Source organism: Blennius ocellaris (genome assembly GCF_963422515.1).
Source record: "Blennius ocellaris genome assembly, chromosome: 16".
Lineage (NCBI taxonomy): Eukaryota > Metazoa > Chordata > Actinopteri > Blenniiformes > Blenniidae > Blennius > Blennius ocellaris.
The window spans coordinates 19,345,973-19,415,783 of NC_137665.1; the positions used below are offsets into that span (position 1 = coordinate 19,345,973).

Consider the following 69,811-nt stretch of genomic DNA (forward strand, 5'->3'; position numbering starts at 1 on the left):
GAAGGCGCTCGCTTCAGGCCGCAGCGGCGTCGCGACGGTGAAGCGCTGAAATGCAGTGTAGTCGTGAACCACGCGGCGATCACAACGCCGTCACGGCGAACGCGGCCGACGCTCACGGCGGTAAAGCGACGAGGAACCCGGGTTCCTTAAGCTGGCTCCAGGGTTTGTTTGTTTTTAATTTATTTAAGGTAGTGCAGATAAACAATACAAAACAGTAAACAATTCCAAAGATGTGTGAAAATGAACAATACATTTTGTATACAAAAGTAATAAGCGCGACCTCAAATACTTTTTACTGTGTGTGTGTGTGTGTGTGTGTGTGTGTGTGTGTGTGTGTGTGTGTGTGTGTGTGTGTGTGTGTGTGTGTGTGTGTGTGTGTGTGTGTGTGTGTGTGTGTGTGTGTGTGTGTGTGTGTGTGTGTGTGTGTGTGAAATACCAAGTGTGACTTGGTTATGTTTATGGAGGAAACAGGAGAAAGGAAATAGTTTGTATAGAAACATAGAAAGGAGCAAAAGAGAAAAAAAAAAGGTGAAATGATCCATTTTGTAGAAATTGAATGAGTTTGTTTTGGAATGGAGGTTCTATTGTCATAAATCCAGGGAGCGTCGACTGAGGTTCCGTAATAATAATAATATAGTAATAATAATAATATAGTAATAATAATAATCTAGTCAGACAGCAGATTTTTCCATTGATGTCTACTGATATTCTTTTTTGATTTCCAGTTTGTGAGGATGGTTTCCTTGGCGACGGTTCGGGCTACAAGCAGTAGTTTAGTACGTGGTGAGTGGAGAGTGATGGTTGAGACATCTCCTAGAAGGCAGAGTGAGGGGGGGGGGGGGGGGGGGGGTCTCACCTGACCCCCCCCCCAAACAAAGTGAGACAGGTGGCTCGAGGGTCTTGGAGTCGTTCGTCCAAGAGAACCGGGTGTGTGAGACATGAGTCGTTTGAGTCAGTGCTCAAGCATGATGATACCGATACTGCAGCCTTGAGGATCAGCCGGTAACGTGGCGCAAACGTTCATATTGAATACTTCCGGTGTATAAACAGAAAGGTCACATTACACCTCACTGACATTGCAAAGCTCCAGGGAATAATTTCATGAATTAAGATAAAATAACAGCATCCCCACTAGAACAATGTAGGAAGACGCAGGTCACATGACTTCTTGAGACACACAATCCAAACTAAAACCTCTGGGCTGCTTTACCCCTGAGACCTGGACCAGGAAGCCTTGATCAGCAGATCCAGGATCTGTTTCCTGGGTTGATTTATCCAGACACTTTGGATCCTGATCAGCGTTACTGCCGAGCAGGTTATCAACTCTCCGGTTCAACACGCGACGACGTGGGCGCGCGCACATGAAAGGGGCGGGGCTTGCAGCGTCTGACCAATCACACACACGGAGAAATCCTGCAGAGCAGTTTCCAGATTCTCTGACAAAATGAAGAATTAAAACACATCCAGCAGCTAAAAGCAACATTCCTGACCTGTTAGTGAGATTAGATCATATTAATTGATACATTCCTGACCTGTTAGTGAGATTAGATCATATTAATTGATACATTCCTGACCTGTTAGTGAGACTTGGTGGGATTAGATCATATGAATTAATCAGCGATCTAAAGGGACGACACTGGTCACTCAGTTTCACTTTATTCCAGCAGAAAGGTGTCTGGATGAATTTCCCTGCTCTTCTCTTATATGTATATATATATATATATATGTACAGTGAAACCTGTGATGTAGGGACGCCCTACAATCTGAGGGCAAGTGTCCCCTGAAGACAGGTGTCCTCTCTTCAGAGGGACGGGTCATGAGGACAAATTGTAGGACCAGTTGATATTGAAGGAACCAAACATCAAATATGTTCTAGTTATTTAAAAGTACATAACTGAACCAATACAAGATAAATACATAACTACACATGTATATAAGATGTTTACAAGATAATGATTAAATAAGATTTAGTGTCCTTCAGGGACCACATCCAGTCCAGTTTCATCCTGAGTGACCAGACTGGTCAAATATTGTTATAATAACCTTTATATGTACACTTCAAAGTGTTTCTTTGTCCTGGTCTCAGTGTTTGGAGTGAAAATGTCTATATTTGTACAAGATCAAACAGTTAGTACTGAAAACGATTACAATCTCAACATAAAGTCAATTTTAATGAAACATTCTGGTCAAAATACAATGAAATGTCAAAATAAAACTGGTATAAATCCTCAATAAGCTCCTTGGTGGGACCAGACTGGAGGCTCTTGGTGGGTTTTGGACCAGGGGCCTGATGTTCTCTGCTGTTAAGAGAAAGTTAAACTTAAATACGTGTGATGTGAGACTCGCCCTCCACCCTGTGCGCTAGGCTCCGCCCCTCGACTGGGGTTTATACAGAACATTAAGGAAGTGAACCAGAGTGTAGTAAGGAGACGATCATGAATCACCTGCAGCCTGAATATTCTAATCATCTGGTCCAGACCAGGTATTTTGGTCGTTTCAGTGTCGCTCAGCTTGAAATGCTCCAGGAGAACCTGTCCCTTGTCCTCGTCAGGCAGCTTGTCCCCATTAAGGTGTGTTAACAGTTAAATATGTGACGTGTCCCCCAGTACAGGTTCTACTGTACATATAAAACATGTTTTTAACCATTTCTGTGAAGATTTGCATCAGACATCTGACCCCCCCGAAGGAATACAGATTATTTCTCCTATTTCATTGTGAGCAACCAGGTGCTGGACATGTCTCTCGGGATTCATCCGTGGTGAGTCTCCATCCCCGTCTCCTCCCGTCTCCTCCACATACGTGCCTGATGAGTTATTTCCACTTTCACTCTTTTCTATGTGGCTTTTTTTTTCTCTTTGCTCGCTGTGATTTTTAACCAACGTGATGACCCATTCACAGGATTATGAAATTGTTGGCAAGTTTCCCAAACCGGAGAGAGCGACCACACACACACACACACACACACACACACACACACACACACACACACACACACACACACACACACACACACACACACACACACACACACACACACACACACACACACACACACACACACACACACACACACACACACACACACACACACACACACACACACACACACACACACACAGTGATATGAAACAAAGAGTAAAGACCAGCTGTGGCTCTGAGACACATCTTTATTAGATGAATCTGCAAATCTAACATACAAACAGCCCAACGAAATTAAAAAAAACAAAAAAACAACAAACTCCAGATGAAGGGAGAGTGAAGAGGCCTCACCTGTCACAGTTACTACGTTTCCTTCGGCTTCACATTCCATCGACACTAAACAATTTAGACGTGGGGTCAAAATGAGCTTTTCGTCCTACTGATGAAAACGATAAAGGGAGTTTGTCCAGATTGAATGAGAAGTCCTGACGACGTCTCTGGAGCGCGGCGGGGCGGAGGAGCCGCCCCGAGCCCCGAGCGTCAACACGCGTGGAGAGTTTTTACAGACAGGAAGCAAGCTGAGGCCTGACGTGGAGGCTGCTGACAGGGCGGGGGTCAGAGGACACGAGCAAAGGACTTATTTGTGTGTGTGTGTGTGTGCGGGGGTCTTCTGAGGAGGAGGGGGGGTGTGGTGGGGTTGGGGGGGTGGGGGAGTCTCAATACTCATCTCCTGCTGCCTCCACCTTGTAGCCGTTCTCCCCGGAGCCGTAGCCGTCGCCCGAGGGCAGCGACTGCTGGTCCATCATGCCGTCCTGACTGTACTCCTCCATGTTGGGCGGCGCTCCCCCGTCCTCCTCGGGGCCCCCGTCGTCCTGGGGGGCCGCGTCGTCCCGCGGGGCCCCGTGTCGCTCCTCCCGGCGCTCGCCCCGCTCCCTGTCGCCCCGCTCCCTGTCGCCCCGCTCCCTCTTGTGCTCCCTGTCTCTGTCTCCCCGGCGACGGTCCCTGTCCCTGTGGCTGCGCCTCCTGTCCCTGTCCCTGTCCTTGTCCCTACGCTCCTCCCCGCCCTCCCCCGCCTCCCCCTCGTGCTCCTCTGGGATCCTCTCCCCGGCCTCGGGGGGCCCGTCCCCCGGGCCCGGCTCCTCCCCGTCTACCCCCTTGCCGCGCTGTCCCTCCCTGTCCCTCTTGCGGTCGCGACTCCTGCTCCTCCTCTTGCGGTCCCGACTCCTCTCCCTGCTCCTGCTGTCTCCTCCCGCCACCTCTCGCTCCTTCTCCCTTTCCCGGCGCCGGTTGCTCGGCGTGCCCTCCTCCGGGGCCGGGACCTGCCTGTCCCGGTCCCTCTCTCTGTCTCTGGAGCGGGACCGGCGGCGACGCTCACGAGACCGAGACCTGCGGCGCTCCCGGTCTTTGTCCCGGTCGCGTTCTCGGCTTCGCTCCCGGCGCTCGCCACGCTCACGGTCACTGTGGGGGGAAAGGACACCATGAGACACTCACACGGGGGAAAGGACACCATGAGACACTCACAAGGGGGAAAGGACACCATGAGACACTCACACGGGGGAAAGGACACCATGAGACACTCACACGGGGGAAAGGAAGGACACATGAGACACTCACACGGGGGAAAGGACACCATGAGACACTCACACGGGGGAAAGGAAGGACACATGAGACACTCACACGGGGGAAAGGACACCATGAGACACTCACAAGGGGAAAAGGACACCATGAGACACTCACAAGGGGGAAAGGACACCATGAGACACTCACACGGGGGAAAGGACACCATGAGACACTCACACGGGGGAAAGGACACCATGAGACACTCACACGGGGGAAAGGAAGGACACATGAGACACTCACACGGGGGAAAGGACACCATGAGACACTCACAAGGGGAAAAGGACACCATGAGACACTCACACGGGGGAAAGGACACCATGAGACACTCACACGGGGGAAAGGAAGGACACATGAGACACACACAAGGGGGAAAGGACACCATGAGACACTCACAAGGGGGCAAGGACACCATGAGACACTCACACGGGGGAAAGGACACCATGAGACACTCACACGGGGGAAAGGACACCATGAGACACACACGGGGGAAAGGACACCATGAGACACACACGGGGGAAAGGACACCATGAGACACTCACACGGGGGAAAGGAAGGACACCATGAGACACTCACGGGGGAAAGGACACCATGAGACACTCACACGGGGGAAAGGACACCATGAGACACTCACACGGGGGAAAGGACACCATGAGACACTCACACGGGGGAAAGGAAGGACACCATGAGACACTCACATGGGGGGGAAGGACACAAGAGACACACACAGAGAACAGGTGGACAGTGGAGTCCTCACCCCCCCAGAGGACGGTCATCATAACGTGACGCGTCGTCTCGTCCAGAGTGTTTGATGTTGACGTCAGCGCCTCCTCTCCTGGTCCCTCCCAGTCCTCCTCCTGCACAGGATGACGACCAATGGAGACGTGAGACAAACAAAGGAGGTCAAAGGTCACGACAGTCACCCTGAACCACCACATTCCAGGAGAAGCTCGTTGCTCACATGTAGCCGAGTAGAGTGGGGGTGACCCTCCTCTCCACACGTTGAGCGCTAGCTGACGGCTACACGTTGAGTGCTAGCTGACGGCTACAAGTTGAGTGCTAGCTGACGGCTACAAGTTGAGTGCTAGCTGACGGTTATAGGTTGAGCGCTAGCTGGCGGCTACACGTTGAGCACGAGCTGACGGCTACACATTGAGCGCTAGCTGACGGCTACAGGTTGAGCGGCTACACGTTGAGCGCTAGCTGACGGCTACAGGTTGAGCGCTAGCTGACGGCTACAGGTTGAGCGCTAGCTGACGGCTACAGGTTGAGCGCTAGCTGATGGCTACAGGTTGAGCGGCTACACGTTGAGCACGAGCTGACGGCTACACGTTGAGCGCTAGCTGACGGCTACACGTTGAGCGCTAGCTGACGGCTACACGTTGAGCGCTAGCTGACGGCTACGGGTTGAGCGCTAGCTGGTAAAAAAAGGCAGTCACGACGGAGTAGCTAACGCGAACGCCTGCTAACTGCTAAGGTTTTCACATTATCCTGAATTGGCTCAGTAGATCAGTGATTGGCTCGTCTCGCTGTGGGAGGGTCACAGTGAGTTTCCACCACCAGAGGGCGCGGTTGTTGAAAATGAAGTGGAACTCTGTCATTTGCCCACATGAGACTTGCTGTGTTTCGATGCTTTCTCGTTCATTTGTTGCCCATGTAGGCAACATACCAAAACACTGGAGAGGATGTGAACCGGGTAAGAAACCAACAGTCCAAAAGTCGACTTCCACCAAGAGAAAACCAACACAAAAACCCACATTAGCAGTTGATGTTCTAAGGCTGGTTGATATCTGGAGACTCACGTCTCCTTATGAAAGGGTTCTATTACAATCTTCACTCTACTATTTTGTAATATCTCAACAACTGGTGGGTACTACTAATGTATGTATTGGTAATAATGTGATCTGATCGTGGTCAGGTAGACGGTACTGTGCCTCATGTCTGGGTCAAGGGAGCCACAACCCATTGAAGACTTAATATCTCATTACTCCACAATGAAAAGTCCAAGAACGACGTTAAGCAGGAACGTTTGGAATACCGGGATGAAAATAAAGACTCAACCTGAAACCCTGGTTAACAAAGTGTGATGCAGTTCAAGTGTACTTGAGGGGCTGCTTCATCCAACATGGAGGTCTGGAACAGACTGGACCTTGTCACCTTTGCAAGGAAACTTTCCAAAGACGACAAGCGCGAGTCATAGACTGATCTAACGGTGAGAAGTCGGTCATTTCTCATAATAAAAAGATTGTCCAGACTCGGATAATAAATAAAACGGAAATAATGCAAGTTATTTATTCTATGTGTACCAAACGACTCCTGGACCGGTACCGGGCCGCGGGTTTGTCTGAGGGAACGATGAGGGAAACGACTAAAAACAGCTCGCTGTGAACAAAGGACTTCTAGAACCAGTAACAAGACATTTACAGAGACGAGGCCCTTTTTGGATAAAGTGCAGATCCCACTGAGTGGATGTGACTGCAGTGCCGACGATCTTTATCACATTAGGTTTGTAGTTATTATTGTAAAAGTTCAAATGTTCTACTGCCTCGGCACGGCCTCACCTCACCTCACCTCACCTCACCAGGAATTAGCTAGAATTAAATGCTGAATCATGGATGGCAAAATTGACGGCGCTTGTTTCAGTGATTGTGTGAAAAACAAGGTGTTGCGTAACAATGACGAGGCGAGGTGTGAAGTGCTGACCCAGCCTGCGGGGATGCCATCCCTTGACGGTGCGTCCTCGCTCCACGTCCACCAGCACCCGCCTGCCGTCGATCTTCTTGCCGTCGGCGTGCTTGTAGGCGGCTGGAGAGGAACGGGCAGAGGGGAGACGGGGGTGAGTCGGGGGGGGGCCGGCGGCTGCGTCGGTGTGGCCAAGGAAACAAGACAGTGCATCGTTATACTGACCAGGAGCAGGGGAGGCCGAGATGGCTGCTCTCTGGGTAAAAGCCGAGGGATAAGGGGAGCAGACTTCCTTCCACTCGATGACTGATTCATACCTTTAACCACTGCTTTAATCACGCTGAAGCGGCTGCCAGGTAACTGGCGCTCTGCTCATATTTGTTCGGCTGCGGCAACTCTCAGGCCCGCTTTTACGTGTCTGAACCAGCAGGTCCAGCTCATCGGCACTCCGTCGTACACATTGTCTTCAACCAGGACGCACAAATACAGTATCTGGAGCTCACGTGGGGAAACGTCATGTGTTTCTACGGCTGTATTTAGTCTGGAGATCTGGGAGGTTAAATCAGTTCTCTGGTGTTGACGCGTGGAATGCCTTTGAAATTGTATATACTTTATCTGGTTCAAAACATTTACATTTAGACTTCGCCGTCCACAAGAAATAAAGTGATTTAAAGTTGCACTGGCTCCAGTTCAGGGCTCTTCGTGAAATCTCTGACCTCAGAGTACTGAATGAGTATCAAACTACTTTCCTTTCCAATAAAGTGCCAGTTCTTCCTGAATACCGAAACATTCAGCATACATTTCTACACATTCTGTTGTTTTGAGAGCTGCACAATACTGGCGAGGACATGTATGGATGCTGTATGTCGCCTGTTACTGCAGTGTTTTCTGTGTTGTGTTCAAAAGGAACGAACGTGACGGTCCCAGCAACCAAGACTTTCCCACACCTGAGCCCATTACAGCACGCAATCCGATCCGGGGGGGGCTCGTCCTGACTGCTGCCACAGGGGAACACTGACATCCCGGCCCAGGGCCTTACCAACGCCCAGTCAGAGGGTCTTACCAAACCCAAGAGGGTCTTACCAACCCTCCAGTAAGATGGTCTTACCATCCCCCAGTCAGAGAGTCTTACCAACCCCCAATCAGAGGGTCTTACGAACCCCCAGTCAGAGGGTCTTACCAACCCCAAGAGGGTCTTACCAACCCCCAGTAAGATGGTCTTACCATCCCCCAGTCAGAGAGTCTTACCAACCCCCAGTAAGATGGTCTTACCATCCCCCAGTCAGAGAGTCTTACCAACCCCCAGTAAGATGGTCTTACCAACCCCAAGAGGGTCTTACCAACTCCCCAGTAAGTCTTACCAACCCCCAGTAAGATGGTCTTACCAACCCCAAGAGGGTCTTACCAACTCCCCAGTAAGAGTCTTACCAACCCCCAGTAAGATGGTCTTACCAACCCCAAGAGGGTCTTACCAACTCCCCAGTAAGAGTCTTACCAACCCCCAGTAAGAGAGTCTTACCAACCCCCAGCAAGATGGTCTTACCATCCCTCAGTCAGAGTCTTACCAACCCCCAATCAGAGGGTCTTACCAACCCCCAGTAAGATGGTCTTACCAACCCCCAGTAAGATGGTCTTACCAACCCCAAGAGGGTCTTACCAACCCCAAGAGGGTCTTACCAACCCCAAGAGGGTCTTACCACACTCCCTCATTCCTACTGGACAGTGGGTGGGCTTACCATTCTGTCACTGATGGGCACAAGTCTCTACCTCCACACCACAGTACTGTCACAACAGCTCTATTGGGGGCCTTACCAGAACCCCCCCCCCCCCCCCTCCTCCTCCCCCACCACTTCCCGTACTCACTCAACAACAAACCCATCCAATGATAGGGCCTTACCAAACCCCCACCAATCCTACCATTAAACACACCAACTGTAAAGAACAAAAAAACAAAACAAAATGGGCAAAGAAATCATTGGAGACAAAGTGAACATGGGGCTTCCTTCGTTACAGGAGTGATGCATCACCAGCCCAGCGACTTTAATGGGGTCGTGTTCCTCCCGCTGACGTGTCTGACATGTTGCCTGACTCAACACTGGTGGCGCTATCGTGGCCTGCAACCTTTCAAATGATCCAATTCTCCTGGGGCCACAGAACACATTTAAAGTGAACACGTACTTGCTTATATAGTCTCATTTGACAGAGAAAAAAAAAGAAATCAAGTTATGTTGCTTTCGTGAAGGTTGAAAAGTACAGTTGAGAATGATTGTTGTTCCTTTGCCAGGGGTTTTATGGATTCCAACACTCAAGTTTAAGCTGCTTTTAGCAGGTTTAGCTCGTCCCCTCATCACATCATTATCGTTATGATCATTTCTTTTGCCTTTATCAACCGTTTTTGGTTTCATTTACCATCTTCTAGTAGTGTTCTACACCTGTCAGAGCCCCAGGTAAAGCAGCAGGTTGTCAGCGTAATTAAATGAGTGAAACTCAAGTTTTCCTTTAATTGGATGTGCTGTTTGTGAACTTGACGGCTTCATGTTGCAAGTATAGAGGCTGAAGGGGCCGGTGTGCTGCGAGTTGCAGACCTCTGGAGTCGTGTTCTATCTGTGAAGATTCGGTGAGCATCTAATTAATTATGTTGTAAATGTATGAAGAGCCCATAGCAAGATTAACAAGAGTTCCCCTCATCAGCCTTTTCTATTAAAGCCAGCGCAGACTTAATAGATGAGACAACCTGATAATCTTTCTGTATTGAAGTGCTCATTTCTGGTCATGTGACAAATCTGCTGAGAAAACAAAGCTCCCTGCGACTACATGAACTCTAACGATGTCAGATACGATCCCGTCCATAAAAGAAAATTGATCAAAACGAGCACGAAAGTGTACTTAAACACGTTGAAACTCACTGGAGTGAAGAAAACACCACGCTTGGGTGTTTTAGTCCTGGTGCAGGTCGTCTCCGATCTTTCAAACGGTTTAGTCTTTCATTTTGTGGACCCGTCACAGGTTTTTAACACTTTACACTCGATCTGCCTTGGACATCTGACGGACTGTGACGACATCTAACAATCGTCACGATCTCTGGCTCTTTGTACGGCTGCCTTCCCAATTGACGTGATCAGTGTAATTTAGTACATCTAAAAAAAAACAAACAGTCTTTCCAGCTCCACGATGTCTGAACCCGACCCGGTACGAACATGCCCCGAGTAACAACGAGGTGGCTTTAACACAAAGGGCAGAATCACTGGGCAGCTTCTTATCAGACTAGTGTTCGGGGGTGCGTTCAATGGTCAAAGCGAGGGACATTCTCGGGGGCCTGCATCGAGATGCTTTAGCCATTGAACAGTGCACCTCGGCCCTATGTAGGAGATGGAGGGTGGAAAGAAATCTTACCCATCATACAAACCCATTATACCAACCATATACTGAGCTGTGGTAGTAGGGTGTAGATGTATCATAACCATCATCATCTGCCAGCCAGCTCTGGCCAATAGCCATCACAGATTGGCGGCTGCAGTGGCAATGAGAACAACACACAGTTAATATAGCGTTTAGCCCCACATCCCCACCCCCACCCCCACCCCCACCCTCAAGTCCACCCCCCTGCTTGTCACTACAAAGCTGTGATTCAGCAACTCTGGTCCTGAGGAGCTGGTCGCTCTGCCACCTCAGGGCGGCGGCGGCGCCGGACAGCTGTAAACACAGAGAGCGACACACTGTCCACCAAACCTCAGAGCAGTGTGCGGGCGTTAACCCTTTAGAAGGCACTCCGCAGAACCAAGGTGGTTGGTCAACAATTTTTTTTAAAGGTATACTTCTTCACACTGGTTCACCTCGACGAGGATCCACACGGAAAGAATGCAAAATTTAGGGTGTCGTCGTGTGAACAGGGTTCGTACGCTCCCATCTGGATTTGCAGCTGGAAGAACGATTAACGATCAGTTGATTTCAGACTATTCTCGTAGCTTGAATACTCTCTCTTTCAGAAAGTCTGGATTTCTTGGTTAAATATTTTATAGCTTTGCGGGAGCATTTTTCCCAAGATAACATCAGTTCGCAAAACAATTTGATGGCTTACAAATTCTGGTTTGTTTATGAACATACTGACTTGTGTGTGTGATCGATTTAGGCAACCGCAGGCTACAAATGTGTCTAAATAAGTGCTAATGGGCTTGTTGTCATTTATTGGTGCTTCTGGTTCTTTTATAAGAAGTCCACATGAAAGATGTTTCAGAAGAGCAAGTTTAAGCACCATGAAATTAAAACAAGACCCACCACAAGACTCATTAAAAATACTTGGTTGATATAAAAATTCAGAAATTAGATACATTTTAATAATGGGGACAGGAAAGGAATGGAAATGTTAATATATGCCATTTATTTATAATAAAACCTGCAGAGAAAAGTGGAAAACTGACCAAAATTATATATATTTTTGTTTTTTTAAACGCATTTAATGATTTTTTTAGCTTAAAAAGCATTTCATTGTGGGTCCATATGATGTTATAAAGTCTCACTCAGCTCTGTTGAAAGCGCTCAGCACGTCTATTATCACTTGTTTTATGAATACTGAAATTACATTTAAAAAAAGGTGAACTTTTGCTCAAAGTGCAACTAAAACGTCGACTATTATCAACACGAGGAGTTTAAAATAACGGCGTTTAATCACACAACAGATTTGATCCTACACAAGCAGCACCAATTTGGAGGGAATAAATTGTCGTGGTTGATCCAAACTCGTCAGTGAAGAAGTTACCAAACAGTCAGTTGCCCAGTAAAGGGTTAAAGTCATCTCAACATGACCAGGGTTGAAGACCACCAATGAAAATGTGGACAATCTACTTCCATAACAAGTCCCACAATCAATGGGTGTCGGCACATGTCTGGACCCCCCCCCCCCCCCCAAACCCCCCCACCTCCCCCCCCCCCCATTCAGTTCCTTGTGCTTACCATTACAGTCGGACCAGGAGAGCTGCTCTTCCACTGAGCTACCACGCCTAACACTTAAAAGACAATGTGCCCTGTGACAGGCCAACATGTTCAGCTTCACACATCAAACACAAACCTCTCCCTCTGGCTCCTCCCACTTACCCATCATGCCTCAGACACGTGAAGCACAGCGCACCCCCCCATAAACCACTCTTAAGACGTTCAGTCCCCCCACCACGCACACACACACACACACACACACACACGTTGGACTGAAGCCCCACCGTGAATGTGAGCATTCAGGTGGAACACACATTGAAAGGGGGAAAGGTGGCGTGCCCGCGGGGTACTCACAGTGCATGTCTCGTTCATGCTCGTACTCGATGAAGGCATAGCCCCGAGGTTTCCCCGTTCTCTTGTTGTACACTATGTAAATCTGCAACACAAAAACAGTGTCTATCAGTCCAGCACAAACACCCCACAAGCTAACTACACCTTCAAAAAAATACTACTTAATGCGGGTTCACCATTTCTACACTCATTGTACTGATGTTATGGCCGTATTTTCCGGACGAGAAGCCGCAACTTTTTTTTCAACACTTTGAACCCTGCAGCTTATAACACGGTGTGGTTAAGTTATGAACTTTTACAGGTTAACGGGCTTCACGCCGCCAGATTCTACTTCCTCATGTAGATACAGACTGTTTTTAGCCTCTGCTTCTCCAAAACCGGCCCTAAAAGTGACATTTGTGCTCCTGGTGAGCTCGTCTTGTCCGGAGGTCAATGTTGCGTTCAGGTGCATCACGTAAACTAGAACACTGGACTCTGTGGCCGAGAAATCTTCATTCTCAGAATCTCAATCAGTAAATAACCAATAAAATACTTTATTAACAGAGATAAAACACTTGGTTATCATGTATCTGTCTCTCTGTGGGTCTGCAGGCTTCACAGCAGGCGCATGAAGCACAACACAGCCTGTGTGCAGGAACTTCCAGCACTACGAAAAGACACATTTGCGAAAATTGATGCAAATACGATCAATCCCCCGTGTTCCTGCAGTGAAATTATTACCCTGTTACAACGTGGACAGGTGCGGTTTATAAATGTTTTTTTATTTTCCTTTAAAATTTTGCAGGTTCGAGCCATAGTGCGGAAAATACGGTATTTTTAGGCTACGTTCTGAATAGACACACAGCAGCTGAACGTACCCGTCTGATGGGGCCGTACACCTCGAACTCACGGCGAAGCTTCGACTCGGTGGTGTCGTAGTTCTGGGGGACAGACAAGAGTTCAGTTACTGGTTCTGATACCATTCAGTCAGTTTCTCACCGAGAACGGCTCAAAACAGTGGAGCCCTGATCAACCATCCGATTAACAGTCTAGGCTCTCTCTCCTCCTTTCAGACGGTCAAAATCTTCAAAAGTGTTGGAGACTAATTTGTTGTGTGAGTTTTACTGAATTAGCTGTGTGACATCATAGAGCCTAGGACATCAACAGTTACAGGTATCCCACGGTTCAGTCGGCGAGTTTCAAACACATAGTGAAGAACACTGTTCACATAAAGTCCCTCATATCTACCTTCAAACATATTCTTTAAGTAAACAATTTAAAAATGTCCATCAGCTCCAATGTTAACCAGGGACTATCTCTCTCTGTGGACGTCGTCATAGTAACCAGTAACAAAACCATTGGTTTGAGCATACTGACCACGCGAGCGACAAACAAGGTCTTGAAGGCGTCTCCTTGAGCATTTGGGTCATTATGTGGATCCCCTAGGATCAAGAAAGGTAAAGAACAGGATTAATTTCAACCGATAGGGCAGATATAGTGTGGAGCCTTTTAAATGTGACAAACGTACAAAGCTTGAGTTCTGTTTCCATCACTGCTTGCCGCCTCTCGATCTTCTCTCGCCTCTGCAAAAGGAACAGAATTGAAAGGTATGCAGTCAGTCACATGAGCAGGTCTGTGACCGGCAGGCTGATCCACCTGCTGCACAGAGAACTAATAAGACACACCTCAGAAGACACAGGCCTCAAAGAAATCAGGGAAAACAAAGTTTACAGCCTCCATAAACGAATCCCGACATCGTCTGTATGTAAAGACCAATTCTCAGACCACTTCGTGATAATAGTCTGAATTCACATTGAATGGTTTTATAGCACCTGGGAAGAAACTAAAATACAGGAAGTGTCCGTAAGGCAATGCTGCGACTAGATTTAAGGAAACAAAAACCACCAATCTTTACTTCTCCGGCTGTGGATCCGATGGTCTGAGCAGTAGCCTTAGAGTCTAAATGAATGAGAAGTGTTTTGTATTGCTTTGATACAAACTGTACTGAATAGCTGGTGGGAAACCCGCCAGACAGGAAAATACATCCTTCCTGCGCTCATTTGTGTTTTAACAGAACTGGTCCGTCACGTTAAAATGCTTCATGAAAGTCTTCTCACCTTTCTTTCCAGCCGCTCTTCGCGGGTCTCTGCGCGTGTTGGTGGGGGAGCATCGCGGGGATCCTGAAAACACACGCAATTTAAAATAAAGGAACGCGCTTATGGCGAGAAGGCGTTCCAGAGAAGAGAGAGCAAGCGGTCACCTCGAAGTGCCTGATGAAGGGGGCGATGCCACTGTAGGGCTGGTTATGATGCTTCTCGTGGGGCAGCTTCTCCAGCTGCGGGAGGAAGGGGATGGGGTCCCGAGGGGCGAACAAGGCCAGCAGGTTCGGAGGAAGAAACTGCGTCATCTTTCACCTGAACAGAAGAGCACATGGAGCCGCTCGGTAACAAATAAGCACAACGGGGTGAGAACCAACCTGTCAAAAAGACACGTGCGACGATATTGCAGACTACTGTGACCATTTCCGCATACAATATTGACGTCTTTTTGCTTTTGACATATATATTTACAAATAACATTGATTGTAAACCGATGAGACTGGACGTTTATTTTGGTGCAGTTCTGGTGGGCCTGTGTGAACTTAAGTTTCCCGTTCTGAACTGACAGCAGAGACACACATTGGGATCTTCATTGTCATCAAGCTTCACCCTGTTGGACAAGCTGACAGATGCTGCAGATCTACTGCAGCTTACGACCAGTAGTCCGTGGATTTCCTGGTGTTTTTCTATGATCTCCACGTACTCGCCAATTCTTCTCGGATATATTTGTCCTCAAATCTGCTGCTAATTGGAAATATTCTGTTTCTCATCATCCTCTGAAAACCCCGGAGATGGCTAGTGTGCCATTCTTCAGTGTAATACACAGTAAATGACGACGATGGTAAATCGTGCAGGCACTTGTAAAGGGCAGCCCGTGGCGCACGGAGCCGTTAGCATGCTAAGCTAACCATTATGTCGACTTCCTCCACCAGTAAGTGCGCTTCCTCACTCACAAACATCACATTACATTAGACGTGGTCGACGAGCGCCGAAGCTTGGCCTCCCATAAATCCCGCCCAAATCGCCTCTCAAGTTAAAATTGAACGCGGACACAGCGAGTTAGCCACCGAGCTAACAATGCTACGAAGGAGCCTCACCTTCTCTCCTCCGGGGCGCAACTAAAACTTAGACCATGGACTGGAGGAACGAGCGGACGGTACCCACGGGCCTCCTGGACCAGCTCTCTCCAACAGAGAAACGGCGAAAACTTCAAAAAAACCAACAAGTAAAATACAGTTTTGCTTTGTTTTGTTGTCTTTTTTTTTTTTTTTTAATCGGAGCGAGAACAGGAGCTGCTGAACGTGCTCGGCTTCCTGGGAAAGAAAATGGCGGGCTGACGTAAATCGACGACGGTGGACGTAAAACGGAAGAATTGGTCGCATAAACCACGCCCACGTTCATTCTTTATTATTATTTTTTTTTCATGAAAGATTAGAACCATTGAACATGAGAAACAAACAATAACAATTCACAGAATTCAATTATAACATCTTATCTACGACATAAAAAAAAAAGAAACGATTTAGTCTTCATGTTTGGTTGAAAATCTGCGTTCAGAAACTAAGAAGATGTAAATATATACCCAGCTAGTGAGGAACAGTCCACAACTTTGGCTAACATTCCCTGTGAGTTCTGTTTGTAGTTTAAAAAAAACAAAAACATTCTCACGTAATGTTAAAAAAAACATTTTAAGCATGTTTATCGTCTAATATAATTTAATTTGAACGTTAACGGATAACAATGCAAGAATGTGTTCGGTGCAACATTCTGAGGATATCTTGGGGACATTGTTTCATAGAATGTTCTTTTACAAAATGTCCCCTCAATGTATCATGATTCATCCACTGGAGGCTCCAGTGGATTAATCTACAACAAGACTTCACAAAGTTTTCTATGTCACTCCAGGATTCAGGAGGAGAGTTTTCACATCGTCCAGAATGACGCTGGATTAGCTGCTAAACCTCCAATAAAGCAATCGTGGGAACTGGAAGTAAAATATTCTGATTTATATGCTTTTATGTCACTTTTCAAAGAACCAAGCTGGTTTTAGTTTGTAACAGCTGATCCCAGGTCTTTTTGTTTTGTTTTTATTGTGTTTATTGTGAGGTGTTGTTTATTGTGAAGTATTGTTTATTGTGAGGTGTTGTTTATTGTGAGGTGTTGTTCTGCTACTAGTTCTGATCATTAGTAGAAGATCATCAATTATCTGATCTCACATAGTTACATAAGGTCAGCGTCACTCAGGCTGGTCTCAATAGTCATTTATTTGCTGTTATAACACACATTGTGTCGCTGTAGATTTCAGAAAGCCGGTTCAGCGTCTCTTCCTCCTCGTAGGTAGCGATAACTCCAGCGATAACCCCGCCCCCACCCGATGAAGTGTGAGGCTCTGCTCTGGCCCCCTCTGGCCCCCTCTGGCCCCCTCTGGCCCCCTCTGGCCCCACTCTGGCCCCACTCTGGCCCCACTCTGGTCCAGCAACGATGTTAGGCCGGCTTAGCACCCATTTAGCCCCTGATAGTTCCGGGGCTTTGGAGGTGGAAAGACAAAGAACTGGTGCTGAATTTGGCCCCGGACCAGAACTAGAACCTGGTTCTTTCTGGAGGAAAAGACCCTTCAGTCCACACCACAGGAAGTTCCCCAGGCATTGACTGTTGAGAATGAAAGTGTCACCTCTCTGGACTTGACTTACTTAAAGTTAGTAATTTCAGGTCATTGATAAGGTCATAAAGTCAGTGTTGAAATTGTAAAATAGACCAAAAGCACATTTAATTCCAAAATTTGGGGAAGAACCCCCCCCCCCCCACACACACACACACACACAACAAATAACCCCCCAATTTAATTTATTTGTCTTATTTTCAAAAAACATTAACCCTAATAATAATGACTCACTCCTATCACAAAACCATATATTTTCCTCTCTGTCTGACATGTTAATATTCTGAAGAAATGAGGAAGCTCCCGCATATGGCCACAATATTTTTTAAAGAGTTCCTGTACCGTACCAATACCGTCTGAGCTCGGCCCCCTTGTGTTGGAGCTGTGGAGTCGCCTCTGTGCAGACACACCCTCCTCCTTCACTCAATACCACAGGCACTTCCTTCAGCGGCTCCACTGCACAGCTTCATTCGTGTCGACTGCCCAGAGTCCACGAATACGGCCCTGCATTCCCCCCTCCTCCACCACCACCATCCTCCTACCCCCCAACGGACAGCAGAGGTAAGACCTCACACCTTGTTTGTCTTCATCATTACACGTCTCACACACAAAACTGGACATTTATAACCCAAAAGGTAATATTTGATTGTACATGGGACCAAGCTTTATGGTTGCGTCACTTTGTTGTGTTTTAGTCTGAATGGGGTGTCATGGATCACCTCCCTTCTTGTAATGTGTCTGATGGAATCTGAAGGAGCTCAGCTTTATCAGAACAGAGAACTTTCACCGCTGTGTCGTCAAATTCAGATTCAAGCAAAAAGAAAAAAATTATCTAAACGTGCACCACAACTGCCAAAGGTGTTCTCTCTCTCTGTCTCTCTCTCTCTCTCACACACACACACACACACATATATAAAGTGCAGGGATCATAAAGTACAATATAAAATGTGACATGAACTCATGCTAACAGCAGTTTGAGTTCACTCTGTGTGTGTGTGTGTGTGTGTGTGTGTGTGTGTGTGTGTGTGTGTGTGTGTGTGTGTGTGTGTGTGTGTGTGTGTGTGTGTGTGTGTGTGTGTGTGTGTGCGTGTAGCCACATTCCTGCAGCCTCTCCTGCACAGACATGTCGCTGTACAACTTCGGCCTGGAGCCACTCTCCTGCCACGCCTGGAACAAAGACAGGAGCCGTAGGTGTATCACACACACACACACACACGCGCGCACACACACACACACACACACACACACACACACACACACACACACACACACACACACACACACACACACACACACACACACACACACACACACACACACTTGACAGAGGCGAAATTACTTGATTGTTTTTGCTTTTTGAAAAATGTCCTAAATAAAAGTGGTGAACAGAAAACTGAAGCTCAAAGATAAAAGATGTGACCTTTGATGCTTGTGCCGTTGCCCTCTTTGAAGTTAGTGTTTCACCTAACGCTCCTAATGTCGCCACACCCTCAGTGCAGACGTTAGAAACAACAGATCAGACCCTCTGGTGGGCCGTTTCATTTCATCAACAGTTTCTTTGTTTCCGTGCAATTATTTAGGAAAACAATTGAAAAAAATAAAAGATATTATCACCAGCTGAAAGAAATAGAGTGCAACTTCAACTCGATGCCGTTTCTACTGAGGCCTCCTGGTGAAAATTACAGTCCTGCTGTAGGAGCCGTCACTCCTCCTCACAGACCCGTTCCTCGGTGCTGGGTACCTCAACGGAGGGGTAGCGGAAACTCGTAGCCGGCGGTCGTGGTTTCTTTTCCCGTACTATCCACAACTTTTCAGTTGGACAGTGTGAAAACCCGCCCCGCCCCGCGACGCTCCTGCACAGAATGTGCGGCGGCACTGTGGCTTAATGCACCAGCGCAGGTCTGGTCATGACTGCAGGGGCTTCAGGTCTGGATGGGATCATTCTCTTCCCCTCTAAATGCATTAATGGTGCCGGGAGGATCTCAGTCAATCTCATTATCACTACCGGAAATGGATTCAAAGAGCTCAAATGCACTTCAGACTCACAAACATGCACAGACTTATAGGAAAGGCATTTCTAATCCTGCATGCACAAGACAGGGTACATTGAATTTTTTTGAAAGGAATTCCCCTTTAGGTCGTCAGTTATATTAAGATTTATGTCACAATGATTTTTTTTTTTACATCTCAGTGTGAACCTGCTCATCATGTAAGCTGCTGCTCTCTTCGATAACAAGTCAGAAACAGTTTGATACTGTGGTTTACGGCCGGGCTGTATTTTTCCTTCTTTAAAGCCAGGCTGTGTTTCCCTGCAGAGATCGCTGTGAGCCAAAACAACAATGTGGCCATTGTGTACGAGAAGAAGGGCAAAGAGTGGGAGAAGATCCACGAGCTGACCGAGCACAGCGGGAGAATCACAGGTACCCAAAAAGCTGCAGCACAGTTTTATAACAGAAACGATGACGTGCGACAGAAACAGGCTATTTGCATTTAATATGCTGAGGGATCGGCCTGAAAGGGTGTTATTGACCTTCTGAATAAAGAGTTCGTAAAACAGCGTCTCAGAGGTCTCCTCTATTGGTTCTCTTTTGTTGGGAATTATTTTTGTGCATTTATTTGTTTAACCCCTCCCAAAATAAATGAATACATAAATAATGATTTGTCTTAAAATGCAAATTTGATCATTTTCATGCAGTTGCTGGACCACAAATGCACTTTACATGAGGACTTGAGATTGGTATTTATCGTATTAATGATGTGGCTTATGGTGTTTTTTTAATGCTTTTATGGTGTTTTGAAGGTTTAAAAAAAAAAAAAAAATGCTTTTACATTAACTACTCAAGGTATAATTACACTGTGTTTCCGGCCTGGTTTGCCCAAAATGTATTGCACCGTGGGATTTTTGGGGAATTCTGAGGAAGGTCTGGCACATTAACTCTGTTATTGTCGGTTACAGTTTACACACAACTATAACACGTAGGTAGGGCAACACAAAAATAAAGTTATGAGGAGCGCTTCCCATGATCCTTTGCGCCCCCCCCCCCCCCCCCCCCCCCCCCCCCATCACTCCACAGCAGCCACTACAGTATGTTGTCCATGGATAGTAGGTGTCGGAGTTAAACACCAACCATAAAGAATGACCTTAAATTGTCTGAACTCGATTGAAGGTCGGGTCCAAGTTCCTAACATACATTATGTCTGCAGGCATTGACTGGGCTCCAGAGTCCAACCGCATTGTGACGTGTGCGTCAGACCGAAACGCCTACGTGTGGACCCTGAAGGACAATGTGTGGAAGCCCACCCTGGTCCTGGTGCGCATCAACCGTGCAGCGACCTGTGTGAAGTGGTCTCCACTGGAGAACAAGTTCGCGCTGGGAAGTGGAGCTCGGATCATCTCGGTGTGCTACTTCGAGAAAGAGAACGACTGGTGGGACACAAGTCATAAATCACCAATCCAAAATCTAAAGTGACGTGCTGGGGCTGCACGATGTCAGATCAACATGCAAGACGTGATAACGTGGTTGCATAATGGGATTGTGATATGAATTACAATGAGTGAAAAAAAGCACTGACTTTATATCATTGCTGTGTTTGTTTGCTTTAGGATTCATTATAAGAGTACTTTTACTATTCCTTGGACCCACCAGACAGAATAAAGCTTCAATTGTTTGTTTCTTTTAGGTGGCTGAGTAAGCACATCAAGAAGTCTGTTCGCTCCACAGTTCTGAGTCTGAACTGGCATCCCAACAACATCCTGCTGGCAGCTGGGTCTGCAGATCTGCACTGCAGGTGAGAATCGACCCATCAGTACGTCTATCAGTACGTCTATCAGTACGTCTATCAGTACACCCATCAGTACGTCTATCAGTACGTCTATCAGTACATCTATCAGTACACCCATCAGTACGTCTATCAGTACGTCTATCAGTACGTCTATCACTACGTCTGAAAGTACAGCCACCCATCCACCTAGAGCTACTTTAACAAACCTTGGATCGTGGCAAGTTTGGTTTGAACCAAAAACAGGTGACTGATTGCAAGAATGAAAGTAAAAGCCGATCTCACTCTTGCACACACATTTTGGCAATTGATAGTGAGGAATGACGGTAAGAAGCTTGTACCTGAAGAAACTCCAGCAGGGCAGAAAGACCAGGGTCTTGAAGCAAACTGAGTGGGTCCAGACTGTTATTGTGAGAGTGCAAAGCTCCGCCCCACCCCAGCGGACTGCCAGACCACCGCTTCATCAGTACTGCTTCCTGGTTAGACCTGGACAGGTGGATAGGCAATCACAGGACGAGCTCGGTGAGACAAATTTCACACACATCCACGCAGACAATCAATTTAGAGGTACCGTTCATCCACGAGTCGTCTCTCTGTACCGTGAGAAGAAACCAGAGGAAAACATCCACACACGCACAGGAGGAAATCGTAAACTTTGAACAGATGGGCCACCAAGCCTGAAATCGAACCAAGATATTTCTGTTGCGGGGTGAAGGTGCTGACCGCCATGGCTCGGTTGGCGGAGGGGCTTGTCATTCAATAGCAAGGGGGCTGGTTTGACCCCTCATAGTACTGCACTGCCCTGTCCATTTGTCAAAGTGTCCTTGAGCAAAACACTGAGCAATGATAGACATGTATCATTTACTGTACTGAGAGCTGACATGCGATACCAACACAGTCATCTTATCACTCATTTGCACTCAGAGTCACACTACTGCTCTACAGAAGTGTCTCTCTGTTCCCTCTTCAGAGGTTCTTTCTATACAACCAGCCTGATAACACCCTCCATCATCATGGGTCCACCAGCTCCCAGAAAAAGAAAAAAAAACTCACACCTCCATTATTATATGCAAAACTATGTTGCAACTCTGAAAAATCGTAATTCTCCCTCCGTACAGTGACGATAATAACGGTGCACCAATGGTGTAAATGATGTTTTAAATGGTCTCAGAGTAACTCAAACAGCTGTGGGGGTGAAAAACCTGATGCAAACGAGTTTGTCTTTTATTATAAACTTTAAACATATATTTTTATTTATAAACCTTTTTGTTTGCTGCCGTCTTTGACACAGTTACACACCTCTGTGTCTCTCAGGGTTTTCTCAGCCTACATTAAGGACATTGAGGAGAAGCCTGGATCCACCCCCTGGGGCGCCAAGATGCCTTTTGGCGAGCTGATGCTGGACCACAAAGAGTGTGGAGGTTGGGTGCACGATGTCTCCTTCTCCCCCAGCGGAGACCAGCTGGCCTTGGTGGCTCACAACAGCACCATCTCTGTGGTTGACGCTGCACAAGGGAAAGAGTGAGTGCTGCAACCGCGACACTCACAACAGGAATCTGCAGCCACACATGACTCTACAGCCCCTCTGTAGTGACTCTACAGCTTTTCTGCAGTGACTCTACAGTTCTTCTGTAGTGACTCTACAGCCTTTCTGTATTGACTCTACAACCCCTCTGTAGTGACTCTACAGCTTTTCTGTAGTGACTCTACAACCCCTCTGTAGTGACTCTACAGCTCGTCTGTAGTGACTCTACAACTTCTCTGTAGTGACTCTACAGCCCCTCTGTAGTGACTTTACAGTTCTTCTGTAGTGACTCTACAGCTCCTCCGTAGTGACTCTACAGCTCCTCTGTAGTGACTTTACAGTTCTTCTGTAGTGACTCTACAGCCCCTCTGTAGTGACTTTACAGTTCTTCTGTAGTGACTCTACAGCTCCTCTGTAGTGACTCTACAGCTCTTCTGTATTAACTCTACAGCTCTTCTGTAGTGACGCTACAGCTGTTCTGTAGTGACTCTACAACCCCTCTGTAGTGACTCTACAACCCCTCTGTAGTGACTCTACAGCTCTTCTGTATTAACTCTACAGCTCTTCTGTAGTGACTCTACAGTTCTTCTGTAGTGACTATGCAGCCCCCTGTCATGACTCTATAACCCCTCTGTAGTGACTTTACAGTTCTTCTGTAGTGACTCTACAGCTCCTCTGTAGTGACTCTACAGCTCTTCTGTAGTGACTCTACAACCCCTCTGTAGTGACTCTACAGCTCTTCTGTAGTGACTCTACAACTCCTCTGTAGTGACTCTACAGCTCTTCTGTATTAACTCTACAGCTCTTCTGTAGTGACTCTACAGCTGTTCTGTAGTGACTCTACAACCTCTCTGTAGTGACTCTACAGATTTTCTGTAGTGACTCTACAACCCCTCTGTAGTGACTCTACAGCTCTTCTGTATTAACTCTACAGCTCTTCTGTAGTGACTCTACAGCTCTTCTGTACTGACTCTACAACTCCTCTGTAGTGACTCTACAGATTTTCTGTAGTGACTCTACAACCCCTCTGTAGTGACTCTATAGCTCTTCTGTAGTGACTGGAGGACACTTTCACTAATTGTGCTGTCTGTGATGACGAAAAGCTAAACCAATCAAAACAGTGTTAAATTAAAGAAGCTATTAAAGTACTAAAGTAGCTGACATAGCTGAAACTGTGAACGTTTTTTTTGAAGCGGCTGACTCAACGGAACCGATCGCTGAAATGACTCTGTTGTGTTTGTGTGTCGAGGGTTACCCAGCTCACCACCGACCGCCTTCCTCTGCTCAGCGTCCTCTTCGTCAGCCCCGCCAACATCGTGGCCGCGGTAACTGCCGCCTCCGTCGTGCTCCTCGCTCGCCCACGCCAACCATTCTGACCTGTTTCCGCCTTCGCCTTCCCCGCCAGGGACACGACTGCTGCCCCTACCAGTACACCTACAAGGGCCCCGGCTGCTTGGAGTTCGTGAAGAAGCTGGACATCCCCAAGCAGACCTCCAAGGGCAGCATGTCGGCCATGCAACACTTCCGCAACCTGGACAAGAAGGCCACAGATGAGGAGGAAAACGAGCTGAACACTTGCCACCAGAACAGCATCACGTGAGGGCTCTTCTCTTTCTCCTTTCGCCCAATTCGAAGTTGCGCAGAGAAGTCCGTCAGGACCTTCCTCGTCTTCTGCCTTCCCCCCCAGCGTTTCCCGATTACAACCCTCGGTTCTGAGCGCCCGTTGACAGAGTCGCAGAGACTCATCCTGCTCCTCGTTTTGTTTGTGGAGCAGAGGTTTTCAGTTTGACCCCATTCTGGCCGTTCAAATGTGACTCCTCAGACCAGCCTGTGGTCATCAGAGTATTTGGAGAAAAGGAGGACGTGGAAACTCCACCCAGAAAAGGCTGTGTGAACCTCCCACCTCCGTCACTATGACCAACGCCACACTAAGTGATACAGTCACTATTGCCACGAGTCTCCTTGTCTTGTTCTTCAGCGACAGCTCTCTGCCGCTCAATGCAGACAAAACAGAAACACTGGTACAATTCCTGAGTCAATTCCTGGGATTAACCAGTACTTGGAGGACTGAGGACAGTCTGCTGAGAAAGTTGGGAGTGATCTTTGACAAAGACCTGTCATTATTGCAGCACTGTCAGCAGCTGATGAGGAACTACCTCTATCAATCAAGGACAATATCTAAACTTAGGGGTATGGTCTCACGGAATGATTTGGAGCTTGTGTGTCTTCACGTCTAGACTATTGTAATAGTTTGTTTTCTTGTCTGAACAAGAAGGAGCTCCCTCCACTGCAATTAGTGCAAACACTCTGCAGCGAGGATTCTGACCCGTACGAATAGGAGGACTCACATGTCCCCGATTTTAAAAGAACTTCATTGCCTGCCAGTGTCCTATAGGATCAAGTTTAAAATTCCGGTTCTAGCCTTCACAGCCTTGCATGGTTAGGCTCCTTCTTATGTCAGTGATCTGGTCCTGCTTTACATCCCCGCGTGGGCTCTGAGGTCTGTGGACCAGAATCTGCTGAAAGTTCCACACACTTGCTTTCTCACGAGGGGTGACCGATCCTGCCAGGCTGTTCCTCCCAGGCTTCGGAATGATCTTGCGCTCAATTGACTCTGTTGACGCCTTCAAGAACAAACTCAAGACTCATTTATTTGTCCAGGCTTTGTAATCAGCTACTTTTGGGCTGTTTTGATTTTGTTTTGTCTCGGCCTTTTATTTTGTTTGTACTTTCTGATGTTTTTTGGGTTTTTTTTTTAACTGTGTCGTGATGCACTTTGTGGCTTTTTGACTGTGAAAGGTGCTTTATAAATAAGCATTACTTACTTACTTACTTTCTTGTTGAAGTAGTTGAGAAAGCTGTAACATGTCGTCGTGCTGTTCTCTACAGGCAGTTGTGTGTTGTGTCTGGGGACAAAGGTAAGGTGGACAAGTACAGCAGTGTGGGTCTGGATGGAGCCATGGTCATCTGGGACTTCAAGGTATGGATGGAAAAATACTTTTTTTTTTCTATTTTCTTCCCTTTTCCAAGAATGGAAAGTATAGTGGTTAAATATATTGTAATTATGCTCTTCTGGGTCATTTTTCTCTGCACTCAGTACAACAGGATTCTTTCTAACATGGGTTTGCCTTGTTTTCCAGCACTGACTCTCCAGTCTGCTACTTCTGGAGGTTTCAGGAGACAGAAAGAATTCCTGTAACCGGAAAGTGATGAGCACGTGTGCTCTGCACCGATCGTTCAAATAAACAATGAACTGGTGGACTGAGACTCATTTTTACATTGTGTGTTAATTCCCGTGGCCCTTTCCCCACGCTTGTTTATCACACGTTTTTGTGTGTCATGATTTGTAAAACAAATGGTGGATGGTAGATTGCGTATTTTTATAAATGATGGATTTTCCTTTTTAAATCAAGGCCCTTAGAACGATACGTCACAACACAGGAGAAGTGCAACTTCTCCATCAACCAAATGTTTACAACATGCAAAAATCCCCATAAGCTCAAGGTTTAAATGTTCCTTTTTCAAGTTGTACATTTTGTTTACCTCATGGGAAAAAGGTTCAATGGGTAGATTATACAAGTGGGCCAAATTAAATGACCTGGGATTAATCAGAGACCCCTCCCTGCAACACCACCAAACAAAAAGTTTGGAGTTCCTTGCTGAACGTGTCACCTCCGACTCCCGTTCCTCGATTAAATCAATTTTGAAATTGTCCAGAGTCAAAATCGTAACCACGATTAAAATTCAATTAATTGAGCAGCCTAATTCTGACGTCATGCTAAGTCGACTTGAATTGTGATACTTTTTTTTTTTTTGCAGGTTGGACGTTAAAAATGAAAAAACAATCCCCTCTTTATGTTTTCTTTGACGCTCTGCCATAAAATGTGCAACCTGAATAAGGAAATGAAAATGTAGTTTGAATGAACTATTATTAAATTCATAGAGTCAGATAATGCAGATATATCCTTGAAATGAAAAAGCATTTTTACAAATGCATTTTAATTTTCTAATTTCAAAATGAGGGTTTGGTCTCTATTTGCTGGAGTGTCTTTTGAAAATGATATCTTAATCATAATTGGGTTTTTTTCCCGTTTCAATTAAGTCACAGAATAAACAGTCTTGTCGAGAAAATGAAAATACAGTTTGTATGATTAATTATTAATTGTATTTATGAGTCAAATAATGCAGCCATAACCTTGGAGTGTCTCTTGCAAAATAAATCTTAACCGTCATTTTCTTTTTCAGTTGAATTCAGTCACAGAATAAGCAGCCTTGTCAAAGAAAATTTAAATAAAAAAATTCTTAACAGTTTAACACGTTTCAGTTTTTTGAGCCACATCGGCTTCCATACTAAATAACACTGGAGGGTTTTTTTTTTTTTAATAAACAGCATGAATGGTCGGAGAGCTGCCAGCCAATAGGAACACAGTTCTCTACAGCCGACCAATCAGAACCCGGATACCAACGAGGGTCGCCGATCAGCCAATCAAAAGAGACAGAGGTTGTGACGTAGCGGCTGTCAGCTGTTCTTGTTTTGATGCTTCCCCGTACCGCTTCCACAGAATCCGGATCGCCGACCTCCCCGCCCCGGTTCCCGGATCACCGAACTCCGCCGCTCCGGTCGCCGCATCACGGACCCCCGGCTCCGGGCTCCGCGCCTCCAAGAAGTTGGGGGGGAAAAAAGCCTCGGCTCCCGTCTCGGTGTGTCGCCTCCTAATATTTCCGCCACATTGGAGCCGTCTAACGCCGACATCGCGCGACGAGGTGCAGCCGATCCCAGGCCTCCAATCCAGGGCGGAGGGAGGGAAGGAGGTCGCCGGGACTCGGGATGGAGAGCGGGGAGGGAGCGGAGGGCCCGCCGCGGCTCCGGCTGGGCTGCGCCTCCTTCAACCAGGACTCCACGTAAGCAGGCGGGCGGATGAGTCCGGTAAAAAAAAACAGAGGGGGACAAAGTAGTTCGGCAGTCCCGGAGCGGATGTGTTGACACGGTAGTATTTAAAAAAACAACCCAAAAAACAAACAGCGGAGGACCGGGACGGTGGTCCAACATGCGGCCCGCGGCCCCTCCGGAGGACTCGGAGGTCCCGGAACCTCTTAGTCATTTCTGGAGCTTCTTTCAAACGGTTATAAATAAGATGGTAAATCCTGACAAGCAGTGGCGGAGGGGGACTAGAGGAAGGACAGTTTGGAAGAGGGAGTTTGGCTGAGAAGCTGCAGGTCAGGTTCAACTTTCCCCAGTAGAGTTCTTTATTTATTTATTTTTTTTTTTTTTAAAGGTTTTCTTCAGGAGAGAGGCATTGATGTGTTGTTTGAAAATATCCCTGCTAAACCCGGTAAACCAGCCCCAAAACACCTTCATTGTCTTAAAGAGATCATTAGTTTAATCCGTTTTAATTTCAGTCATTATAGTTTGTCACGTTAAAGGGCTTTTTTTTTTTTTCAGGAGATCTATGACTTTTCTATATGTGTCAAGCCCAGACCCCCTGCTGCCGAGGCCCTGCGGTGTCCCCCACACACAGGGGTCCCTGGTGATGTTTATGTTGAGGTTGACCGGCGAGGTTGTCGGTTTGAATCCTTTCAGATCAATTCACCACGGGTTTCTGTGGACGGAGTTTAAAAACCGTAATTATAAACACAGTCAGGTGAAGTAGTGGGTGGAAAAGTACTGCTGATGATCCTGAGTCAACTATTGTTGGAGTTACAGTGACACACACACACACACACACACACACACACACACACACACACACACACACACACACACACACACACACACACACACCCAGATCAGTGAGTTCTTGACCCAGTGTAGATCATAGGCTGTTGACGCGACATCCCTACATCCCTACATCTTGGAGAGGTCTCCCTCTCCTGCTAAACATAAAGATACCAGGCTAGGAAATCCACAAAAAACATTCGTAGCTCGCTTGCTACATACCTCGGCTTTAAAGTGAGGTATTATTTGTGTTGATAGGTTATACGTTTACATTTATTTCCAGTCATTTCATTTACTTGCAATAACACCACACTTGCCAGTGCAGGTTCAAGCCACTAGGTGGCGCATTGCGCTTGTGGCAGGAGGGGACTTGCATGTAAGCAAGGCAGAGGACTGACAGCCTCCCTGGTTATCCAGTTAGGGAGGCAAGGCACTAATAAGAGAATTTAGAGTTTTGAAAAAAAAATTACCTTACCGAGTAACTAGTTACTGTGAAAGCAATGAGTAACTTAAAGTGACCGAGTTACTTTTGAAAGTAGTAACTTACTTAGTTACTAATTTAAACTAAGCTGCTCATAACCTTGTTAGTTGTCCTTGAATGTTAGTTACTTACTACCGCCTCTCACCACTAGGGGGCTCTATGTGGACAGGGAAGGGAGCTGCAGCACTACGATTACAAGTCAAAGCAGTCTGGTTATTTTGTGTGTGTGTGTGTGTGTGTGTGTGTGTGTGTGTGTGTGTGTGTGTGTGTGTGTGTGTGTGTGTGTGTGTGTGTGTGTGTGTGTGTGTGTGTGTGTGTGTGTGTGTGTGTGTGTGTGTGTGTGTGTGTGTGTGTGTGTGTGTGTGTGTTGCAGGTCTCTGGCTCTGGGAACCCATAGCGGCTACAAGCTGTTTTCTCTGACCACGGTGGATAAGCTGGACTGCATCCACGAGAGTGGTCAGTGTTGCACCGTCGACTTCTTCCCTCAGTTTACTCAGTTACTCAGTTACTCACGGGATGAGAGTAATACTCACTAAATCCAGTCCACGACACTGTGAGACATGAGACACTGGCAGCTTCTGGTCAGCTTGAGTTTGTAGTTCCGGGGCCACACAGAGTAGATGGTAGGTCCAGCTCATAATACATAGTGTTGTCAAAGTTATTAATTGTAATTTATTAGACTTTCAGGTTGAATCACACTAAATTCAATAATCAATAATCGTAAAAAAAAAAAAAAAAAGTAACAAAACAAGTGATATAATTTCTATACTATTCCTTTATGCCACAACAGCATAAAATAAATAGAATGCAAATATGAAAGACTTAGTTTAGTCTTAGTTTGAACATTTCTTTTGTGGATCCAGTGTGGTGGTCTTATATTGGTGGTCTAATTCCACTTCCACAGTCTGACCCACGTCTCCAAAGTTCTAAACTGTAACTCCAAACTGTAATCCTCGGCCCCGCTGCTCCGGCTCGGGGTTGCTGGAGCCAATCCCAGCTGCCTAAACCACCGACCTCAAGCTTTATGAACCAGTTATCAGTTAAACACCTTTAGTGACTGAGTTACTTCAGTGTCAAAAAATATTAAATATGCACATGTTTCAAATTAGAGTCATGCAATAAATTGTTTTTATGAAACAGAGTTGCAAAGGTTCTTTCAGTGGTCCAGTTTGTACTGAATCAGAGAATCACCTCCTCCCGAAGACTGAATTAACGGCCCAATGAAAAAAAAAAAAAAAACACCTTCAACTTTAAAAAGTAAAGATTCAACACAGCTTTGAATTTTCTACAGTGGTCTATTTAACAAAAGCTGTAGTTTGTGTGGAGCAGCTGGCAGGAGAAGGAGGGCTCCCATGTCACCGGTGTCTGCGTCTCCTCAGCAGACACTCCGGACGTCTCCATCGTGGAGCGTCTCTTCTCCAGCAGTCTGGTGGTGGTGGTGAGCACCGCCATGCCGCAGCGCATGAACATCTATCACTTCAAGAAGGGGACGGAGATCTGCAACTACAGCTACCCCAACGACATCCTCTCTGTCAAGCTCAGCAGACAGGTGAGAGCAGCAGACAGGTGAGAGCAGCAGACGGGTGATAGGTGAGAGCAGCAGACAAGTGAGAGCAGCAGACAGGTGAGAGCAGCAGACGGGTGAGAGCAGCAGACGGGTGATAGGTGAGAGCAGCAGACAGGTGAGAGCAGCAGACGGGTGAGAGCATCAGATGGGTGATAGGTGAGAGCAGCAGACGGGTGATAGGTGAGAGCAGCAGACGGGTGAGAGCAGCAGACGGGTGATAGGTGAGAGCAGCAGACGGGTGAGAGCAGAAGACGGGTGAGAGCATCAGACGGGTGAGAGCAGCAGATGGGTGATAGGTGAGAGCAGCAGACGGGTGAGAGGTGAGAGCAGCAGACGGGTGAGAGCAGCAGACGGGTGATAGGTGAGAGCAGCAGACGGGTGAGAGCAGCAGACAGGTGAGAGCAGCAGACAGCGCTTTCTGTCGTGGGGCGTGACGGGTTTTCACGCGGTCCGCCTTTAAAATTTCGCCATTCTTTTTTTTGGTGGGGGGGGGGGGGGGGGGGGTTGTTCAGGTCTGTCTCTCTGCGGTTAGAACGTCACCGTTCATCCTATGCAGTAAAATCTCCCTCAAAGAAAGATGTCGACTTGAGCATCATGTAGTGAAAGCTTCACCGCCGTGAAAGTCGTTGGACTCCACAGTTTCAACAAGTGCCGCATTTTGAAACGGCCTCCACATGTTGGTGTTTGTGCTGCTTGCAGAGGCTGGTGGTCTGCCTCGAAGAGTCCATTTACATCCACAACATCAAAGATATGAAGCTGCTCAAAACTTTGCTCAACACTCCGTCAAACCCAGCAGGTAAGCTGTTCTCGGCTCAACGCCGCCGTTTTGTTTGTTTGTTTGGAGCGGCTGGTGCATATTGATGTACTGCATTATTGTCAGGTGGACAGCGTTGTTGTCTCTTGTTAGAATTCCACCGTGTGTCTCCAGGTCTGTGTGCTCTCTCTGTCAACCATTCCAACTCCTACCTGGCGTACCCCGGCAGCGCCACCATTGGGGAGATCATCGTGTACGACGCCAACGGCTTGGTAAGAAATCTGCAATCACTGGAAACACCTGGAAAGTCCCATTGTCAATGACCTGCTAAACCAACAATATAATTTCCAAAAACTCAGATCCCAGACAGTTCAGTTAAATTATGGGGTTATATTTGTGCCCAAATCCTGAGCGAGCGATGGGCAAATTTGAGCGCAAAAATTTTTATTGTGCAAGCAACACTAGTAGCATTTTGAGGAAATATTAAAAAATTGCGCAAAGAAAAACTTGATATTGCTCCAAAATCATTTCTGCGCTCAGATTCTTCCTCTGCGCGCTCAACCTCTCTCTCTCGCTCGCTCAAATCTCTCCACGTCCGCGCTGACAGACTTCAGATTCTGGAAGTGCCTCATAACCAACGAAGAAGAAGAAGAAGAAGAGGGAAAAACAAACTGCGAGGGAAAACAGAAATAAGGAAAACTAAAGATAATGATCCTGGATTACAACATGTTTTCCCTCGCAGTTTGTTTTTCCCTCTTCTTCTTCTTCTTTGGTTATGAGGCACTTCCAGAATCTGAAGTAACCAATCAGAGTTTGACGCCCGCCCCGAATTTCTGTGATTGGTGGACAACCGTGTCTGTCACATTTGGGCTTTGCACATTTTGAGCGAGCGCACAGCAGGACTTGAGCGGACGTGGAGAGATTTGAGCGAGCGAGAGAGAGCGAGGTTGAGTGCGCAATCAAGTTTTTCTTTGCGCAATTTTTAAAAATTTCCTCAAAATGCTATTAGTGTTACTTGCACAATTCATTTTTTTGCGCTCAAATGTTCCCATCGCTCGCTCAGACGTTTGGCACAAATACAACCCCATATCAAAGCACTTTGTAACGCCCATGCAGGACTTTCTTTCTGGCAGTGGTCTGGATACCCGAGTCCTTCAGTTGTGAGGTCGGTTGGTTAGATTTCCCATCTCGCCGTCTGAAGAGCGCTGTTGACTGTGTGCAGTCCCTCTGGAGCTCAACACTGCCGACATGTATAGAACGTCAGTGGGCAGAGGGTGGAGGCTGCATGTTGAGGGTTGGAGGTGTTGAACAATGTGGCTCCGTGCTGCTCAGGCTAACAGGACCGAGTCGCGGAGCTTTTCTCCCGATCACACCCTCCTGTAGCTTTGACTGGCGCTATGGTACCGATGAGGTTCCTCGCTTTAGAGCTGCACTTCCCCACAAGGTGGTTGATGGAAGCTGCGGGCGGAGCTACAAGCTAGTGAGCGTCTGGCTGAAGACTCGCCGTGTGTTTTCATCCACGTGACGTTTCCTGGTCGACTGTTTCACTTCTACTGCCGTCGGCTGAGACCGAGACTTTAACTGAAATGAGGTCACGATCTAGATCAGACACATCTTTCACCACAGCTTCGGGAAAGTCGAGGCCTTTGGAAACAAGCAAGTCTAAGACGTGACCCTTGTTGTGTGTGGAATCTTGGAGGACGGTCAGAAATTCCTGGCTTATCTTCTGGATTCTCACAGTGAGAATTAAAATCAGCCATTAGAGAGTCATAATCGATGTGTCCAGCAGAGGGCAGGCTGTATGTGGGTGGTCTGGAGAGGGTTCCTCATGTTGACCCTCAGGAAGAGTTCACCTGAAGAGCAACATGTTCAAAAGAGCCACATTGTACAGTCGCCGGATGTTTAGTAGCAGGACCGAAGAGCAGGTGAGTCTTTATCGGGGCCACGACCAGGACGTGACGCTGAAACATTCGATGTGTGGTTTCAGAACACGGTGACCATGATCCCGGCTCACGACAGTCCTCTGGCAGCTCTCACCTTCAACACCTCGGCCACCAAACTGGCCAGCGCCTCGGAGAGGGTGAGGAAGACCACCACACCGCCACTCAGTACACTTCGTCGTCCCTTCTCGGAAACACTGGAAATGCTGATGAACACAGATTAATGAGGAAATCATGTGTTTAGACTGTCAAACAGACACGCTGATTTAGTTAATCCCTGACTTTGGTCACGACCCTAACCCTAACCCTCGCCAGCGCTAGCTAATCAGACATTTCTGTAGCACTGCAGTTTTTTACGTGTACGATCAGATTCTGATGAAGCCTTCCGATATGTTGAAGTGTCGCTCATGCACGGTTAAAAACCAGCTCACTCTTGGTCCCTGCAGGGCACCGTCATCCGAGTCTTCTCCGTCCTCGAGGGCCAACGTCTCTTTGAGTTCCGCAGAGGCATGAAGAGGTCTCACTCCGTTCTGGCACCCTCACACACATTCCACACTCTGTCTGGCGTTTTCTCAAAGATTTGATTGTTTTACATTTTCACCTGATGGGCCTTTCATACATACCGAGTCCAAATGCAATGTCAGACATACTATACAACTTCAGGTCCAAGTTCTCAGTGTGTGTGTGTGTGCGTGTGTGCGTGTGTGTGTGTTACAGGTATGTCAATATAAGCTCGTTATCGTTCAGCCCTGATGGTCAATTCCTCTGTGCGTCCAGCAACACAGAGACTGTACATATCTTCAAGCTGGAGCAACTGGGCCCAAGGTACACACACACACACACACACACACACACACACACACTTATTTTTTTTATTTTTTATTTTTTTTACACAAGCCTGAACACATTTAAATATTTATTCAACCAATTAAAACTATTTTGAAATTCTGTTCTATTGAGGCAGGGGTGTCAAACTGATTTCAGTTGAGGGGCCACATCAACCTGATCTGACCTCTGGAGGCCCAACAACTCAACATTAAACTGCAGATATGGACAAATGTCAAAGTCTTTCCTTCCTTTGATCCTTTTGTAACTGCAAGAATTTGACAGTCTATTCTGAAATATACATATTAAAGGAAATCGGACATTATATTTGAAAACAAAAAACAATCAGCTGTATCTGCATATTGCATTTTTATTCAGGATTAAAACAATTTGTCATTTGGAAATTCTTTTTAGTTTACGTGTCTAAAGTGTCACTTCACATAAATTGGACTCGTTGTTTTATTGTGAAAGGTGTTGCGTTATGTGACCTCCACAGATTGCATTAATTAATTCTGACCAAGGGGCGGTTTTGAATGTCATTTTTGCCAATCTAGTGTTTTTAGATCAGCCTCTGTCACTTTTCATATTTATACTTAAAAAAAAAAAAAAAAAAAAATCACATGGCGGCCGGATTAGATCCTGTGGCGGGCCGCTTCTGGCCCCCGGACCACATGTTTGACACCCCTGGTTTAAGGGATAATTTCAGATGTAAAATTCACTAAAATGTCAAAACAACACGTGTTCCTTTCTTAAGGGCTCCTTTTAAAAATAAATAAATAAATAAATAAAATAATTCTGTTGCATTTGAAAAAGCAGCACATGATTTCCAGTGGGTTTTTTTTTTTTTGTCTTCAGGTTAATGTTGGTAAATCTTTGCATGACCCCTGCAGACCTCAGCATTCATGTGTTGACCAGTTCAGCCTCGCAGTCTGTCCGTGACGCTGACGCCCCTCGTGGGTTCAGCACTCGCGTTAGCGACGGAGCTCCGGCCCGGCCGGTGGAGGTTCAGTGAAAAAGTGTGACTGTCTGGGCCTTGAACTGTGCAGTGGCGAGGACGAGGCGGTGACCTGGACGGCCTACGTGGGGAAGATGTTCACCGCAGCCAGCAGCTACCTCCCCGCTCAGGTGTCTGGCATGATGAGCCAGGACCGCGCCTTCGCCACCGTCCACCTCTTCTCCTCGGGCCAGAAGAACGTCTGCACGCTGGCCATGTGAGGCTCCGGGCCGCACGCCGTCCTCACTCGCTGGAGCGACCCCTCATGTCCTGGCGTTTCTCATCTCCAGATCCCCCTTTCTCCTTTGGTTGTTTTTAACTTCGTGCTCATTTACTGCACGCTAATATTTACTTATTTAATATGTTACTCTTTCTACATATTAGATCATTAATATCAGCCTCACTTTATATTCTATTCTATTCTTTTCTTTTTATAATAGACTTAATTTGAAGAAAAATCCTTCCAATTTGACAGACATTAAAGGAGGATAAATGCAATTTAGTCATGGGGCTGTTTAAACTGAGTGGTTTTTTTTGTCTCTCTCTGCGGACACTGACCGTGACTTTGTTGTTCAGAATCCAGAAGCTGTTGCGGCTGCTGGTGGCCACGGCTGACGGTCAGTTCTTCATCTACAACGTGGATCCACAGGAGGGGGGCGAGTGCACGCTGGCTCACAAACACAGGTGAGCCTCCAGGAGGACGCGAGGCTCCTCGTCCATCTGGAGCAGAGAGACGTTTAGTCTTCACTGGGGGGAGTTCATTCTGGGCAGCATCAACACACAACAGTGGTTGTAGTGGGGTTGTCCTGGACATGTTGCCGGACAGTGGGTTTGTCCTGGACATGGTGCTGGACAGTGGGGTTGTCCTGGACATGGTGCCGGACAGTGGGGTGGTCCTGGACATGGTGCCGGACAGTGGGTTGTCCTGGACATGGTGCCGGACAGTGGGTTGTCCTGGACATGGTGCTGGACAGTGAGTTGTCCTGGACATGGTGCCGGACAGTGGGTTGTCCTGGGCATGGTGCTGGACAGTGGGTTGTCCTGGACATGGTGCCGGACAGTGGGTTGTCCTGGACATGGTGCTGGACAGTGAGTTGTCCTGGACATGGTACCAGACAGTGGATGCAGGTAGTCCCCCTGAAGTCCCCCATCAGTTCTTCGTTTGTGTCCCAGAAGGGGACAGGATGGTGTCAAAGGCGCTGGGAAACGTCCACCAATGTGATTGTCCCGGTGCCACCGGCCCCGTCCAGGTGGGAGAGGGACGGTGGCAGCATGGAGACGGTGGCGTCCTCCACTCCCGCCGTGTCCTGGTGTGGAAGCTGCAGCGGGTGGAGGTCATGACGGAGCTGCGGTGTCACATCATCTCAACAATCATCTGGATCTCTCCTGTTGCTCTTGTCGTCTCCCTCCAGCTCTGCTTTTGTGTCTCCCGGCGTTCTTTCACCCACGAGTGTTTGCCGTGACGCTCGACTCCGCCTCCGTGGCGTCGTCCGTTTCACTTTGTTCGTGTCGAAACAAGACGGCGACAAAAAAAAAAAACCAAAACGACCCCAGTCGTGTTTATGTCCGTCCGTCCTCCTGTCTGCAGACTCTTCGGTGCTGACGACCACGACCACGACCACGACCACGATCACGACCACGACGAGGAGGCGGAGCCGGAGGGCTCGGCGCTCGGGGCGCCCGCCGCACACGCCTGTCCGTCGTACGCTCAGACCGCAGCCTTACCGGCCTCTGCTCCCGTCAGCGCCACGCTCACCGGTCAGTCCTGCCGCCCGACACACACTCACTGTAGTAACATTTTGCTAATCGTGTAATAAAGCTGGTTATTTTCAATGTCGTCAGTCCAATAAAGTAATAATTTGCCATTATTGGCATTAAACAAATTGGAATGATGTAATAATACACGCATTAAGCCACATTTCCTGAAAGTGACGGTTTTATTTTCAGGTTATTTATTGGTAGGCTATCAGTTTTATTGGGTTTGAATTGGTATTTGATGTTTGGACGTTAAAACTAAGTGCAGTACCGTGCGAGGAGAGCGTCATCGGGGTGTGTGATGACGTCTTCTGCTCCCCGTCGTCAAGGTTACTCTGAAGACGGCGGCGCCAAGCGAGGCGAGGTCATTCCGGAGCACGAGTTCGCCACGGGCCCCGTGTGTCTGGACGACGAGGACGAGTTTTCCCCCCGTGAGCATCCAGAAGTGTTAACTGTGGCCTGTAGTCAGGGGAAACGGCGGCAGAGCCATGGGCCGGTTCTAGAAACTCTAGAGTAGAACTGGCGTGTAGAGAAGTCCAGGTGGGCGGGGCCAATCTAACTAATGAAGAACACAAAGGTTGTTGGATGGTTTCAACATGTTTATCAGGCTTTCTTAAATCATAGAGTCGGTTTTTGGGGGACTTAACACGCGTCAGATTTCCGTATTTTATATATATATCTGTATTACGAGTCAAAGCTTTGATTACGAGTCAAAGCAATCAGAACCTTTGATGAGAGGAAGCATTGATCCAACAGAGCGCCATGTTTTTTTTAATCAAAAGTAAACTTTTTATAAGGTCAGTGTCGTCTTTTTCCACTCCGCTCGTGGCGTCCATAACAGAATTCGGCCGACCAGTAAATGTTTTTTTTTTTTTTTTGAGGTTTTCAGCGCTAGTTGACAGTTTGTTAAATCCCACGATGCCTCATGATCCACAGATCCTCTGACGGTTTGGACGCGTCGTGTCGTTAAAACACAGACGCCACAATAACAAAACCGCAACAAAACAGTAAAGGACACAAGAGCAAAGGCCAAGATGGCCGAGCGGAGGAACGAGGCTTTGGGCTAGGGTTGGGGTCAGTGGCTGGTCTGTTGATCAGGGTTGCCATAGAAACCCTGAACCCCCCCCCTCTCCTCCAGGCATTTCCTTTTAAAATATTCAACTTCTTCAGGTTCTTTGAAATTGTATTAAACCAGATATAAATAGTTTTCATACCTCTTGGTACTAAAAACAATTAAACATCCAGAGGTGTAAAAAGAGAATTTTTTTTTTTTTTTTAAAGGTTATCATGTTATTACTTTACTATTCCAGATCAAATTGGACTGTGTGTTAAAAACTATTTCTTAACGTGTCCCAAAGCCTGAACTGATGGTTTTTATTATTTCAATGTGTCTGTGTTACTTTTATGACATGAAATGTTTTCTAAAAACATTCATCTTGTGTGTGTGTGTGTGTGTGTATGTATATATATATATATATATATATATATGTGTGTATATATATGTGTATATATATATATATATATACATATGTATATGTATATATGTGTGTGTGTGTGTGTGTGTGTGTGTGTGTGTGTGTATATATATATATATATATATATATATATATATATATATATATGTATATGTGTGTGTGTGTGTTGTGATTACTTTTAACCTCCTGTACCATTTTCTGAGCATAAAAAAACAAAAAAAAAACATGACAAATTACTGTGGACCTGCTGGATTTCCATGTGTGCCTTCTGTTCAAGGAAAATTCCGGTATTCAGTCAGAACATTTTCCTCTGAATTGTCCCCAGTGGTCAGTCATCAAGCTGACCTGTCACTCAATTGGCTCCAACTGTGGCGTATCCAACTCTGCATAATGTCATTTATTCCAAAGAAATTGTAGAAGTTAATCGATGTCTTACAATGAAGGTCAGCTTAAAAAATACTGAGATTATATTAAAGCTGCCTCAGAGTTTTAGAATATTCACAGCATGCCTCCTCTATATCGATAGAAAATACAATTATATTACAGAATAGTGATAATAACGATAACCAAAGACTCGCTCAACGTGCTCTTGTACACTAAAGTAATCTCAAGTCTTCACAACTCTGAAGAGAGTTGGATTTCAGAGTCCCGGTCCAGGTGGAACCCACCCCCCCCCCCCCCCCCCCGTCCCACTGAGCCACACTGGGCAAGTCTTGAACAGCTTTGCCGACGTTGTACCGGAATTTTCTTTTTAGCCCCGGGCTGCACGATGAGGTAAACTAACGGCTCTTCTGGTGTGTCTTGGTAGATTAAATGGTGCCGCGATGGGACTGGAGGGGGCCAGGCGAGCCGCTCGCGAGAGGGTAAAAGGACAGGAGGATCAGACAAACAGCAAATCAAATGAACATTAAAAACAAACAAACAAACAAACAAAAAAAAAAAGATTGTTCAGGGTGCCAAGTTTTCTTTTTCATGTACCATAACCTTCACTAACATAAAAGTCAAGTACTCCTAATGACTGGCGGACGATGTTACAGGTACACTTTGATTTAAAAAAACACAACAAAAAAACAATTCCTCTGGAAATGGAGGAAACATTTCAGAGCTGCTGACCACACGAGCTCCGTCCACACCGCAGGCCTCCAACCTGAATGTTTCCACCTCCACTTTCTTTTCTTTTTTTTTTTTTTTAAGGTCTTTCGTAGACCTCCACTTGGATGCGTATCCCATATTTGCAGCGTGGCCTCAGTCTGAACCGCCACGGCGCGTTTCCGTCATTGAGGGACGACGCCGCGACCCGCAGAAATAAGAAGAAGGCGTAGATGGAGACGCCTTGTCGGTTGGCGCCGAATAGAAGGAGCTGATGACGGGGCGAAGGCAAACTCACCAAAAAAATACCAAGTAGTGAATGACGGTGAACGCAGCGGCTGAAATATATCCAGTTTTCATGGCTTTGATACTTGACCAATATTCTGTTAAGTTGTATTATTGAAGCAACTTTTTAATTTTTTTTTTTATTGTTCTCGTCAATGTTGCATTGGTTTCTAAAACCGAGATGTTACTGTTCATATTCAGTACTGTATTTTACTGCGTTGACATGTCCCGTCCACGTGTGCGCCGCCTCCTGGAGGTGGATATGTACTGTATGTTTGTGTCCGATTTCATTTGTGGGGAGAAGAAAAACTAAATAAAATAAAAGAAATGCAAAGTACTTTGCAAAATGCACAAGACCATGACAAGTGGAGACAAAAAACAAACAAATAAATAAACTTGTAGAACGAAGCATCAACGAAAAGCAAATATTCTGTCCTGTGTCATTTTGTGTATTTCAGAATTAACACAAGTGGACTTTTTTTATTTTTTTTATTTTTTTCCATCCTTTTTTAAAAATTCAATTTGAGAATATACATACGGATGGATCTCCGAGTTTACCGACAGTATATATCGAGCCCCATTCAGACACAAATGATTTCGTCCCTCACGAAGAAATGAAAGAAATACATTAAGGCTGCGTCTCATTTCTCCCCCTGAGCCCTTCATCTCACCCCTCCCCCTCTGAAATGAGACGAGAGTCTGAGGGGTGTCCCATTTCACTACTGTACAGAGGCGGAGGGGTGAGGGGAAGGGCTATTCACCCCTCTAAACGGAGCATTTACAGATGCACACTTTAAACAGAGGGGTAGGAGGACATGGCGCCGAAGGACTCGCATTTCACATATATACGCTTCTAAAGTTATATAAACCTGTTGTGTTTTATACTAGTAAGATTCACATATATACGCTTCTAAAGTTCTATAAACCTGTTGTGTTTTATACTAGTAAGATTCACATATATATGCTTCTAAAGTTCTATAAACCTGTTGTGTTTTATACTAGTAAGATTCACATATATACGCTTCTAAAGTTCTATAAACCTGTTGTGTTTTATACTAGTAAGATTCACATATATACGCTTCTAAAGTTCTATAAACCTGTTGTGTTTTATACTAGTAAGATTCACATATATACGCTTCTAAAGTTCTATAAACCTGTTGTGTTTTATACTAGGAAGATTCACATATATACGCTTCTAAAGTTCTATAAACCTGTTGTGTTTTATACTAGTAAGATTCACATATATACGCTTCTAAAGTTATATAAACCTGTTGTGTTTTATACTAGTAAGATTCACATATATACGCTTCTAAAGTTCTATAAACCTGTTGTGTTTTATACTAGTAAGATTCACATATATACGCTTCTAAAGTTATATAAACCTGTTGTGTTTTATACTAGTAAGATTCACATATATACGCTTCTAAAGTTATATAAACTTGTGTTTTATACTAGTAAGATTCACATATATACACTTCTAAAGTTCTATAAACCTGTTGTGTTTTATGCTAGTAAGAACAGCAGTAGCGCTGCCGTATGTAGCTTCCTGTGTATTTGTTTGGTAGAGACGGTGTTTATAACATTTTATTATTACACTGTAGAGTTCCAAAGTCTTCTAATATGGGTGTTTTGAAAACAGGGACAAACAAGGAAGCTCCTCCGCTTTCACATGGTGAACGAGGAAATACTTCTGATGTCCAAATACAAAAACTGAAGTAATCCACGCAGCTTCTCTTGTCCTTCCATCAAAGCGTGAACTTTTCAAAGTCCACAATTCTATCATGGACAGCTTTTTCTGCATCAGCAAACCCTTTCGTCATCAGACATGTTCACCTTTAACCTTTAACAGACAGTAAGATAAACAGGTTTGCTTTACTGTCATTGTGTAACGGCTGGATTGAGACGTAACGGGAACCATTAGCTTTGAGTCTCTGCTCAGATGAGCCGCCGTGAAGCTAACCCGTCAGTGGACAGAGAAGACACAGGCAAAGGACGGGAGGTCAAATGTGTCTGATCTCACACCTTCCTGTTGGACTTCACACTCATGTTCATGTGGTCGTATCGGTGAGTGCAAAGCCTCTTCGGACACGTCAGAGAAGAACCACGGTATGAGAAATGTGTGACTGCCAGTCAACAAGCAGGAATAATTCAGAAAGTCTCGTGTGAAACTTTGTCCACTAGAGGGTCTGTTACCTCACGTGTAGCACACACACTGAAACTGTACATGGACTGCTTCTGTAATAATCTGACCTTTGAACTTTCACACAACATCCATCCAGTCACTCTTCTTTAATGTACTGAACATGAGCAGAGAGAGAGAGAGAGAGAGATAGAGAGAGAGATGGAGAGAGAGAGAGAGGGAGAGAGAGACAGAGAGAGAGAGAGAGACAGAGAGAGAGGGAGAGAGAGAGAGAGACAGAGAGAGAGAGAGAGACAAAGACAGAGAGAGAGAGAGAGCGAGACAGAGAGAGAGACAGAGAGAGAGAGACTGGAGCTGCCCTCTAATTCAATTCAAATCCATTCATTTCCATTGATGTTCTTTCTTGTTCTTTTGGTTTCTTTTCAACCAGTGGAAGTTAACAAACTGAGGATTACAATCCAGTACAAAGGACTAACGGACTTTATCATGCAGGGGTCTTCAATTCTGGGCCAAAGTCCCGCAAGTCTTCGGTCTCTCCCAGTTGCAAATCATCTGATCTGATCTGATCTGATCTGAGCTGAAGACCATGAGGGGCTTGTTATTGTTTTTTGTTTTTTTTTCAAGCTTGATGATGGCAGCACGAGCAAAAGGGATTCTACAACGACCACCGGCCTGGAGGTGGAGAAGCCCACAGAACCAGGCCTGGAGGTGGAGAAGCTCACAGAACCAGGCCTGGAGGTGGAGAAGCCCACAGAACCAGGCCTGGAGGTGGAGAAGCCCACAGAACCAGGCCTGGAGGTGTAGAAACCCACAGAACCAGGCCTGGAGGTGAAGAAACGTGCAGAACATCCAGAAACACCAGTGGAAACCGGCAGACTTGAGTTGTTTCCAAATGAGAGCAACAAGAAACAAACCCGCTACATGAATGAGCTCATGGCGCCACGCCTCCCGTCTCTGACCTTCATGGCGTAAACACATTAGCAGAGCCGCCGTTATCGCGACGTGTCAAAGGCCAAGCCGGGCGCAGACAACCTCAGTGTCACAAGAGTGTCGGGCCGGGGATCAGTGACAGTCAATACAGGTGAGTTCGCTCATTTACACGTCTTCCAGCAATGTGAATATCTAAATGCGAGCACACGGGACCGACCGAGCAATGCTTTGTTTATGATTGTTTGATTGAGATCGGTTTGTACGAGATTGAAAGTCGGAGACGCCGCAACAAAGTAGGCAAGGCCGGCAGGAAGGAGCGCCGGGGGGGAAGCGCTGAGGGAAGGTGGAGGATTCCCGAGGGGGGGTGGAAGAGCGCCGAGGGAGAGTGGAGGAGTGCCGAGAGGGGGTGGAGGAGCCCCGAGGGGGGGTGCAGGAGGATGGAGGAGCGCCGAGGGAGGGTGGAGGAGTGCCGAGGGAGGGTGGAGGAGCGCCAAGGGGGGGTGGAGGAGCGCCGAGGGGGGTGGAGGAGTACCGAGGGAGGGTGGAGGAGTACCGAGGGAGGGTGGAGGAGTGTCGAGGGGGGGTGGAGGAGTGCCGAGGGGGGTGGAGGAGTACCGAGGGAGCAACGGCCACCAGCATCAGTGATAATGTCCATCCTGCTGGACGTCAGGTGTCGAGGTCGGAGCGTTTGGGCAGGAAGTGAAGATCAAGTCTGTCTGGACGAGGTCTTTTGTTCAGTTAAGTCTGAGTTTGGGTTTCATTTTTATGTCATCATTGATGTTTGTACTTTAAAAAAAAAACAAAAACATGGTTGAATATAAGAGATGCTTGTTCAAGACTCATCAGTATCAGAGGTCAGTGTTTAGCTGAGGTGCTTCCAGGGCAGTGACGTGTGTTTTCCACTGATTTGTGTCAAAGACGCATTTTCAGTACGACTCTACACATTTTATTAAGTAAAGAATCGATGAGTTTGAGTATTATATGGATGAAATCCAGGCAGAAATCCCCGGGTGAGGCGGTGGAGAGCTGAGCCTCACGTGTGACTGTGATCCAACACAACCTGGTCACATGACCTTCCTGTTCCTCAGCATGTCAACAACATGAACTTTACACTGATGTTAATGACACAGCAGGGCTCTCTACAGTCTGGGTCATGTCTTTAATGTGTGTGTGAGAGGATCCTTCCTGCTGATCGCCACAATAAAGTGCAGCGAAAAGTCAAGCCAGTGAGGCAGGCAGTACCCTGCCTCACCTCAAGGGGGCGGAGGTGAACTGAGTTTGTGGTCATAATCTCCATTGAGATGGAGGTTTTTTTTGTGTGATTAAGACCTTTTAGAACTTTTGTCTTTGGAAATGCAGGACCTGGTTCTATTCATGACATGACTTATTTATTTATTTATTTTAATGGTTGCTTCTTGTTGCAAATGAGCAGATCTGGGGACAGTTGTCGTTCTGCAGGAGTTTCTCTTCACAGCTCTCGAAAATGGAAAAAAAAAAAAAAAGATCTCACCTGAACCGAACACAACAGGAAAACCATCAGAGTGAACCTCAGGTGAACTGGAACCAGTGTGTTCATCAGACAAAGGAGGATTTAACACAATTAAAAACATGAAGACAGTCAAGCTTGGCTCGGTTTGTTAAAAAAAAATGACGCGTGTAGTTATTAACTAGGATGTCACTCAATAACTAAATGACTCATTAGGACAGTAACAAGACTGGATTCATTAAGCAGTCTGTGACTGTATTTATATTGATGATTAATGTGGTATTTACTTTTATTATGTCTCAATGATGAAGAGCATTAACCTCCAATCGTCTATAACAGACATGATCTTCCGCAAAAATACTGCTTTTCTGTGTGATGGCATGATGATGGATGTTTCAAGCAGATTTGAACACGGAGACAACTGAAACAACAGAAAAATTCTAGGATTTATTTTGGTTTAATTCAATGTAAAATGAGCAAATGAATGCATGTTGATTCAAATTACAGGTTTTTTTTCAGTGAATTTGATGCAGGAACACTCATATATCCTCAGGTTGACTGTGCTCAGTTATTATTGGTTAAAATGGAGAAAAAAACAACCCCTCTTTAATTCTAATCACACATGATTGTAATTGTATGTGATTATAATTACAGCGTTTTACTCATTTAAAAAAAAGTGTCTGGGCTCTTTATCACAGAGATAAGATATACTGGTGTGGGTAGAGTATATTATATAAAAAAAACCTTGCTTATAATAGATAGAATACTCAAATAGAAAAAAGTTTTCCATCATATTTAACATGTTTTACAGTGAGTTTCCCCCCAACCTTGTCAAAACTCAGTGAAAATAGTCCAATTCTCCAAATTGAGCAAGAAAATTGGTCTCAATCATTTGTGCTGAAATAATTATCTTTTGTGCAGCGTTGGTTTTTATGATATAAAAGTTTCTCTCCCAATTTATTGGGCCAGACTGTTTCTGTTTTAGTGGTTTTCCTGTTTCACAACCGTCTGCGTCCACGTAGAATGGATAATACCATTTCCTAAGCTTTGTGAGGAAATAAACCAGCTGTGGTCAAACTCACGTTTGGACTCTGTTATTATAGAAAAAATTATAATAATTTGTAGAGTCATAGCTGTGGAGGCCACAGCTCTTCCAGCCTCCCAGACTGAGAGTGTATCTGGTTCCACATGAGAGGAACCCGACAGCCTCTCTGGCCTCTATTCCACCCAGAGCGCTTCAGACGCCCTCTAGCGGTTGGGAGGGGGATCGCGATCCTCAAAACAAAAGACACGTCAACAATAATGCCAAACAAATAGAAAAGTGTTTATTTCCTCACAAAGCTTGAGATATGGCATTATTTGTGCTACGTGGACGCAGACGGTCCTGGAAAAAGGAAAACCATTCAAACAGATACATGGGGAGAGAAACTGTTATGTTTAAAAAAAAACAAAAAAACAAAAACCAAAAACGAAACCTAAAGCAGCACAAATAAAAATGGTTTCAGCACAAACTAGCTCTAATGCAGCACGAACGATTGGGACTATTTTCACTGATTTTTGCGAGGGGTGGGGTGGTGGTGGAGCTTCACGTAGGGACAGGCTCCTCCCGGGGAGCCCTGCGCGTTCACGAGGCTCGGAGGGATTGCGCGCCCACGGTTTGAATACCGGCTTGAGCCGGTCACGAGCTGCGGGAGCCGAGCCGGCAGGAAGCGACCGGAGTCGCCAGACCAGGGATGCGGCAGACGGCCGAGGAGCGAGCGTAGGACCACAGAGAGGCTCGGTCCGTCCCCGGCAGCCCGCTCCGCTCCGCCGGTGAGTCAAATACAAAGTCCCGGTGGCAGGATGCTGAGAGGCTCAGCCCGGCTGCTCAAGCTCCATCCCGGCTCGGCCCCGCTACAACCCGCTACAAGCCGGCTCCTCGGCCCCGCTACAACCCGGCAACTCCCCGGTTCTTCAGCCCGGCTCCTTAGCCCGGTTCCTCCCGGTTCCTCCCGGTTCCTCCCGACTCCCCCCGGCTCCTCAGCCCGGCTCCTGAGCACTGCAGTCAAGCCAGCATCTCCTACATTTTGCGGACGCCCATATTGTACATTTTACGGTGACGTAGTATGGGCAAGCTTCCGGTTTTCAAATTAAAATGATTTTCAAAAGACACGTTTGACACATTATCTGGTAGCTGTGACAAGGAAAAGAGGGGTTTTTTTTGGGTTTTGTTTTGTTTAGTTTATTTTGTACATTCACTTATTAGTGTACATTAAGAGAATTGAGAGTTAATAGGAAGACGTGTTGAACTAGAAGTGGAGTGGTTGAGACCAGGCCTGGAGCAGTGGTGATACACTTCTTCATTATTCATTATTGTTCTATTTCAGGCAATGATGAATTAAATACAGAGCGTTTATAAACGACAATTACAACAATTTTGCCTTGTTTGAAGCGGGAACCCCCAGTGAGGAAACATTATGGTGAACAGAGACACTTATTAAGACTATTTTATTAACGCGCTTGTAATAAAATACGAGCAGAAGCTTCATTGATCCATTTTAGAAAATTTATGTGTTTTTAGGCTGGTTTACTGGAAAACAAAAGGTTTATCAGGTATATTTTCAAACAACACATCAATCCATGTTTCAGAGCATTTTAGAATGATTTAAAACAAACACCCCAAACAAGCTCAGCAAAATAAGCTGCTTTTTTTTTTTAAGCTATTAGATTTTCAGCCCTCAATAAATATGAACATAATCTAAACATTTATAAACATGAACAAACCTGGACACATTTCTGTTTGTGTGCATTTAAAAATCAGTGCACTGTTCTTTCTTTCTTTTTTCTTTTTTTACCAATACCGGGGCCATATAGCATATCTTCAATGGTTTTTAAAACGTTTTTGCCATGTTAGATCGTAAGGTCACATTCTGGTCGCTGCCATCTTGGATGTTTTGCGCCCTCCTATTGGACCAGCAGGTTACATGTGACTCAAATGGCGCCTTTCCACTGCAAAAAAAAAAAAAAGAAAGCGTGATAAAGTACATGAAATAAATTGTACATACTTCCACGGGTCTTTAAACCAGACATTCACTGCAGAACAATACCAATCATACAGTCGTACTATAACTACTGATTGAATCAATGAGGGTTTTTTTATGGTAGTTTGAGGAAGTTTTTTTTTTTATTTGCCAAAGTGACGGAGAGAAAAATGTTAAGATAGCAGCCTGAGGGTCAAAGTGTCGTCTGCACATATTCACACACTCACATGAGTGTGTGTGTGTGTGTGTGTGTGTGTGTGTGTGTGTGTGTGTGTGTGTGTGTGTGTGTGTGTGTGTGTGTGTGTGTGTGTGTGTGTGTGTGCGTGTGTGTGTGTGTGCTTCCTGCAGGCCAACGCCATGAGGGTCTCCTCCTCCTCCTCCTCCTCCTTCTGGGGGCCCAACGTGTACGGTGAGGTGCCAGACGGCGGCTGGGGCTGGGCCGTGGCCGCCGCCTTCTTCCTGGTGGAGGTTTGCACCTACGGGACCTTGAAGAGCCTGGGAGTGTTCCTGGAGGACCTGATGGACGAGTTCCAGGAGAGCAACAGCCGAGTGTCCTGGGCCATCTCCATCTGTGTGTTTGTCTTCACCTTCACCGGTCAGTCTCTCTCTCTCTCTATCACTCTCTCTCTCTCTCTCTCTCTATATATATATCAATCTCTCTCTCTATCGCTCTCTCTCTCTATTGCTCTCTCTATCGCTCTCTCTCTCTCGCTTTCTCTCTCTCTCTCTCTATTGCTCTCTATCTCTCTCTAACTCTCTATCACTCTCTCTCCATCTCTCTCTATCTATCTTGCTCTCTATCACTCGCTCTCCCTCTCTCTTTCTCTCGCTCTCTATCTCTCTCATAAACACTTCATTAAACAATTATATATATATATATATATTACACACATTATTAATAATTATAAGTTTTAAAAAACCCTCATAATTCTGAGACAAAAAGTCTAAATGTTTTTTTTCTTGGGTTTATAAGACAATCTAGCATTTTATAAAGACTTCTAAGAAACACTGTCTCAGAATCGAGATAGTTCTCAGTCAGAATCACAACAGAAAATATTTGTACATTTATGTTTCCACATATATTTGAAAGTACGTTGCAGCTTCATTAAATGTTGATTAAATCAAGCCACAGAGGCTTTTCATGTCAAATGTTGACATATTTTAGACACTTCATTATTTTACTGGATATTCTGAACCAATGAATCCAGTTATTTATGAGTGTGATGACTGCAGAAACAGATGTTTTACAGTCGTGGGTCAGCATGAGCTGGATTTGTGAACGATACACGTGAAGCGCCACACCACTGCTTGTTGCTCACGCCCCCCCCCCCCCCCCCCCCCCCGGTCCTCCCAGCGCCGCTGTCCTCCTGGCTGAGCAACCGCTTCGGCTCCCGTCCCGTGGTCATGGCCGGAGGCGTCCTCATGAGCCTGGGCTCCGTCACCTCCGCCTTTGTCACCTCCATCAACGAGATGTACGTCACCGTGGGCATCGTCACAGGTACCAGCGACTCCACCTCTGTGTGTGTGTGTGTGTGTGTGGGGGGGGGGGGGGGGGGCTTTCAACCAGTGGTGTAGTCTACCCCACCACCTGTATATGTATACATTATATATATATATATATATATATATACACATACACACACATATACATTTCTATACACACATATATACATATATATACACACACACACGTATATATATACACACACACGCATATATACACACACACACGTATATATATATATATATATATACACACGTATATACACACACACACACACACACATACATCTATATACACACACACACACACACACGCATATATATATATACGCACATATATACACACACACATATATATATATACACACACATTATATATATATGTGTGTGTGTATATATATATGTGTGTGTGTGTATAAGTGTATATATATATATATATATACACACACACGCACGCACGCACGCACACACACACACAGACCCTTTCCAAAAGTGTATTCATTTCCATAATGCCATTCAAAAAGTTCAACTTTCATAGATTCCAGACTCAGGGCCCACAGTTCAAAGTTACTTCAAGTATTTATCAGTTTTATTTTGACATCGTCTGGGCTCCACCCAGGCCCATGCCTGTCACGCCCCCTCTGCCCGTCTCCCCCCTGTGCACAGGCCTGGGCTACTGCCTCACCTTCCTCCCCACCCTCACCATCCTGGCCCAGTACTTCTCCAGGCGCAGGGCCATGGTCACCTCCATCGCCTCCTCCGGGGAGTGCGTGGCCATGTTCGTGTTCGCTCCAGGTAACACTTCACCCCCAAAACACTCGGGGGGGGGGGGGGGGGGGGTCTCTTTTGTGTGAGACATTACGTCTTAACATTTGTGGACGTGTGTTGTTTTTTTTTGTTTTGTTTTTTTGATTTGGATATTTGATCAAATTACACATATTGGAATGTTTATTTTCATCATAAAGCAACATCGTAATATTATAAATGTAATAAGCTTTTGCGTATTACATTGTTTACATTTTCTGAATGTGTATATGTATTTTTGGTTTTTTTTTTAAACTTTATTTTCAAATGTTGAGAAAAATGCCGTTGTTACAATGTCATTCTCTTAGTCACAATATCAGCAGTCTGCGATCACAGATTGTTCCATTCTCAGTATTTATTTATTTATTTTTTACGAACAAGAACAAGGGACGCACTTTTAGAGCAGGGGACAGAGTATAGTTGTGATGGAAAATGATGGACGTGTGTTGTTGTCTAGCGTCCTGATGGACCTGATTAGAGACGTCCCCACCCCCCTCCCCCCCCACCCCCCTCCCCCCCCCACCCCCCTCCCCCCTTCGTGTCCACAGCCCTCACCACTCTGAAGCAGCACATCGGCTGGCGCCACTGTCTGGTGGTCCTGGGCGTCTTCCAGTCCACTGTGATCGGCTGCGGACTGGTCCTGCGTCCAATCATCATCCGGCCTGCGGAGGAGCAGGAGAAGGAGGAGGAGGAGGAGGAGGAGGAGGAAGGCTCCATGAAGGAGCCGCTGTCTCTGAAGCAGGTGGAGTCGGTTTACGAGCTGGAGAACGAACAGACCAAGACCTCCATCCGCTCGGGGGCCTCCTCCGGGGGGTCGGCGGACTCGGGCGTCACCTCGCTCTCGGGCTCCAACACGGACCTGACCGCCGCCAAAGCTGCGGAGGACGAGGGGGAGCGGACGTCTCGGTCCGCGCCTTCCAGCCTCCTCGCGGCGCGGGCCGACGGCGGGGGGCCGCCCCCCGCTCCCAAACTCCTGGACTTCTCCGTGCTCGGGGACTGCGCCTTCATCTGGTACTCGCTGTTCGGCCTGTTCGCCACGCTGGGCTTCTTCGCCCCGCAGCTCTACGTCGTGGAGCTGAGCAAGAGCCGCGGCGTGGCGGCCGCCATGGCGTCCTACATGCTGTCCGTCATGGCGGTGGCCGAGTTCTTCGGCCGCCTGTCCGTCGGAGTGGTCCTCAACCGGGTGCGGCGCCGGAAGACGCTGGTGCTGCTGGCCTGTGTGGCGCTGCTCTCCCTGGTGCTGGTGGTCTTCACCGTGGTGCAGGACTTCTGGGGCCTGGTGGTCTGCTGCGCCCTCTACGGCTTCTTCCTGGGCACGGTGGGCTCCACCCACATCCCCCTGCTGGCCGAGGACGACGTGGTGGGCATCCACAAGATGCCGGCCTGTGTGGGGGTGTACGTCTTTATACAGAGCTTCGCAGGCCTGGCCGGACCCCCACTGGGAGGTGAGACCTGAGAGAGAGAGAGCGAGAGAGAGAGAGAGCGAGAGAGAGAGAGAGAGAAAGAGAGAGAGCGAGCGAGAGAGCAATAGAGAGAGCGAGAGAGAGTGAGAGCAAGAGAGAGCAAGAGAGAGAGTGATAGAGAGAGTGAGAGAGAGAGACAGAGAGCGAGGGAGAGAGAGAGCGAGGGAGAGAGAGCGAGAGAGAGAGCGATAGAGAGAGAGCGAGAGAGAGAGAGAGCGATGGAGAGAGAGCGATATAGAGTGATAGAGAGCGAGTGAGAGAGAGAGCGGTAGAGATAGAGAGAGCGCGAGAGAGAGATTGTGATGGAGATAGCGATATAGAGAGAGAGAGAAAGAGAGCAAGAGAGAGAGATTGAGAGAGAGAGTGAGACAGTGGGTGTGTGTGTGTGTGTGTGTGTGTGTGTGTCTCACTGTCGTCCTCCGTCTGATTCAGGTCTGCTGGTGGACGTCACAGGGAACTACGGCGCTGCCTTCTACTCTTGCGCGGCCGGCATGGCGCTCGGCGCCGCCTGCCTCGCTCTGGTGGGCCCCGCCAAGTCCGGCATGTGTGGGCGGCGGCGGCGGGGGGCGAGCGAGGAGGCGGAGCACGTGTCCCAGGGCAGCGAGCAGCCGGACTTCTTGGAAGTGGACTTGGCGCCCGGGGACAGTCCGGAGAGATGGGCGAAGGATCGGGACCTGGTGTCCGTCGCGAGCCCGCCCACGGCGTGATGTCGGCTCTCAGGTGTCACCGGCCTCCTCCTCCTCCTCCTCCTCCTCCTCCTCCTCCTCTTCCTCTCCCTCTCCACTACAGCGCAAACCCTTTCAAGTTGACAGCAAACCTTTAATAGCGACAGACGATCACACGACAAACACTCAAGAGGGACTGAGCCCAAAAGTACGTCCTCCAAAGTACCCCCAAAAAATGTCAACTCCGAGGAGCTGTTTCCCCCCCAAAAAGCGTCTTTTAAACCCTCTCCCCCCCTCCCTCTGCATGATGCCATTCACTGCAGCTCGTGAGAAAACTGTTGCACACCCAGTATTGCGATGTCGATTAAACGGTCACCAGTTCACGTGCATGTCCTGACTTTCAACATAAATGTCCCAAAGTCCTTCGAAAATGTATATTATATCAATATCTAAATGGACCAGAGGTCCTGGCCAAGGCTGCTTGCAGCTTTAATTGTGCATGTGTAGAGGAATGGATCTAGTCTGAAATCCTCCTCCTCCACCCACACATACTATGCTTCAACCATAGATCACTTGTTGTGCTGCTAGATGGAGACTTACGGAGAACCTTTGCACTGCTGTCATTAAACAGTCAACACTTGATGGAAATGTATTTTCTACACTTGCTGGTGGTTTGAACAGAGCCTGTAGCCACTCACTGTGTCTCCTCCGAGACCAAAGACTCCAACCGCAGCTGGCCGGGGGTAAAGCTTTCTCAGGAACCCCGCTGTCACGTGACCTCCGTGTCTTACCAGGGTCTGTATCTGCTGTGTCTGGACCGTCGTTCAGTTGTTCAGTCGTTCAGTCATTCATTCCTTCAGTCATTCATTCCTTCGCAATAGCCGCTGTTCCACCGCAGTGCGTGACGGAGCTGGAGGTTAGGGTACGGCAGAGTGGGATGTTAGGGTACAGCAGAGCTGGATGTTAGGGTACGGCAGAGCTGGATGTTAGGGTACAGCAGAGCTGGAGGTTAGGGTATGGCAGAGCGTACCCAGGACCAACCCCGTCTCTCGTCCCACCACAGGAAGTACGGTAAAAATATAGGCGGGGTTGTGAAGAACTCTGAGACGGACTCTGAAACACGGAAGCGGCCGGCGGCCGTCAAGTCGTTCTACGTCGGAGGGTTACGGCCGATGACATAATTAAATATTGCGGGTAAGACTAGAGTGACGATCGTCACGACCAATCAGCAGACGGCTGCCCCGTTCCACCGTGCTCCGTGCCTCAGTGGAGAGGTAGGGGAAAATCGTACCCGGTGGTCGTGGTTTCTTTCCGTACCATCCACAACTTTAAAGTTAGAGCGCGTGAAAACAGTGGTGGAACCGCGGCTAATGAGAACGGCACTGCACTGAGCCTCAGCCTCACCTGATCTCTTGAACTTCATGTTGTCATGATCCTGTGGAGGCGATGTAGAAAACCCCAAATCCAACGCAGCACACACTGTTTACACTTTAATTATGGATGGAAGGATGGCTAGATGGATAGATGGATGCATCCAGGATTGAGGACTCCTCTTTTATTTAATCTCAATTATTTGATACTTTTTTCAGTTTTGTTTTTTACTTTGAATTGTCTCATGAATGAGGAGGGATGAGACTGAACGACTTTCTGTATTTTCTCAAATAAAATCTGTACACAACTACAACTCTGCGTCTCTCTTTCTTTGTGTGTGTGTGTGTGTGTGTGTGTGTGTGTGTGTGTGTGTGTGTGTGTGTGTGTGTGTGTGTGTGTGTGTGTGTGTGTGTGTGTGTGTGTGTGTGTGTGTGTGTGTGTGTGTGTGTGTGTGTGTGTGTGTGTGTGTGTGTGTGTGTGTGTGTGTGTGTGTGTGTGTGTGCCCTTCTAGACTGTCCACAGACTTTTAGTGTAATTCTGATAATGGTGTCTCATGAGAACATTGAATCAGCTGAAGAGTCCTGCTGGAGGAGGAGAACAGACGCTCTGCAACCTGGATCAAACAGGGCGACTGAGGAACGTCTGGACCTGAAGCTCCTGATCACAACTTCTCCTCTACCTGCAAATCTCACATGTGATATATTCCATCATATTTTTGCAACGAGGCAGACGTTGTTGTTTCTTTTTAAATAACCACAATGATAAGTTGCAGGCATGAACTCAATAAGTCGTCAAATCTGAATTTCTCAGGTTGAACCCTTAATTAGATTATTATCCAAATAATAACCTGTGCCGGTGTCAGTTTGTCATTGACCATTGCATTCACTGGATGCATTTTTTGTATTTTTACAATTGCATTGTATTGTGGCCCCATTGACATGACAACATTCAAAGTGACAACACTCGAGTCATTTACGAAAAGTGTTGCATTCACGCAACAGCGGCAGACGCATTGACACTACGTAGGGGGCAATGTTGCTTATTTTTGTTTTGTGTGTGTAGTGAAACCACTCACACGTGTGCAGAGAACATTACACTATATTTCACTTTAATAGCGCTTCGCCACCGCACGAACAAAGAGTTCACTGGTAGCTGAGGTGCGGCGTCTTACTTAAGTACACTTCCACGTGTGTAGATGGGAATCAGACCGACGATCCGCCACTCTACCAACCGAGCCACAAGTTCTGAGATGAAAAGACGTGGCTGCCGGGATTCCAAGCACTGCCGTCATCGTCGACGGACACCCCCAGAGGACATCAAAGTGTCGCGTCGCGCAAACAAAGGGTCTCGTAACGACGAGACGAGATAAAAGGAGACGTCTGTAAAACCTCTCTCGGTGGCAATGACGGCGCCGTCACAGTTAACGTGCGACCTTCTCAGTTTGACACACTGGGAAATACTCATGTTTCCCCTCAAAAAATGAGGATGGCATTAGTATGTCAACACTGCGTAGGCATCTCAAGTCGTTTGTTCGGGCGGAACGTACGACGTGGTTGTCAGATCGGACCGACCGGTGGTGAGGGTGTGACGGGATTGCGAGCACAGAAACAGCAGAGAGGCAGCAGGTTACAAAACGTCTGGGTTTATTGAGGAGAGCAGATGGTTAAGACAGTATAAGTTAGTCTGTACATTAGAAGCTCGTCTGCGTGGAAAAAAAATAGCAAACACGTTGAACGACGCAGCCGATTGCTCGCGTCGCGGCGGAGCTGGAGTGAAGAGGCACTGGAGTCACAGTGTTTGGCCGTTCACTGGCGTATTCGGGTTTTTATAAGACACAGCGTACGAGGAGACGAGTCGTCGGTCAGTGAGGCGACACAAAACAGCTCGGCAAAACAAGCCGAGCCCCAAACGTGCTCATTAAAAAAAAAAAAATCTCTATTTCGGGTCATAAAAGCAGCATCGGGTCAGTTCAAATCTACAGCATGTCGTGTGTTAGCAAACACAGTCAAAACTCACACGTTGTAAAAATGCTTCAAGCATCAGGAGGAATGGAGGTGTGGAACGACGGAACGCAGCTCGACAGCCGTTCCCATGGCAACCTGTGTAAACACACCGATTAAAGTTCTCTTTCACGTGAAGCCGTTAAAAGCAGTATGCAGTTTGTTTAGTAGTTACTGATGAACCAAAAGTAATCGCTTCGTTAAAAAGACGTTCTGTGGGTTAGAAAATAGTGGAGCGTCTCGTAGCGGAGCGCCCCCTGCTGGCTCGTAACGCCAAACTTAGTTGCTATCAGTGGTGTGCAGACAGGGGCAGCAAGGCTAGCAGTGCTAGCACTGCCAGACTTGTCCAAAAAAATGAATAACTAGTGTAACCTTGAACACCTGAGAAATATTGTACCTTCTAGGACACATTTATAGTTTTACACCATAAATAAATGTGGTATTCAGGCGCACAGTCTCATCTTCTCTCCATGTGCCTGAACATGTCCTAAGGTGTCACCAGGAACTCCGGAGAACTACTGAAAGCGCAACACTGATTACTTAACAACAAAAACACGAAAAAAAAAAAAAAAAAAAAAGTCCAGCGTAAAAGTCAATATATGTATGGTTATAAAGACCCACGCAAATACAGTCATATTTACCTGTGGCGATGCAAAACGTTTGAAAATCTATGCTGGTGTAACCACACACCTGAGTTAAATGTACTTTTTATGGTCTATATTCAACTACATGTTGTGTTTAGATTCGTGTTTGTTTTAAACATGCTCACGCTTTGCTTTTTGTACAAAATTCAATGTCATTTAAAATCACTTGAAACCAAAAAAAAAAAAAAGACAAACTGGACATTTTAACAAACCTGATGCTGCTTTCTGAAGAAATTTCTTAGAGCGATTTTTTATTAATTTTTTTGATTCATCCCATTTTCCTGAATCATATTAGTCACTAGTCGTCCTCGTAGCTTTTTGCATAGTTGGGACCAAGTTAAAGTGACGCTGGTCTCGGGTGACCACAGTTTGCAAACCTTGTGCAAAGCCAAAGAATGTAAGGTCAAGGCAATCAAACCAGCTGCTTCGAAATCAGAAGCAGCTACACAGTAACGGACAAATCCTGGACAAGTCCAGTAGGACTATAGGCCACATTAGATCCTGTACATGTCCATACCAAACATGGACCATAGGATGGACACTTCGAGGCCTTCGTGTCGGGTCATGGCAGGTGCCACACGTTTACGAAATAAAATTGCTCCAAGATTCAGCCTTCCTGTAAAAACACAAATGTCAACTCTGCTGGACACCTGCTGAGCGTCTCGGACTTCTCAGGATCTTCATCACTGGATTCAAACCGACCAGATCTGAAAGAGACCGTCTACGAACATACTTTTGGTGCACCTCATCAGGAGCAGTTCTGCAGGAATAAAAGAGGTCTGATGGCAGCTTCAGACTTTAGGAACCAATACTTGCTTCAGTGGGAATCAAGCAAGTTCAACAGGAATGCAAACGAGTTTGGCCTCAGGCTTTGGAATCCATCAAATGACGAGAACACGCGAGAATGGAAACATCTGGACAGATTGCACATCAGAAAGTATCCGTTACAAACGGACAGTCCATCAGGGGGGGGTTCTGCGTTGGGTTTTATAAAACACTTTTCTTGACACTCAAAGACGCTTTACATTACATTATTCATTCACTCCATACTGGATGGAGGTAAACTACGTCTGTAGCCACGGCAGACTGACGGAGGAGAGGCTGCTCATCTGCGCCATCGGCCCCTCCGACCACCGCCAACGACTCACTGCTTTCACAGAGAAGGATCAACTTCTCTAGAGGTCTCCGGATTAGTGAGGCCTGTCTCGGGTTGGATTGTGGTGTCTCCTGACACTGAACGGGAAACCTCCTGCTGTCGTGAAGTGCAGAGTGTCTACGCTAGAGAAACGGGACGTCGTCTCCACGTTCTCTCTGGGTAAGGCGGCCAACGGCTCAAAAGGTCACATCATGTGAGCTCCTGCAGGACACCCGATTTCCTCACACCTTTCAACGTGAACACATTGCACTAGGAAAATCTTCTTGATCAGACATACTGCAGGCTAGGAGGGTTAGGGTTGGACCCCTTTTGTACTTATGCTAGAACCGTCTCACCCCATCAGGACAATTGAGATCTGAAGCTACTGGAAAAGAGTGAAAGCTGAATGAAGGTCATGAATAACCTCAGAGAGACCTGTGGTCCATCACCGCTGAAGCATGAGCTTGTGTCTCTGTGACAACGCCTCATCGGTTCTTCAGCTGGGTCTGACGGGACCTTGTCCGGTCCGGAGTCAAACCAAGAGTCTCGTCCAGGGCCTCCGCTCCAACAACACTCTGGAGTTGAAGCTTTGCCAAACACTTGGATTTCTCCCGTTGGACCAGTTCTACACCTCTGATCTGGTGCAACATTACCATGAAACCAAACACAGGAGGACACACCCACTGCCACTTACAGAGGAAAAACCCTGAGGTCATACCACTGAGTAGTATCCAAGGTCTGTTTTACATTTTAGAAAAGGTCTTAATCTTGTTTTTCTTGTACAAGTTACAAGATTGGCAATGCGGGCATTTAGAGAAGCAGTACAATCCAGTATAAATTCATGATCAATGATTAGGCTGGAAACCTGTGAACAATTTGAGAGGACATTAAACTACTCTGGTCCGATACTGAGGAAACAGTACATCAAAGTACATCAAAGTGCAGTGAAGAAACGGCTGCCAATGGCCACCAAGAAGTGTATGGAAGCCATGGAGATCAGCAGGTGTCTGCGGGATTAACTGTGGTCTTACAGGTTCGAGTTAAAATGCAGAGGAGGGATGAAGGATCAATACCTCAATGGGGAGCTCAGGAACGAGGCCTCGTGAAACTATTAAAAAAAAAAGCCAGAAGATGAAACAATTTGCAAGATAAAAGGGAGAGACTGCCGAGGACGACGCTGGCTGTTAGTACGAGGTCAACGCGGTGCTCCAGGATACACGAGAGGTTAGAAAGAGCGTTAAGGGGTCCAACATGACCGGGACTCAAACTTTATACAACGAGAGTGGCCGGCAGAGACGTTCTGCTGAGAAACAGGCGGGATTTTGCCCTGAACTTAACAGAGCTGGACGACGGGTACCTCTCAGGAAATGGGCAACCAGTGAGTTGATTGAACGCTGGTTGACGAAGAAGTGGGCAAGCAGCCTACCCAGAAATTCAGTCAAACATTCCTAAATCAGTCATTAGGTTTCTGCAAACTGTAGGATGGCATTTGTGGGATGGCATTTTAATTATTGACAGGAAGATGAGGAAATTTTCTCGGCCTACACTGAGGTAAACCCTCATGGTTGGTTACATCGAGGTAAAAAAAAAAAAAAAAAAAAATCACATTATTTTCTGATAAGTAACCAAGAGTCTGTGGTCTTGCCTTGAAATGCACTGTGACCCAACAAACTGAGCCCAACGAGAAAGCAAAAAGGTGCCTGTGGGTCAATTCGGTTTGATCAGGAACAGTTAATGTCAGTTCGACTGGTGCTCAAAACGTGGCCCCGAAATGCAGATTTGGCGGAGATACGAGGATTCCTTGCGTCTGCGGTTTACAGAAAACCTCCACACGAGACGCTTCCAGTCAGCGCAGAGCTCACTGGGCCTGCTCGCATCACGAGCTCAAAAATCAGGCGGGTGTGAAGGCATGCAGGGGAACAGCATCAGTCGTCTCAATGGATAAATATTAAATTTGTGAACTCCCGAAAAAAAAAGTGAAAAAAAAAAAATAATCTGTGACAGCATTCCAAATAGTCCCCGAACAGAGAAGAGGCGTCCTTTATTAAGCCAACGGCAGCTCTGTTGCTAACACTGTTTAATAGCAGTCCTGTTTTCAAAAGGATTCAGGCAACTTACGTCAAGTTCCCAGAATTAGGAAGCATCAAATTTTGGCTTTTTTTTTTTTTTTTTGGCAGGTGTGATCAGTTAAGGCAACAAAACTGCTTTATTACAATCAAGTGTAAAAGCCGAAGGCCGAAGGCGTGTGATCAAGTTCCGAGTCCACGTGTTGCCAGACGGGAACGGCTGATGGTTCGGGTCCAGTCCAGGTTGAAGATGGCCAGTCTTCTCTGCACACACAGGTACACACCACGACTCAGGGTGGGGGGAGGGGGGAGGGGGGGGGTGTGAGGAGTTTACGCCACATCACAGAGCAGTGGTTCACGATGAGCCCTGAGAAGAACGACGTGGAACCCTGCGCTAGCACGTTAGCGGGTGTGGTCTACACAGTTGTGCGCCCCCCTCCCCCCCACTCCCCCTCCCCCTCCCCCAAAACATTAAATAACTGTAACAGTCATACATCCACAGTGGAAGCCCCCCCCCCCATTAATCTTAAGTTACAAGGAAATGCATAGGCGTGTTCATATATTTAGAAAAAGGATCAAGATGATTAGAAAACAAAAAATTAAGAGGAGTTCAGATGAGGAATTCCTGTGTGTGTGTGTCGGAATACCGCCTTGTGATGTCATCACAAGGCGCCAGGTCAATACCAAAAAGGGCAATATTTCTGCTGGAGGACGACAGACGAGTTGCTGCCTCCCGGGCACGGTGTGTGAGTGTGAGAGAGAGAGAGCGAGAGAGAGAGAGAGAGAGGTCCAAACACACAGGAAGTATGCACAATAGAAGGTGCTGGGGCAGAGGGTGGAGGAGGTGGGGGGGGTAGAGGTCACTGACAGTGGTTGTTGGAATTGAAGTGGAGGTGGGCGCTCTCAGCCGACCATTAGCCGTTGTAAGTCACAGTGAACAAGCTCACTAAAGGTGGAGGGCGGGGGGGGGGGGGGGGGGTGGAGTGGGGAATGGCGGTAGTAGTGGTGGCTTCAATGAACAGTCAAAAAGTTCCGACAACGAGGAGCGGGGGGGAGGAGGTGGAGGGGGGGAAGGACACGAGCCAGGACACAGACCACTCCCCTCACGGAATGGTGGTAGGAAAAAAGGAAGGCACTTTCCACCTGCGTACGCGGAGCCCCCTCCCCCTCCCCCTCCACTGCCCCCTCCCCCACCCCCACCCCCCCTTCCTCTTACTGGAGCATGAGCTGCTTGAGGTTGTCGTGCAGGATGGTGTCCTTGACGTCGCGAAACACCAGCCGGATGTTCTCGGTGTTGATGGCCGTGGTGAAGTGGTGGTACAGCGGCTTCTGCTGCTGCTCGCGCCGCTTCTTGCGGAAGCACTCCACCAGGAAGCGCTGGACGTCGGCCATGCCGGTGGGCTCGCCGGAGAACTCGGGGAAGTAGTCCTTGATGGACACCTGCTTCACCTTCTCCCCGAGCAGGTCCGTCTTGTTGAGGAAGAGGATGATGGAGACGTTGCTGAACACGCGGTTGTTGACGATGGTCTCGAAGATGTTGAGCGACTCGCTGAGGCGGTTGGTTTGCCGGTCCTCCATCAGCACCTGCAACGGCGTCACAGCACAACGTCACCGCGGTCGGACGGGATCCGGACGACTGGTCCACGAAAGTGACCTGACCGGAAGACGCGAGGAGCGTCAGACTGGTCATAGTTGAGGGGCCTGAAGAGGTTTTGGAAAAATTACCCTTAACCTCAAAACACTGCAAATGACCCCCATCCTTAAAGTGTGCACTTCATTCATCAAGTGTAGAAGTAATCAGTGTGCATAGAAGTGGACTTTCTACCGAGTGAGGAAAAAAGAATATCACATCATGAAACATTAGAATAGAATAGAAAACTGAAGCGAGCACTTGCTTGGAGTGGCTTTCGTGTGTTTTCAGAGGTTGGGACGCCGTCTTGAGGGTGGTGGTAACGACGGCCAACAACGACACGAAAGTCCGCCCAAAAAAAGTCAAACTTGTGATCCACCGTCAGCGGAGACTCCCCGCTCCCCCTCGGCAAAACCTCAAGTCACAGCTGCTGTATAACTATGTAGTCGTTGATACAATTAATGGAATTTTAATGGCGATTACGATTTTGGCTCCAGACGATTTCAACGTTTATATCGTTGCGGAAATACGATTATGCGTTGTTTTCGGTGTGATCAGGCTGCAGGAAGTGACGACACACTCAACCCGAACGCGCCGGCGCTAGCTACTTAGCGGTAAGTTGCTACTTTTAAATTTCCCGCAAAAGTTCTGAATGTATGGTTTCTTGCGTGTGCGGTAAACGAACATATACGGATGATGATGATGATGACGACGGCGTGTCACACTCGGGGTCACCAAAGTTTTAAGCCGACCCCAGTCTGGGTAGCCCCTCCCTCTGACCCGCCCACAGGCAGATTCAGAGTGTCGGCTCACTCTTTACAATTCTAACAAAGTTGAACGCTTGCTGGTATTTACTACACCATCATCTGCATACATGGAGACAGAAAACTTTAGTAAAACCGTTTTGCGAGCTCGTTCGTCGCGAACAAGGGTCGTTCACACCCCCCCCCCCCCCTACCGGGACGATTGGGTCGGTGGCCTTCGGGTGACTCACCTGGTCGTATTCCGAGGAGGAGACGAGGAAGAGGATGGAAGTGACCGAGTCGAAGCACTCGAACCAGCGCCGCCTCTCCGAGCGCTGGCCGCCCACGTCCACCATTTTGAAAGGCACATTCTTGATCTTGAAGTCGTACTCGTGGATGCCCTTGGTGGGCTTTCTGGCCAGGAGGATGTCCTGCTGGCTGGGGAGGTACTCCTGCACGGAGGCGGAGTCACAGTTTTAGAGGACACGCCCGTTTCCCCCGCTGGCTCACGGAGAGTTTCCAGTCACGGCTTTGTGACGACTTCAAATTAAAGTCCTTGGCTCTCGGCCGGTGCGCAACCGATTCCCCCCTGATCACGGTACCCTCTGAGAGAAGTTCAACTTTCAACATTCACAAAACTGCTGACGTTGTAGTTATACAAAATTAAGAGCGATAACACAGGACAGTTGACTTTCTATCACCGTTTCCAACTGGTAAACAACTTCAGCTTCTTCACTGTCCACCTACTTTTCACCGTCACTCACAGTTTTACATTATTTAGCCAACTTTGAGTTATTTAACTTTTAATTGAACTCATTTCCAGTTTCAAGGATGATCGGGGGGGAAACAGGAGGAACCAGAGCTTAATTTGTCTTTTTTTCATCGTTATTGTGGATCATGTGTGTCAAGTTTCGAGGCGGAAAAATGAATCTATTTTGGAATAATCATGTAAGATAAGATCTGGAAAAGGAAAGCAGTGTGAATATTTCCCTGAAGCCCCAGAAGTCATTAGATAGTTTTATTATCTGATCAATGGACCGTCTTCTCCTGAGTAAAAATAACCAACACTCTCATCTTCTCATAGTTTTGAGAACACACATTAATCAGGATACTGCTCTGCTCCACAAAAGACAAAATAAGGTTTCCACGCAGTGGCTGCTCCATCTCCTACACCTCTTTCTCCACCCTGATCAAAGAGAAATCCGTGTTTGGTGGCTGGTGAAAACCTGAAAGGTACTGGTTGAAACCTAAAGGATTTCCAAGCTCAACGCGATGATTAATCTACTGAAAAGTCCTAAACGGTGCCATTTTAAAACAACGTGTTCCCAACTAAGCTGGAAAGACTTGAATGATCCTTTGTCGCCTCTATTGATGTACGAGAGAAAACGGTGAAATTAACAACCTAAAGCTTAAACTGAATACGCCTTTAAATCTGTGTGTTTCACAGCCTGACTTAAGAACGGATCAATTCACCTTTGAATTCTCTTTCAGGAGGTCCCGTCTCAGACGTCAAACCTTTACCGAGGAGTTTATTTAAAATGTGCCAAGTTGTTTTCCTCGGTTCCCTTTCGTGCTTCCTATGACGTAAAAGAAGATTGCTTTGGCTTTCCTGATGGTCGGCGTGACTTTACTACGGACATTTTTCCCGGTCAGTGGACGAGCTCGTTTTTAAGTTTTTATTTTTAACATTAAGTCCCTTATTTTTAATACGTTTCTACAAATTTGGTCCAGCCTGGGTAGGCTTCCCTTCTTGGATTTAGGGCTCCCCCTCCTGGAGAAAGACGTTATCGCTTCTCTTCGCTTAGTGACAAACGATTCACTACTTGTTTTGACACTTGGTGATAAAATTTCATTCAAATTGATCATTTTTAGTGCATCATCAAGGTTCTGGCTCTGATTTCTGGGTATATAGTCAGTTATGAGGGGGGGGGGGTTGTATGATCTTTTCGATCTGTATTGAGTGAGTTTCCAAGTAAATAGAGCCTGTTGAAATCCATACGCAGTAAAGAGCTCACGTATACTACTAACATGGCTGGTGAGTTAATGAGGCCCGTCTGCCAAGTCTGTAAATATAATAATATATATATAATCTGCTCCTGTCGCCACACTAATGCATTTTGAAGCATATTTCACGAGTTTAATTCACCTCCAACAAATTCAGTCATCAAAATGTCTGTCCTAATTTAATCATTCAGTTTCACTCGTCACATTATTGATTTTTTTCAAAGAAGCATTTCTTCTCAGGAAAATGACGCTTTGAGTTTGTAAAAGCACAGAGTTGTGACGTCCCCCCAGCGCGTCACGGCGACACTTTGAGGAACGTTCCGAAACAATATCAGGGGGCAAGTTTCACTTCTCTCTCTCTCTCTCTGTGTATTTCTCCCCCCCCCCCATCAAGCTGGCTGATCTGCCGGGTGGGTGGGCGGAACTTACCGACTGTCCGAGCCTTTCCAAATTGTCCAGGAAATACTTGACCGACTCCCCCTGAGAGAATGAGCAGAGGACGTGAAGTCAACCTCAGAACAACCCCGCCGCTCCACACAACAGTCACACATTTCCACGTTCAACTGGAGGACCCACACCTACAGCCGTGAGACGCCGGCGTGACGCCGCTGTACCCCAGTATTCTGTTTTCCTTCATGATCTTTCACTTCTACGATCCAATCTGAACAGGAAGCCTGCCACGTTTGTAAGAGCTGAGCACCGTTACACTCCAAACCTATGTTGGCGCGATTAAATACGAAAGGGTTACGAGAAGGTTCGCATCGACGTCGGCGCTCCAGAGAAGGTCGCTTCAGATCGGTCGGGGGACTGACGTGTCGCCACTTGAGTCGGGTAATCGGCAAGAAACACCCTGGTCCGGGTAGAGAGAGAGAGAGGGGTAGAGAGAGGTAGAGGTAAAGCGGTAGAGAGAGAAAGAAAGAGGTAGAGAGAGAAAGAAAGAGGTAGAGAGGTAGAAAGAGGGGTAGCGGGAGAAAGAGTGAGAAAGAGAGAGAGAGGGGAAGAGAGAGAGCTAGAGAGAGCAGTAGAGAGGCGGGGGAAGAGAGGATAGGAGAGAGGAAGAGATTGGATAGACAGAGAGATAGATGGAGGTCAAGTAACAGGCCCTGGTTCGGGTTGGGGAGGTAGAGAGAGAGAGGTAGAGAGAGAGAGAGAGAGAGAGAGAGAGAGGTAGAGGTAGAGAGAGGTGTAGAGGTAGAGAGAGGTAGAGAGAGAGAGAGGTAGAGAGAAAGAGGGGTGTAGAGAGAGAGGTAGAGAGAGAGAGGTAGAGGTAGAGAGAGGTGTAGAGGTAGAGGTAGAGAGAGGTGTAGAGAGAGAGGGGTGTAGAGAGAGAGAGAGGGAGAGAGAGAGGTAGAGAGAGGTAGAGAGGTAGAGAGAGAGGTAGAGAGAGAGAGAGAGAGAGAGGTAGAGAGAGGGAGAGAGAGAGAGAGGTAGAGAGAGGTGTAGAGAGAGAGGGGTGTAGAGAGAGAGAGAGGGAGAGAGAGAGGTAGAGAGAGGTAGAGAGGTAGAGAGAGAGGTAGAGAGAGAGAGAGAGAGAGGGAGAGAGAGGGAGAGAGAGAGAGAGGTAGAGAGAGAGAGAGAGGTAGAGGTAGAGAGAGGGGGTAGAGGTAGAGAGAGAGAGATAGAGAGAGGGAGAGAGAGAGGTAGAGAGAGGTAGAGAGAGGGGGTAGAGGTAGAGAGAGAGAGAGAGGTAGAGGTAGAGAGAGGGGGGTGTTTTGAAGCAGCCCTCACTGTCAGCTTCAGTAAATAGAAAAGTCTCATCCTAACATTAGAAGCAGAGAGTTTCAGACTAAGTGAAACTGAGATGTGGTTCCACACAAGAGGAACCTGAGAGCTGAAGGCTCTGCCTCCGTCCTGCTTGTAGAAAACCAGAGGAACCTCCAGGGAGCAGCACTCTGAGAACCAAGTGCTGCGCCGAGCCGGCCCGCCACTCACCAGCTGAAACTCCCGACGCCGGTCGTAGGCGTTCTGGATGCCCCGGTCGGCCCACAGCTCCCGGATGGACGGCAGGTAGTGGCGGAACACTTTGGCCTCCACCATGCCGTGGCCGTGGGCCATGGCGGAGCGGGTGTCGAACGCCATCATGGTGTCCCCGTGCCGCTGGTTGGACGGGCGGCCCCACGGGATGTGCAGCTTCTCCCGGGCGTCCACCAACACGCGGATGCCTGGAGGAGAGAGAGAGAGACACCGGTGTTGTGTTGGGAGGTCGACACCACGTTCAAAGAGACGCCTTCCGATGTGCCGCGGCAACCGTTCGATCGCCAACGTGCACGTTTCTCTTTGATAAAGAAATAAATGTGCCGCCATGAATCAATCGACGTATTTCTGTTGGTTACACCAGTGTTTTTCAACCTTTTTTTGAGCCGAGGCACACTTTTGTCTTTGGAAAAAAATCTGGAGGCACACCACCACCACCCGAAAATGTTAACATTTTAAACTCTGTATTAACAATATAAAGTCTTTCTCATCAAAGCTTTATCAACAGGAATCAAATAAATACAGAAAAAAAGTATTTCCCAATTTCTTTTTTTTTAATTGTGACTCCCTCAGTGTGAAACCTGGACCTGATGGATGAAGAGCTGAGATCCTGGTTCACATTCTTCCTTTTCTAAAACTTCTCCATCACTGTCACTGACACAGTACTTTGATACAAGATGGTAGCAGGAGGTGGAGATTAACCACACTGACGTCTGTCACTTTACATTTCACCGGCAAAGTTCTGTGCTGCCCTCTAGTGGTGAAGAGTATTTATACATGATTACTCTGCAACACACTGAAATTGGATCATTTCCCACGGCTCACCTGACTAGATCTCGCGGAAACACCAGTGTTTGAAAAACACTGGGTTAGAAAGCAAGTCGCTCCATGTCGAGGCTGGACGTTCCCGCTTTCAGCCAAGGTTTACCATTTCACTATTGCGGCAACACGAACACCAGTCGGGTAAAACTAACCCGCCTCGATCAAAACCACCTGATCACACAACACAAGAGCCACAAGCACAAGCTTGGGACATTAAAGCCTCCTGATGTTTTCTACTCTAAAACGTAGAAGCAGCTCGAAAGACACAGCCTTGGATGAAAATATGTCACCGTGTAAAAAGAAAGGCGAGGGTTTGCGAGCGATGGAGCTCAGGTGTTTCCGCTGGCCTGAAATGAGAACGTAAAACTTATTTCACATCGTTTTGCCAACAGTAATTGTTTTTGTTAGTCATCCAACCTGCCGTCGCCCAGATAAGAGGAATTATTTGGACGAATGTGTCGTCTTTCTTTATTAGGAGGAGGAATCTGCCCACACCTTGATGTGCAACTGTCATGAAGAATATACAAAGAAACCGTTCAAGTGAAAGTAAAATGAATTGTAAGTTAAACAAATTCAATTCCACTTTATTTATACAGCACCAACTACAACACAGCCATTCCTCGGTGCTTTTAACAGAGAAAACAGAAAAACCCAACGGATCCACATGAGCAGCAGGTTTATTGTGACTGTGGGAAGAAAAAGTCCCTCTAACAGGGAGAGGAGAGGAGAGGAGAGGAGAGGAGAGGAGAGGAGAGGAGAGGAGAGGAGAGGAAAGACAGAGACATAGATTGGGTTTGGAGATACAAACCTTGATTCGGGTAATCGGCAAGAAACACCCTGGTCCGGGTAGAGAGAGAAAGAGAGAGGTAGAGAGAGAGAGAGAGAAAGAGGTAGAGAGAGAGAGAGGTAGCAAGAGGGGTAGAGGGAGAAAGAGTGAGAAAGAGAGAGGGGTAAAGAGGCAGGGGAAGAGAGGATAGAAAAGAGGAAGGGATTGGATAGACAGAGAGATAGATGGAGGATAAAAACATTGGTTTGGGTGGAGGGCAAGGAACAGACCCTGGTTCGGGTTGGGGAGGTAGAGAGAGGTAGAGAGAGAGGTGTAGAGAGAGAGAGAGAGAGAGGTGTAGAGAGAGAGAGAGGAAGAGAGAGAGGTAGAGAGAGAGGTAAAGAGAGGTGAAGAGAGAGGTGTAGAGAGGTGTAGAGAGAGAGAGGTAGAGAGAGGTGAGGAGAGAGGTGTAGAGAGAGAGAGGTGTAGAGAGAGAGAAAGAGAGAGAGGTAAAGAGAGGTGAAGAGAGAGAGAGAGGAAGAGAGAGAGGTAGAGAGAGAGGTAAAGAGAGGTGAAGAGAGAGGTGTAGAGAGGTGTAGAGAGAGAGAGGTAGAGAGAGGTGAGGAGAGAGGTGTAGAGAGAGAGAGGTGTAGAGAGAGAGCAAGAGAGAGAGGTAAAGAGAGGTGTAGAGAGAGAGAGGTGTAGAGAGAGATGTAGAGAGAGAGAGGTGGAGAGAGAGGTGGAGAGAGGTGTAGAGAGAGAGAGAGAGGTGGAGAGAGAGGTGGAGAGAGAGGTGTAGAGATAGAGAGGTGGAGAGAGAGAGAGAGAGACAGAGACAGAGACGGAGACAGAGAGAGAGAGAGAGAGAGAGAGAAAGAGACAGAGAGAGACACTACCGACCAGAAACCCCGCCTCTCTACAAAATAAAGTTCCCTCCACTGTGGCCATCAGTTCAGGCCATAATTCACCCAGTTACTGTCGGGCGGTGGGGAACTTCATTTTGTAGAGAGGAAGTAGTTTTGTCGTTCCACCGTGTGTGGCGCTCCGTTGGAGAGATGAGAGGGGAAAAAAATGAGAGAAAAGAAAAGTGTTTGTGAGAAGTGTGTTGGAATGGAGGATAAATAAAAAGTAAAAGTTTGGAGTCCCTTGCCTCCGATTCCAACATTTTATTTTGGACCAATATATGGAAGTATTTACGCTGGACTTATCCATCGACGTATATCTATCTCGTATTGTATCTTATTTATTTCTTGTTTTTAAAAGATAGAGTACAGTACAACAGTTTATTTTTTTACAACTACAAGAAAAGAAGTCTTTTTTTTTTAAAGCATGTTCAATAAATGCTGTTCCAAATTCAGAGACACAATCGTGTAAAGTTCAATAATGCCCCAAATAATCGCGAGCCGGCCGCCTTACATCCTGCTGTGGTTGCCTTACAAAAAAACAAACCGCCACCAACTTGAGGCATGTCACGTAAACTATACAGTCTTTTTGAAAACATGTCCCTGTGCACGGCGGTCACTGTCAAAGGTTTGTCAGCTCCGGCGTGTCACGTGCTTTTAGTGCCGCCGCCATGAAAACACAAGCGGCATCCGTCTCCTCTTACGGCCTTTTAGCGTGTCTAAGAATCGGAGGAACGGGGGAAAAAAAAAAAGAAACTGATCGATAATTCCAAAGACGGCGAGTCAGCAAGAACAGAGTGTTTGTCTGCACCTCCGTCTGGAATCGGCAAGATAGAGAGATGTGGGGGAGAATTTAATGACAAGTGATCTGCTGTCATGTGAGCCAGTTCTACTAAAAAAAACAAACAACTTTTTCTCACCTTAACCCAGCAGCAGTTAATTACATTTAACAGATATTAAAACATTTAACAGCTTTGCTTTATGGTGTTTTGAGCGGAAAATATATGCAAACAGCGACATGCTGTCATGAACAGTTGGATGGCACGGTGCTACTACGTTAGCCTGTTGGCTGGCTACAAAATGTGGAATGGATTTCCTGAATCGTTGCTCCGCGGCTCATTGAGCCTCGCCTCCCTTCAGGAAATCCAGTCCACAGTTTGCAGCCAGCCAGCAGAGCAGCTGCAGGGAAACACCTTCGTGGAGTCGTTCCTGCAACAGTAAAGCCGACGTCATTCACGGATCGGGAATCTCCGAAAATTTGTTTTGCGCGTTGTAATTTTTTCTATTTGATTGTGTCCTGTGTTTTCCGATGGGACTTGAACGCACCATCACTTCTCCCACAGGCCAGCCCGGCAGCCTGGAGCTCCACCAGAGCAGCAGGAAGCTGGTTGATCTGATCTCTGACGCACCGAAACACTTAAAATCAGGCGTTGAGAAGAACTTTGGTAAAGTTGACAAGCTTTGTGAGGAATGTCATGCTGCTGAACCTGGAGGAGTGTTCAGCACATATATCACTATATTATTGTGAACTAATCTAAACTAGTCAACTAGTCTTCCTGAAATAAAAACCCCACATGAAATAAACCACCAAGGAAGGTTTTAGCAGTGAGATCATTTACAGTCAGATCTGTTTATTTGTATGTGTTTGTTGTTATTTACATTGAGTACGAGTCAGTGAGAGTCGGTCTGTTTACAGCAGCTGCTTCTGACAAATAACAGTAAAATAACAGTTGTGAAAGAGCGACCATCATTGTTATTCTTGGTATTATTTACATTAGAGGTCTTAGTGTAGAGTCAGTCTGGCAGGAGGAATGTGGACGTTGCTTTATTGAAAGTCACGTTAAGTTCCTCCTTCATAGTGATTGTTGTTGTTGTTGTTGTTGTCTGACTGTTTACGTTGTGACAGTGTGATAAAACTACTTCCACATGTTGAATCTGGTTCCAAATACTGCTGCTGTGAAAAGAACAGTTTTTTTTTTGTCTTGTGCTTTTTAAGAGGAACCAAAAGAAGAAGCAGAAAGTGAAGCACAGTTCTGCTGGACTAGAAGCAAAATGGGACCTTTTTGTTCAACGTGCTGCTCATGAGGGTTGAATAAAGAATCAATCCTCCTCCTCCAGTACCACACGGACCTGCAGCTTCTTGTTTTCCGTTTACCTTGTTGGTATCGGTTCTTTACGTCATGTTGAATTGAATCGCCATGTAATCAAACTCAAATAGGGAACAAGACTATCGTGTCACCAGGGGATTCAATGAATCGCTAATGTTTCGTATCGCTGGTAGAGAAGCGAGATTCATATTGAATCACTGTCAGTGATGGAGAT

General features: G+C 46.8%; 5 protein-coding genes across 6 annotated transcripts in view; 3 read left to right on the plus strand and 2 right to left on the minus strand.

Annotated features, from left to right (window-relative positions):
- Positions 1 to 3,147: 3,147 nt before the first annotated feature.
- snrnp70 (small nuclear ribonucleoprotein 70 (U1)) lies at positions 3,148 to 15,885 on the minus strand. Its single transcript, XM_080510837.1, has 10 exons — positions 15,674 to 15,885; positions 14,738 to 14,891; positions 14,595 to 14,657; positions 14,006 to 14,060; positions 13,855 to 13,919; positions 13,356 to 13,418; positions 12,502 to 12,583; positions 7,240 to 7,341; positions 5,294 to 5,393; positions 3,148 to 4,377 (listed from the first exon to the last, which is right to left on the minus strand). Exons 2-10 carry the CDS (start codon positions 14,882 to 14,884, stop codon positions 3,636 to 3,638), a joined length of 1,419 nt encoding a protein of 472 aa, XP_080366963.1. The 5' UTR covers positions 14,885 to 14,891; positions 15,674 to 15,885; the 3' UTR covers positions 3,148 to 3,635.
- A 1,803-nt stretch (positions 15,886 to 17,688) lies between these two features.
- LOC308141481 (actin-related protein 2/3 complex subunit 1A) lies at positions 17,689 to 25,805 on the plus strand. Its single transcript, XM_080511659.1, has 10 exons — positions 17,689 to 17,796; positions 18,329 to 18,422; positions 19,551 to 19,655; positions 20,440 to 20,662; positions 20,917 to 21,024; positions 22,330 to 22,536; positions 23,790 to 23,865; positions 23,946 to 24,136; positions 25,430 to 25,520; positions 25,681 to 25,805. The coding sequence occupies exons 2-10, from the start codon at positions 18,359 to 18,361 to the stop codon at positions 25,684 to 25,686; spliced, it is 1,071 nt and encodes a 356-aa protein (XP_080367785.1). The 5' UTR covers positions 17,689 to 17,796; positions 18,329 to 18,358; the 3' UTR covers positions 25,687 to 25,805.
- A 1,247-nt stretch (positions 25,806 to 27,052) lies between these two features.
- Positions 27,053 to 38,119, plus strand: wipi1 (WD repeat domain, phosphoinositide interacting 1). 2 transcript variants are annotated; one of them, XM_080512204.1, is made up of 12 exons: positions 27,053 to 27,442; positions 29,111 to 29,193; positions 30,117 to 30,286; positions 31,004 to 31,100; positions 31,233 to 31,330; positions 33,046 to 33,138; positions 33,445 to 33,515; positions 33,716 to 33,823; positions 34,870 to 35,034; positions 35,394 to 35,501; positions 36,406 to 36,575; positions 36,902 to 38,119. In XM_080512204.1, the coding sequence occupies exons 1-12, from the start codon at positions 27,369 to 27,371 to the stop codon at positions 37,087 to 37,089; spliced, it is 1,425 nt and encodes a 474-aa protein (XP_080368330.1). In that variant the 5' UTR covers positions 27,053 to 27,368; the 3' UTR covers positions 37,090 to 38,119. The 2 variants fall into 2 exon arrangements, with proteins under 2 accessions (XP_080368330.1, XP_080368331.1); XM_080512205.1 differs by having other exon boundaries at positions 30,120 to 30,286.
- A 9,192-nt stretch (positions 38,120 to 47,311) lies between these two features.
- Positions 47,312 to 51,510, plus strand: slc16a6b (solute carrier family 16 member 6b). The gene is made up of 5 exons (XM_080512202.1): positions 47,312 to 47,592; positions 48,352 to 48,495; positions 49,167 to 49,295; positions 49,853 to 50,749; positions 51,200 to 51,510. The coding sequence occupies exons 1-5, from the start codon at positions 47,355 to 47,357 to the stop codon at positions 51,472 to 51,474; spliced, it is 1,683 nt and encodes a 560-aa protein (XP_080368328.1). The 5' UTR covers positions 47,312 to 47,354; the 3' UTR covers positions 51,475 to 51,510.
- An 8,350-nt stretch (positions 51,511 to 59,860) lies between these two features.
- The window catches only part of gna13b (guanine nucleotide binding protein (G protein), alpha 13b), a gene marked incomplete at its 3' end in the record, with an annotated part of 13,900 nt that continues 3,949 nt past the window's right edge, over positions 59,861 to 69,811 (minus strand). The window contains exons 2-5 of the mRNA XM_080511145.1: positions 64,958 to 65,187; positions 63,455 to 63,505; positions 61,273 to 61,473; positions 59,861 to 60,232 (exon numbers count right to left, since the gene is read on the minus strand). Of these exons, the coding sequence (XP_080367271.1) occupies positions 59,861 to 60,232; positions 61,273 to 61,473; positions 63,455 to 63,505; positions 64,958 to 65,187 (854 nt within the window). The remainder of the gene's footprint in view (positions 60,233 to 61,272; positions 61,474 to 63,454; positions 63,506 to 64,957; positions 65,188 to 69,811) is intronic.

Bases quoted from the DNA above. Each gene is read 5' to 3' on its own strand.
- snrnp70 (XM_080510837.1), bottom strand. From the start codon at position 14,884: ATGACGCAGTTTCTTCCTCCGAACCTGCTGGCCTTGTTCGCCCCTCGG. The intron at 14,658-14,737 runs GTGACCGCTTGC...GTGTGTTTTCAG, and splicing joins CCTTCATCAGGCACTTCGAG to GATCCCCGCGATGCTCCCCC. The intron at 13,920-14,005 runs GTACGTTTGTCA...TCTTGATCCTAG, and splicing joins GGAAACAGAACTCAAGCTTT to GGGATCCACATAATGACCCA.
- LOC308141481 (XM_080511659.1), top strand. From the start codon at position 18,359: ATGTCGCTGTACAACTTCGGCCTGGAGCCACTCTCCTGCCACGCCTGG. The intron at 18,423-19,550 runs GTAGGTGTATCA...GTTTCCCTGCAG, and splicing joins CTGGAACAAAGACAGGAGCC to AGATCGCTGTGAGCCAAAAC. The intron at 22,537-23,789 runs GTGAGTGCTGCA...TTGTGTGTCGAG, and splicing joins GACGCTGCACAAGGGAAAGA to GGTTACCCAGCTCACCACCG.
- wipi1 (XM_080512204.1), top strand. From the start codon at position 27,369: ATGGAGAGCGGGGAGGGAGCGGAGGGCCCGCCGCGGCTCCGGCTGGGC. The intron at 35,035-35,393 runs GTGAGGCTCCGG...TTTGTTGTTCAG, and splicing joins AACGTCTGCACGCTGGCCAT to AATCCAGAAGCTGTTGCGGC. The intron at 36,576-36,901 runs GTCAGTCCTGCC...CCCGTCGTCAAG, and splicing joins CGTCAGCGCCACGCTCACCG to GTTACTCTGAAGACGGCGGC.
- slc16a6b (XM_080512202.1), top strand. From the start codon at position 47,355: ATGAGGGTCTCCTCCTCCTCCTCCTCCTCCTTCTGGGGGCCCAACGTG. The intron at 47,593-48,351 runs GTCAGTCTCTCT...CGGTCCTCCCAG, and splicing joins GTTTGTCTTCACCTTCACCG to CGCCGCTGTCCTCCTGGCTG. The intron at 48,496-49,166 runs GTACCAGCGACT...CCCTGTGCACAG, and splicing joins CACCGTGGGCATCGTCACAG to GCCTGGGCTACTGCCTCACC.